Consider the following 72,089-nt stretch of genomic DNA (forward strand, 5'->3'; position numbering starts at 1 on the left):
CTGGCTGGTCTCAAATGTACCATGCCTCAGACTCACAGACATCCGTCTGCTTCTGCTTTCCAACTGCTGGGTTTAAAGGCATGTGCCACCACATCAGATGTTTTTACTTTTGAAGATTAATCTCATATAACTCAGGCTTGTCTGGGAATCCTGATCCTCCAGCTTCCATATCCCAAGTGCTGAAATTACAAACATGAGTCAAAATGCCCAGCTGGATAAGGATTCTTAAGAAATTTTTAAAGTTCATTTTAAAATTTAGAATATACTGAGTACAGAATATATATACATATATACATATATATACATATATATGTATATATGGTTTAAAAATATAAAAAGTAAATAAACAGCGATAGTGAAAAAAACAAGATACCAGTTCAAAGTATGGCCCTTTGAATCTGTCAAATACAAGAAATTTTACAGTTTATTAAAACACACACAAAGCTTGATATTGGCACAAATACAGACAGGTAGACCAATAGAATATAATCAAAAACCCTGATATTAATCCACACACCAGTGAACACCTGTTTTTTGTTGTTGTTTTGTTTTGTTTTTTACAAAGAGGCTAAACTTATACAATGGGGAAAAAAAGCATCTTCAACAAATGATTCTGGCATAACTGGAGGCTGACATGTAGAAGAGTGCAGATAGATCCATATCTATCACCATGTACAAAACATAAATCCAAATGGATCAAAGACCTCAATATAACCAGCCACATTGAACCTCTTGGAAGGGAAAGTGGAGGTACCCTTGAACAAATTGGTACAGGAGACCACTTCCTGAAAATAACAACAGTATCACAGACACTGAAATAGACAATTAATAAACAGGACCTCCTGAAACTGAGAAGCTTCTGTAAGGCAAAGGACACAGTCAACAAGACCAAATGGCAGCCCACAGACTGGGGAAAGATCTTCACCAAGTCCACATCCAACAAAGGGCTGAACTCCAAAATATACAAAGAACTCAAGAAGCTAGGTACCAAAACACCAAATAATCCAGTTAAAAACTAGGGTACAGAACTAGAGAATTCTCAATAGAGGACTCTAAAATGGCTGAACGACACTTAAGAAATTGCTCAACATCCTTAGCCGTCAGTGAAATACAAATCAAAACAACTCTGAGATACCATCTTACACCTGCCAGAACAGCTAAAATCAAAAACACCAATGACAGTTTATGATGGAGAGGATGTGGAGAAAGGAGAACAATTTTATATTGCTGGTGGGAGTGCAAACTCATACAGCCACTTTGGAAATCAGTATGGTGGTTTCTTAGGAAAATGGGAATCAGTCTACCTCAAGATCCAGCGATTCCACTCTTGGGCATATTACCCAAAGGATGCATATTCATGCAACAAGGGCATCTGTTCAACTATCTTCATAGCAGCATTATTTGTAATAGCCAGAACCTGGAAGCAACCTAAATGCCAAAAAAAAAAAAAAAAAAAAAAAAAAAAAAAAATCAAATTTTGAAATTCACAGGCAAATGGATGGAACTAGAAGAAACCATCCTGAGTGATGTAACCCAGTCACAAAAAGACAAACATGGTATGTACTCACTCATATATGGATTTTAGACATAGAGCAAAGGATCACCAGCCTACAATCCACACTACCAGAGAAACTAGGAAACAAGGAATACCCTAAGAAAGACATACATGGTCCCCTGGAGAAGTGGAAAGGGACAAGAGCTCCCGAGCAAATAGGGAGAATGGGGTGGGGTAGGGGGCCGATAGGAAAAAGAGAAGGGGAGAAGAAGAGGGGAGAGGAGAACATGAGGGAGCAGGAAGACTGAGTCTCGGGAAGAATACAGAGCAAGAAAAGACATTCCTTAATAGGGGGAGCCATTATAGGTTTAAAGAGAAATCTGGCACTATGGAAATGTCCAAAGATCCACAAGGATGACCCCAACTAAGAATCTAAGCAATAGTGGACAGGCTACCTTAAATGCCCTTCCCCTATAATGAGACTGATGGCTCCCTGAATTGCCATCCTACAGCCTTCATCTAGTAGCCCATGGAAACAGAAGCAGACACCCACAGCTAAGCCCTGAGCTGAACTCCTGGAATCCAGTTGTAGAGAGGGAGGAGGTATGAGCAAAGGGGTCAAGACTGTACTGGAGAAACCCATAGAAACAGCTGACCTGGCCAAGAGAGAGCACAGGGACCCCAGTCGTAAAGCTGGGGAACCAGCATAGGACTAAACCAAGCCCTCTGAATGTGGTGCCAGTTAGGAGGCCTGTGCAGTCTATAGGACCTCTGACAGTGGAACCAGTATTTATCCCTAGTGCACAAATGGACTTTGGGAGCACATTCCCCATAGAGGGATACTCTCTCAGCCCAGATACACAGAGGAGGGCCTAGGCCTTGCCCCAAATGATGTGACAGACTTTGATGATCCCCCATGGAAAACCTCACTCTGCCTGGATGTGGGATGGGAGGATGGGGGTGGGGAGGGGCACACTGGCATATGGAAGGGAGAGGAAAGTGGGATTTATATGTAAAATAAGATTGTTTCTAAATTAAATAAATGTTTAAAACACACACACACACAAATTGAACTATGTCAATTTATAAAACAAAACTTTATTTAACAAAAGGATTCTTCCTGGAACTAGCTCATTTTTATTAAAGATAAGCAAGGAGATTGGTTATAGGGCCTGGGTAACTAGGGGAAACAGAAGCTGCCCCCCCCCATTAATCCCTTCCCCCTGGCCAGGGTTCTGCTGCTTTGACTGCCAAGAGATCCTTCCTCACCTGACTTCATGAACTGGAGAATTCTGTAACAGGACCCCCAGACCTTAGCAAAACTGATTTCATGATGGAAGTACCATTCAGGCTGTGAAATTCAGCACATAAACAGTACTACCTACCAAAAATGAAAACAAAGGCCTAATTCATCTATGTCAATAGTTATGGGAAAATTTCTAAATGTACTCACCTTGCTTTTGGCTTCTGTAATTCTGCTTCTGGCTAACTGTTCTTGTTAACTTGCTTTTGTGCCTAAAAGTTCACCCTGAGAAGGGCTCGGTGCTACACTGGGATCCCTAGCACCCAGTAATGGCTGTCTAATAAAGACTTTCTATTGGCTTAACCCCATGTCTGACAGTCTTGTCTGGCAAACCTCCCACAACAGTTCTAATGACCTGGGCCCCAAACTAGAATGGTCACCAAGGTCCTGGGCAGCAGGCTTCGCACACCCAGTGAAGGGAACTTAACGACACCCATTGGTGCCTGTGCTCCAAGCATGAAACACCCCTTCCAGTGAGGTGTTGACTCAGCTACTGCCCCAGAGCTGTTGTGAGTCCTCAGTGATGGAGCCAAGCCCTAACTTGTCTCCAACTGGGGAGGCTGAAACCACGCCTTCTCTCAGCTTCATGCTCCAATCCAACAATGGAAAAAGACACCTGTGGTCAAAGTAGAGAGTGCTTTCCTGTCTGCTCCAGGCCATTGTGTGATACCAACATGTCTGTGATGTGTCAGTGCAGAATTTAAAAAAAAAAGGTCTTCCTCTTGGAGTGGTTGAGACCAAGAGAGAGCTCAGTTTTGGTTTCTCCACTTCTCTCCCTGAGTCTTCTGGCTGTTTCTGTTGCCTGTCCCTTACAAAAGGCTATGTTCTCTAATTATCAAACAGCACGGTACAGGAAAGAAATAAGGAGTCTTGTCTCAATCAAAAATTTTGCCAGCGTTTACAAGGAATGAATTTACTAAATCTTACTGATCAGAACATATTCACCTGTTGCTTGCAGAATTTATTTATTGTGGATACTTATTTTCTTTAAGGTTGCTTTCAACCTACTGTCTGCTTTCAGCAAATGATTCCTATAACACACATATACTATTCTGGGTCAGGGAATTGGAAGAGTTCATAGTCTAAAATTAAATCTTTGTGTTTAGTTTAGCTTTAGTTTACATGTGAAGTTCAGGGCATTGTAGCTTTGGTTACATTGTTTCCTTAGAAGTAAGTCAGCCTTAAGTAGGTAGCTGGGCAGAGAGGATGGAAGAAGGAGTAGCAAGAAACAGAGAGGAGGATGTCAGGAGCTAGCCAGCAAGCCACACACCCAGCCATGGAAGTAAGAAGGAATGAAAGATATATAGAATGAAGAAAGGTAAAAGCCCAGAGGCAAAAAAATAGTTAAAGAGAAACAGGATAATTTAAGTTAGAAAAGCTGACTAAAAACAAGCCAAGCTAAGGCTGGGCATTCAAAAATAAGCATAAGTCTCCATTCATTTGTTTAGGAGCTTGGTGGTAGCTCCTAAAGATAAAAAATAAATAAAACCACAGAATCCTTCCCTTCTCCATATCACAAGAGACAATGGGCTCTTCATGAAACCTGGCTTCCAGAAGATAAAGAATAACTCTTGGGAGAACCAATTAGGGAACTCAGCTCAGGAAGAAGAGGACTTGGATATGCCTGATGGTCCAACAACAAAAGCAATGAATGACTCCAAAGGGCTGTGTACTGAGGAGAGAGAGAGTATGCCTGCGGACCTGCCAGTCATACTCATCAGCTTCCAATAGGAAGACAGAAAATATGCGAGAAGAAAGAAACACATGACAAGAAATTATGGACCCCAGTGAACTCTGTACATTGTCAAGGTGTACCTGAAAAGGGTTGTTTGCATTGTTTGTCATTATGTCATACTTCACATTAATGAAGAAGATAAGAAAATGAATAACCCCTGCCATATGCACAGTCAAGTCAATTGATACTCTAACTCATTTCAGCTAGCTAACTTGTCCATATGTGTGTGTGTATATATGTATATGTATGTATATATATATTATTTTGAGACAGTGTTTCTGTGTAGTCCTAGAACTTGTTCTGTAGACAAGGCTGGCCTAGAACCCAAGTGTTGGGATCAAAGATGTGTGCCACCACCAACAGTTTTTTATGGATATCAGAACAAGAAAGTGTTTCAATCCATGTAAAGGGTTTTTGTGTGGGTATGTGGTATGTGTAATTTACCCATTCTGGAAGTAGGAAATAGTGAATATTTACTTCATTTTAGGAAAATTTCACTTATTGATTTATACTTTATGCTTAGATTTTAATGCAATTTGCACTGGCTATATAGCTTATCTTTTACCTTCATTTATCTAACAAGAGAAATACCTGACTTCCTCTTAAAAAATATAAACAGGAGTGCCCTGACAAGCCCAGCTCTAAACTGCCTTTAAAAAAGGGGTGGGGGCCCTTTTAGGCCTTAAATATTTCACTCTAAAGAAATTCAAGGTGATATTTAAAAAAAAAATTCTACAAGGTGTGATAGGTCTGTACATTTCTTACCAGAGACCAGAGACCATTGTGGTGAGAAACCACTTTCCAGGCATTCATTCTGCTGAATAGCCCATAAAATGGTGGCTTGGTCTTTACTGGTAACCAGCATAGCTCAACGTCCCAGCCATCACCACACTGTGAACAGAACTGGAACACAGCATTGATAAATGTCTACTGTGGGAATTTAGATGGAATTTAGAAATTAAAGAACAGAATCCTCTAGGGTCACATATCTAGAAGAAGAGAGACAAGCCCATCATAAATACTGAACTCTGGATTTGTAGATTATACAATATGCTAACAAGAAAAGCCTACAGATCCTCAGTATTCCCAAGGTTAGAACATTTTAAAAATCTTAAGTTCTTACATTCTCCACCAGTTTATCAGCTATTCATTTATTCAAACCCAGGTGTTCATTACAATAGAAAAAGAAAAAAAAACAAGGAAGTTTCTTGCATACCTTCAAAATAAGGTTACTGTTGAAAGCTGAACTAGTAAAGTCCATATTACTGGGTGAGATTGATGGAGACCACCCTAAGGGATTACGAGCACACTTGCCATGAACAAATCTAAAGCAAACCCTAGAGTGGGTTAGGAAAGAGACTGAAAGAATGGGAATATAGGACTGGAACTATCCAGGAGAAGGAGACACTGGGTGGTGGCGCCAATGGGAGACAGTGTGTGTGTGGGGGTGGGTGGGTAATGGAAACAAGGTTACTACTGTATGCCAGCTAAGGATGGTGGCTTGAGTAGTACAAATTGTGGAGGTGTCAATGAAGTATAATGGACAGACACAAGATTCTTTTCAAAGACAGATTTCATAAGAGATTCATTTACAGGAATCGAGGAGATAGTATTAGGACAATTTACTTACAATTTCCTAATGTGTCCAACAAGATGGATGAAGATGCTGTTGCCTGATATGAGCAAGACTGAGGGAAAATGGAGCAGATTTCAGAGGAAAGACCATGCTTGTGGTTTTGACTAAGACAAGTTTGAAATGTCTATGAGACATGCAGGTGATATAAGGGCTTGGTAGAAGAGTCTGGAAAAGTCTAGGCTTGAAAGGTCTAGACTAAATTAGGGAGCAGTGTTGTACGCACTGCGTTTAAAGAAATAAGAGTGTGAGAGAGAAACAATCCAAGGAATTATACAGTGAGAAAGAAGACAGCTCCGTCCCCGACATCCAGGAACTAGCCAGGGATCCTGAGCATAAGTGAAGCTACTGTAGGAAAACGTAGTATTTTAAGAAGAAAGTGGCCATGTGTTGGGTACTGCTAAGTCAGCACAGAACAAAATATGCTTGAGGGATTAGGAGGTACTATGTGGGTAGTGTTGGCAAGAGCTGTGAGCTATTGGGAGGTGGGACCTAGTGGGAGATCATTCTGACACTGATTGTGCATCCTTGAAAAGGATCATGGGATTCACACACACGCGCGCGCGCGCGCACGCGCACACAGACACTTTTGGCTTGTAAGGTAAGCAAATTGTTGTCACAGGCTCTTCCATTGTGTGGTTCACTCACAAGAGGCCCAAGCAAGAAACAAGGCAACAGGACCACCTGACTTTGGCCTAGAAGCTCCAGGACCATTTTATCAAAATAAATCTTTTCTCTTAAGTTAATTGCCACAGGTATTCCATTATTGTCTGATGGGTGACAAATGGAAGGAGGGTGTTTGTGATTTTGTAGAGAACATTGGTGAAAAGGTAGGAACAGGAGCCACATGGGAATGGATCATTAACCACTCAGTAAACATGCAATAAATGCACATATGTCAGCTGCAAGCTAGGTATATAAGAATAAAACTTTACAGAGCATACGCTATCATTCAGACCTTCACAAGGAGATGTTTATGGCTCTGTTATGAATGGTCCTACAGCAAGCTGTCCTGTGGTTCTTAAAGATGAAGATAAACGCTCTTATGTTCATATGTCAGCATGGTGGTGCCTTGGACAGCAGGGGCAGGTTTGGCCTATATAGCAAGTCTCAGGCAAGCCAGGGAACATAGTGATGCCCTGTCTAAAAGTGAGAGAGTGGGGAAAAAAACTCTTATTAAAAGAGGTAATAGAAGAAAAATCAGCCTAGAATTTGGCTATTTTCTCTCCTCTTCATGTCTGTAAATATCTGATCCAGAAATGACTTACTTTGTTTATGAATTAATAAAGAGAACAGAGGGTATATGAATATGCTACAGGGAGAAAAGAAAGAAGAGAAAGACAGGTTTATTTACCAAAGGAATGCAGAAAAGCAAACTGTTACAGAACATGCCACATATCTTGCAGATGTGGGGGTGTGGGTGGGATGGGAAGAAGAGCTAACCACAAAGGAGGAGGTTGGCACATACAGGGAACTGGTAGGTAAATATAGTTAAGGTAATGGCAGTGAGGTTATTCACTATGAAGAGAGGGGTAATTGAATGTAATTGGCCCCCATAAGCTCTTTGGGAGTGGCACTATTAAGAAGTGTGGCTTTATTGAGTAGGCATGGTCTTGCTGGAGGAAATATGTTACTGTGGGAGTGGGCTTTGAAGTCTCCTATGCTCAATATACACCCAGTGTCTCAGTTCACTTCCTTTTGCCTGCCCATCAATATATGGAACTCTTTGCTCCTTCTCCAGCACCATATCTGCTTGCAGGCTACCATGTCCCACCATGCTGTTAATGGACTGAACCTCTGAAACTGAAAGCCACCCAGTAAAATGGGTTCCTTTATAAGAGTTGCCGTGATCATGTCTCTTCATAGCAATAGAAATCCTAACTAAGACAGGTAACATGGCAGGGAGAGCAGAATTATCCCTGTGTAGTGCTGGATAGAACTAAAAGAATCCAAACAAACTTGTAAGTAGATACCAAAATAAACATCTGTATTGGTCTGAATGCTTTTGACCCTCATCTGACTCATAAACTAAAATCCCACCTCACAGAGTGACAGTATTAGGAAGCAGAACCTTCGGAAGATTATTGCAAGAAGCCCATGTAAGCAGTGAATGAATGTTAACTGTTTGACATGAGTTGGCCATGTTAAGGATCAAATGAAATTGGCCAAGCCTTTCTCTGGGTCCGGTTGGGAAAAGCAAAGCCTTCCTCTATCCCAGCAACTGCAGCCTCTCGGTTCACTGCAGCCTGAGGCAGCTGACCTACAGAGACTCCATAGTAACAGTGGCAAAGGTGTGGCTCTATTGGTGTGCGCACAGTCACGTGACCCCAGCTTCTCTCTTTCTCTCTCTCTCTCTCTCTCTCTCTCTCTCTCTCTCTCTCTCTCTCTCTCTGTGTGTGTGTGTATGTGTGTGTGTGTGTGTGTGTGTGTGTGTGTGTGTGTGTGTCCTCTCTTCATGGCCCCAGTGAGGGTTTCAGAAACAAGCTGTGCTACCATACCAGGACTCAGAGAAAGACTCTGAATAGGAGGAACTGGCTATCACAGACACTGATTCTGCAAGCACTTGGATATCAGAATTCCCAGGCATCAGAACTACAAGAAATAAGCATCCATTTTTAATACGATCCAGAACACACACCCCTCCTTTCCCTCCAAATCTTGTTTTCCAAAATCCATTGAAAGAAATTACTTAATTGCTGGGTGGTGGGGTGCATCTTTGATCCCAACACCCAGGAGGCAGAGGCAGGAGGATCACTGAGTTCAAGGCCAGCCTGGTCTACAGAGTGAGTTCCAGTACAGCCAGGGCTACACAGAGAAATGCTGTCTCAAAAAACCAAAATCAAGGAAGGAAGGAAGGAAAGAAAGAATGAATCTATGATGGGGAAAAAAAAAACATAGTACAAGATGAACCTGGGGCATCCTGTTGTGTCAAAGAGTAAGGAAGTATCACAAGAACAATAAGCTATTTTGAAGAAACCAGCTTAAAGAAACGTGAACTGGCTAAGGCAGAAAAGCAGACCATGAAATAGCTGGGTGTAATGGTGCACACATGTAATCTTAGCACTCAGGCAGAGGCAGAGGCAGGGCAGGGGCAGGGGCAGAGGCAGGGGTAGGGGCAGAGGCAGGGGCAGGGGCAGGGGCAGGTGCATCTCTGTGAATTCAAGGCAAGACTAGTCTACAGAGTCAGTTTCAGACCATCCAGAGGTACACACACCCTATCACAAAACAAATGTTGGCAGTGATGTTGAGGGCATAGTGCTCGATGGCAGAGCACTTTGCCAGCATGAGCAAGACCCTGTTTCTCAGGAAAAAAATAATAACAACAAATGCCAAAAGTATGTTTGAAAACAATATGTTAAATAATGAAAATTGCTTTTTGGTCTATTGACTAAGATCAAGTGTAGAATCTGTTCTCATCAGTTTAATGATGACAGTAACAAATCATAATCTGGTGAATAAAATAAAAGGGTACAAGTCCATACAGATAAAAAGAAACTTTAAATAGAAAGTCTGATAAAGACTAAGTAACAATTTAATCTACAAGCACCTCCCCACAAAATATGTAATATTTACACAGAGAAAAGGACTAGCTTACTCACTGGTTTCTTTTCTCTGATAAAGCAGCATGGCCAAGGCAACTTAGAGAAGACGGGGTTTATCTGGGCTTACAGTTCCAAAGGATTAGAGTCCATGAGTCTAAAGTCAGGGTATGTTTCTTAGGTTCTTCTGGGTTTGAGGCTAAAAGTTTTTCTTTCACTGGCTTGGATTTCAGATACAGGGTGTGTTTCTCTCACAGACTCTGGGTTTAGGATCAGGGTGCTGGATTTCAGGCTCAGGAATTGGTTGGTTTCTCTGGATGGCCCTATTATTGTAGGTCTGTCGCTATCATCAAGAAAACAGATCACAAGTGAAGATGAGGATGTGGGGAATGATGAACCCACCTCAATTGTAGATGTAGTGTAAAAATTTTTATAAACCTAAAGCCAGAAATGCCATATGGTCCATGTACTGACTGGTTTTGTGTGTTAACTTGATACAAGCTAGAGTCATCAGAGGAAGGAACTTCAGTTGAGGAAATGCCTCCATGACATACAGCTGTAAGGCACTTTCTCAGTGATCAATGGGGGAAGGAGGACAGCCCATTTCTGGGCTGTTGGTCCTGGGTTCTATAGAAGGTGGGCTGAGTAAGCCATGGGAAACAGCCTGTAAACAGCTCCCCTGCATGGCCTCTGCCATCAGCTCCTGCCTCCTGGATCCTGCCCCATTTGAGCTCCTGTGCTGACTTCCTTCAGTGATGAATAGCAATGTAGAAGTATAAGCTGAATAAACCTTTTCCTCCCCAACTTGCTTTTTGGTCATGGTGTTTTGTTGCAGGAATGGAAACTCTAACTAAGACACACCACTTATATCATCCTGGACATGTACCCAAAGGACACTATACCATGTTACAGACACTGATTCTTCACTCACAATAGCTAAGAAATAGAATTAGCCTAGATGTCTACCAACTGATGAGTAAGTAATGAAAATACAGACAGAGGAGGTTTAAAAAACCTTGTTTTGTGTGTAGGGGTCCTCTGCCTGTGTGTCTTCATGTGCACCATGTGCTCGCCTAGTGCCTACAGAGTCCAGAAGAGAGCATCAAATACCCTGAAACCATTGTGGGCACCATGTGGGTACACTTAACCACTGAACCATCTCTCCAGCCACCCTTACACAGGGAATTTGAATCAGCTGTAAAGAAAAATGAAATTATTAAATCCATAGGAAAATGTCTGAAACTGGAAAATATTATACTAAGTAAAGTAACCCAGGCCTAGAAAAATAAATATCACATGTCACAACACCACAGCTTCAGCTGCCAACCTGATACACGAAGTCACCTTGGGAAGATAGAACCTCAACTGAAGAATGACCCAGATCAGATTGGCCTGGGACCATGTCTCTGAGGCATTTTCTTAATTGATAGTTTACATAAGAGGGCCCAGACCACCGTGGAAAGTGCCATCCTACAGCAGGGAGGGGAAGAGGCCTTAAGAGGGGATGGGAACAGTAGAACACAAGTGATCTGAAAGTGGAGATGGAGGACACACTGGGACTGGAAAAGACCTGAACTGTGAGAGAGCAGGGGATAGAGGAGAGACAGTGGGGGGAGGAGCAACACTAGGGGTAGTGATGGAAAGATTTAAGCAGGGACAGGAAGGAAAAATGGAGAGAGAAGGGGATGGGAGGAAGTTTAATAAAAATAAACACATATGAAAAGCCTTATGGAAATCCACTACGTTTTTAAGCCAAAAAGAAAAAGAGGAGTTTGAGTGGAGGTACCTTGCATGGGTAAATAATGCTATTCCCCTAAGCCATGGGTTTTTAAACAAATGTCCCAGTGCCTATCCTATGATTGTTGGCTAGGGAGGCCTCCAAGGTCACCAAAACAACACAGGTTCTTGCCATTGCTCTTGGTTACCTACCAGAACTAGATAGTGGTATCAATTGCGGTAGACATCACACATGGTATTTGTAGGACACAGAAATACCAATCATGGGGAAATGTCTCCAAGCTGGTTAACTGTTAGTGTGCTAAATGATACTATGCAAGCCACCAAGAGAGAAAAGTCACCAATGGTCTTACCCAACACTGGATCCTTCATACTGCAATTCTGACCTATCAGGCAAGAGGTGCTCTGGTACAGTAATGGCATAAATGTAATGGGGATAACCAACCATTTTCCTATTGGATCTGAGGCCTGCTCCACAAGAGGGAACCCATGCCTGTTGCTGTAAATCTGGTCAGAAGTCCATGCATATGAATTCAAAAGCCCTATTGGGAACCTACTACCATTATTTTGCTAAATAAACATAGTGTCTGGTTGCTGTCCTGGTTAGGGTTACTATTGTTGTAATGAAAGAGCAAGACCAAACACAACTTGAGGAGGAAAGAGTTTATTTGGCTTACACTTCCACATCACTGTTCATTATCAAAGGAAGTCAAGACAAGAACTCAAACAGGGCAGGAATCTAGAGACAGGATCTGATGCAGAGGCCACAGAGGGGTGCTGCTTACTGACTTGCTCAACCCACTTTCATATAGAACCTAGGACTACCATCCCAGGAATGACACCACTCACAATGAGTTGGGCCCTCCCTCATCTCAGCCAGATGTTCTATGTTGCACAGACTGTTCAAAGAAGAAAAGTCACTCCAGAATGTAATTTAGGTTCTCTGAAAGCAGGGAGGAGTGGTTTCTGAGAACTGAACCCCAAACCTCTGTTCAGAACTGCTACACTTTATGTTTACCCTAGACTTTACTAGATTCTCACTAATTTCCCCCTTTTGTTTAAGTTAATTTAATTATATTAAAGATTATGTAGCCAAAGCCAGGCAGTGGTGGCACATGCCTTTAATCCCAGCACTCAGAAGGCAGAGGCAGGCAGATCTCTGTGAGTTTGAGGCCAGCCTGGTCTACAAAGCCACACAGAGAAACCCTGTCTCGAGAAACAAAACACAAAACAAAACAAAAAGAGTATGTAGTCACACAGTGAAGACAGCCTTTTCTCTATTATGCTGTCTCATAGTCTTGTATAGATAAGTCAGAATATATTTTAAAGCCAGCAAAGTTATTATAGCAAAACAAGTATAACAATCACTAGAATAAGACTCTATTAAAATGATGCATAGGGTTAAATGAAGCTGTGGTATCTGCAAGGCTTTCCATAACATCCATCCCAGATATACCAGTTAGCTTATTATAGAAAGTTTTCTTAATTTCTTATTATAAATCATAAATCATTTGTGAAGAACTAAGGTGACCCAACAAATGTACTTTAACCCTTTCCCAATCATACTTGCTTTCATTAAACCTTAAAGGTGTAGTACAATAAAATCACATTTTAATTTAATTTGCTCTATAGGTGTTTTTAACTGATCAGCTGTCTCATTAATGACCTCACTATCTATACTACTTTGCTGAAGCCAAAGTTCTGTAGAATGTTTATGACAGTCTGTAATAAATTCAGCAGTCTGAATTTCCTTAGGAAGGGTCAGCCCAGCTGTTGCCACAATAGCAGTCAATGCAATTCCCATAATCACAACAATCAAGTCTATCATTCTACGAGTTCTTGATATTCTTTCAGCCGGTTTCTGGACTTGAATCATCACAGGTGAGTTTTGCCATGGCCTTGACAACTTCACCGGCATCCAGACTGCTGGACTTGCTCTAAGAATATATAAACTTTCAGAATTGACATCCAATAACATTCTATTATTAATACAAGTATAATGAGGCATTCACAAGTGATACTGTAGTTCTTAGAGTGCTATTGTATAGGCCCTTTTAGTATTACATAAGGTGATGGTACACACGCTACAAAGTAATGATTTTGATTTAATCTAAAGGACAAAGTATACTTACCAGCATTAATGATTAACTTTCTTTCCCAAGCATTAATAGGATGTAAAGCACTTGCTAATTTCCACAAGTTAGTCTGAATTGAACTGCCAAATTGTAACACAGGACATGACATGACAAATCCATGTCATTTGAGTAGGTTCATCAATAGCAGAACTAATTCCTCTAGTTCCTTTAAAACAATACCTTTGTCATCTCAATTCTGAGTGAAAATATTTTCCTTGAGGGAAGCTGTAAGGGCTCCAATCAATGACTTCTCCTTAGGAGATACATTAACTAGCACTGGAGCTTCTCATTTTTACATTGTTGCCAATGTAACCCATATCTCACAAAACAGCAGATTTATGGAACTAGTAGTATTAATTTCCTGTCCTCCAGATGCATGAAGCAAATGAAGTTGATAATGAAAATCCTGGGTAGTATTTACTATAAATAGCCATACTGGAAAAGTTGTATTTAGGTAGTATGTTCCATTACCCATACAAATAGGAATTCCTTGCACTTCCACAGTATAATTTGTCATTTCTTTGCCCTCTTCTTTGCCCTAGCAGGTCCACTGTGGTCATAAGGACCAGATAACCAAGATAATTCATTGACCACAGCAGGAATATCCTTATTTCCCCTATTTACCCTTTTGTTAATGGGAGGATTGCAAATATACGTATGTATGTACGATTATTCTCCGTTACCTGTACAGTTACCACAAACAGCACAGCAAGGAACAAAGATGTAGCATTCAAAGGTTCCCTAACCAGCCCACTATTTCTTCCCTTTCTTCAGACAACTTCTTAAGCGGTCCCCAAGCAGGAAGATCATCTGTCACTTCAAAGGCTTTATTATTTCTAGAGTTGTAGTATCCTTGTCAACAGCTATGGTATCCAAGAGACGTCTCTTGCTCATGCCAAAATTTTATTAATTTCGATGGAAGCAGCAATCTCTTGTCTCCTGCAGAAACATAAGCATCACCTTAACCCCATTGTAATACCTTTCCTGGTTTCCATTCTAATGTGAAAATTCGTTTGTTTTTTTCTTTCTGCAATCCAATGCCTTTCGGCAGCTGTTGTCCCTGCTTCATTAGCATTTATGTAACCTTTTATGTTTACCCTAGATACAGTGACTCTACTAGATTCCCACTACAAGTCACTAGTTAAGAAAATGCCCTGCAGCTGGATATTATGGAGGCATGTCAGATGACACTAGCCTGTGTTAAGGTGACATAAAACTAGCCAGCGAAGTTACCTTCTAAATACTTATGCTTATCCTCATAGGTTAGTGCTGCTCTCAACCGTGGTTAGAGAAGCCTCTTTTTACAGTGGGCAGTGGTCAATTCAGAGACTCAAAATTGATCAAAGTGCTAAGAATAAGTTAACTGTTGAGTACTCAGCCCTGAATGGGACAGCTCTATCAACCCCAAACCCAAGGCTCTGAGAGTATTGGGAGAAGATAGGGGGAAGAAATGTAAATGCTAGAGCATGGGAAAGTGCTGTGAAATGCTGTCTTCTGAACTTCTGAACCCATGAACTCACAACAGCTGTGGTTACCTACACAAGACCTGGAGAAAATGGGTCCATCGGTAGGTATTCCAGCATGGTGGGAGCACATGAGGTCCCACTCCTCACTAAGAAGCTATAGGTAATTAACTGGTTGAGGGGTGAGGGGAGTCACTGTTCTCCAGAGTGGTAGCCACTGTTAAGTTGTACATGATCTACTAAACAACCCCACACCCATGCTCATGGGAACAACCCTAATTAATTTCAGTTGGCTTTTTTTTATTTTATTTTATTAAAGAAAGTAGGATGTGCTGGGAATAAGAAAGGATCCAGAGGGAGTAGGTGTGGGGAGTGACAGAAAGGGGGAACTGGCTATGATTCTGATCAAAGTATATTACATACATGCATGAAATTATTTTTACAAGTCAGAAATTTTGCTTTTAATATAAAGCAAACACTAAGACAAATGTGCTAAAGTGTACAAAAATAATTTTAGTGGAAAAGAGTATAATTAAGAAGTAACTAAGTTATGACTATCAGCACCAAATAACTTGACATTAACATAGATGTTAATTGAAGTTCAAAATCAGAGGTTATGCAGGGGAAACAGAGACAGAGAAGGGTTAAATTAGTATGTATAACTGAGAGCATAGGTGAAAAAAAATTTACAAACTGCACTGAAGGTACATATTTAAAGGCCTGTGTAGTTTCCATAAACTCAACAATATTTCCCTCACATGCAATTGATTTTGAACCACACTTCATCACCAGAGAACATTCTAGGAAGTCCCAAGCAGAAGGTCTGTGTAGAAGCTTCACTTTGGCTTTCTACAGAGACTGAACTTTGAGATCAGACTGCTGTGGGATGGAATCCAAGCATAGAAGGTAACTTAGCAAGTGGAGACTCCACTTAGCTTGGGCTCTGCACACACACCTCTCCAAATATTGCACTCAGAAACCTGGGGCCCCCACTTGTATTACATGCCACATAAGCCTGCTTTAAGTGATGGGAATAAGTCACTCCTCTGAGCCACCTCTTAATAATGTCCCCGTTCTATTCAAACGTATCTTGGGGAACATCCTGAAGCCCAGGGAGACAGGCCAACTCAGTTTAAACTGATTTGGGGTGCAGATGCAGTAAGGTAAATTGTACCCTTTAAGTGAACACTTGAGAATCCTTTCTTTACCACTTTATGCCTGTGTATAATTGGGCATGCATATGATTATAATAAGATGCGTTATGGGAAAGGACATGAACAGTAGAGAGTAGTTATACACCCCTGAGCAAGTAAACTCACCCTTCTCTGAAAATGTATCAAAGGAAGACCATAGGTGCCTTTACCCATGTGGCTTTCTGTCCCTCTTGGCAATGTACCTGAGCTAGTCCAATGCTTTGCTTTGGACAAAGTTACCTTGATGCTTTTGCAATCTGAGTCTTTACTTCAATTCCTTGGATAAAAAGTAAAGAATCTGGAAGCATCCAGCCCAGCTTCCAACCACCAGGAACAGAATGAGCTTCCTTAATATTTACCAGTATGTGACTTTGGACAAATTACCAAAACTCTTACTGGCAGTTTTTCCTCAGTGTGAAAATAAGAATAGCACTAACCACTCTGCAATATTCATTTGAGGAATTAATGAAATGGTGTTTTCCCAGGAAATGTGTTGAGACATCTCTTCAAAGTATCGTCGAGAATGGGAGGAACAAAGTCTGACGTTAGTAGAAATGACGCAGCTGCTATGGTTTCGTCTCAAGTGTGCCCACATAAGGTAGTCTCAGTGGCTTGATCCTGGAATTGGAACCACAGGAAGGCACAGCCAAGAGGAAGGACTTCAGATTATTAGAGGTGTGCTGTTAAAGGAGCCTGGGGACTCTGCTATCCCTCTTTTAACATTTGCTTTCCAGCCATTACCTCTCTCCTGACTAACACAAGACCAAAGGGATTGATTGCTCATGAATGTGTAGGAGAAGAGTCACAGGAAAGCCCGCACTGGGTTTTCCTTCACCAGTTGCATAAAAGCCTAAGAAGAAAATGTGCTAGCAGAAAGGACATGATCTCCAGAACTACGAGGAGTCAGTCCTCACAGTGGGGGCAGGGTAACTAGCAGGAGGCATGGACCGATGCACCAGGCTACTAATGCACAGCAGCACAGTAGCTACTAAAGCACATCAGCCACTGGGACCATCCCCCACCCCACCCTAAGATTCCATGTTAAAGATTGAACCCAGGGTCTCCCAAATGTGAGGCGAGCACGCTATCTATACTCCTAGTCTCCTGCCGTTTTTTGGAGAAGCATCCCACTAAATGACTCAGGCTGGCCACAGATTCTCACTCAATTCACCTGCCTCGGTCTCCTGAGATGGCGAGATTACTAGTCCAGGCAGGGTTACTACCATATATCTGTTACTGGGCAATCTTCTGGTGGCGATTTTATTTTGCAACAGATGTGATTACAGGAAGAAGGGACACTAACAGGGCAGCGCACACATTAGCTTGGCCCACTTAGCGCTGCACTGGTGGGAATCTCTAAGCGCTAGGATATGCATGTTAGCCACTCTACTTCCCTCCTGCTCTGCTGATGCTGAAGAGGGTGCTCATAGCATCCACCTTTCTCTCTCATCCCAGTCTGGTCAAGTTACATGGGAAGGAAGAGAAGAAAGGAAGCATACTTGGGTGACTGCTACAGGACTCATCAATGATTAGACATGTTGATTATGCTAAAGTGGTATATTATTTATGATTGGTTTATTAAAGCTTGCCCGAGGATTCAGAAAGCAAAGTCAGTCTCAAGCTATAGAGATCAGGCAGTGGTGATGCACACCTTTAATTCCAGCAGCCAGAAGCTGAGGTGGTGATGGTACACACCTTTAATCCTAGGACTCAAGATTAAGAGGTAAATGGATCTCTGTGAGTCCAAGGCCACCCAGATATACACAAGATTGACCCAGTCCTAAAGAGAAACTGCTCACACAAAGTTGATCTCAGCACCTGGCATCACATGCTTTTAATCCCAGCACTAGATAGGAGCAGGGGCTTCAGTAGTCAGTATCAAGAATTCATTCTCCAGCCACATTGAATATAGGGAGACATTGAAGTCTCAGGATTCTCTAGCCACACTGAGGAGAGGGTACAGCCTGAGGTTTGGTGGAGCCAGGATCGCCTTTCAGTCTGAGGTAGAGTAAGAGCTAGTGACCAGTGGCTTTGCTGTTCTAATCTTCAGCTTGAAGTTTGAAGCCCAGTATCAGTCTCTGGGTCTTTTATTTATCTAGCAACATTATGCTATCAAATATCAATACTCACCTCTTCTGGAGGAAAGCAGGTCCATTATGAGGTGATATAATTTCACGTGGCCACTTCCTGTTCTTCCTCTCATGATTTAGACAAACCCTTTTGACAACGAAACTCCTTCTCTCCTTGCCTGGTGCTATGGCCCGATTTTCTTCTCTCTCGGCACGTTTGGTGGGCTCACAGGAATGCAGGCCTGTGGCCACACACTTCCATTGCCTCCTTTTCCTTTACTCTGCCTCTCCCCACTGCTGCTCAGGGTACCACTCTCAACTTGCAGATAACCTTCTGCTTTGATTAATTTCCCAGTTTTACTCTTTGCTACTGTGTGATATTCATCCACAGGGTATTTTGAATTTAGCCATCAGTAGTCCTATTGCACCAGAAAGACTAGATTATGTGACATGAACAAAACAATATTCATTAAACATTTCATAAGGGAAAAAATGAGTGGTTGGTTTCCTTGCTACCTATTGCAAACCAGTAGCTGCCCTTTAGCAGATGAAATTAAACCTTCATTGCAACCCACCCTTCTCACCGTATCATGAGCTGGAAAAAATAAGGATGTCTGCTTTATCCCTTGCAGTCAGTGTTTTTTGTGCTTAATTATCTTCATTCTCTCCAGGTTTGGCAGTTAAATCAACATCACTGATTTCATTTTCAGTGTGTACAGAGCAAACACAAGAAATAGTTCACAATAGACCTCCTGTACTAGGGGAACAGACATTGTATAGGAGAGGGTAGGCTAAATAATTCCCCTCACCCAAAATATCCAGGTATTAATCTCTGGAATCTGTGAATGCTCCCTTATTTGGAGAAAGGACTTTTGCAGGCTTGGTGAAGCTTCTTGAAATGAGGAAAATATACTGGATTATCTGGGTAGACCCTAAAGTAATCATAAGTGCCCTTAGAACAGAAAAGCAGAGGAAGATTTTAAGGCAGAGAAAAACACCAATCTGAGAATTCCACCAGAGTAATCCTGAATACCAGGGTCAGGACAGGTCCTCCTGGGGATCTCCCACTGAGGGATCCCAGTCTTCTAGGCACTTTGATTTTGCTGCATGAAACTAATTTCAGATTCCTGACTTACAGAACTACAAAATGATGAGTTTGTATAGCTTTAAGCCATAACATTTGAAGAACTAATGCATCTACGTACGGTTCTTAAGGCCTTAACTTGACAGCCTATTTTTACTTATACCCTACATAACATCCAAGTAATGACAATAGCAATGTCGTAATTCTGCCTAACTTCCTATGACTATCTTATATGCAGTACAAAACGTGTTAATTCCTTCCTCAAAGCCTGACCAACTTCAGTATTGCTCAAAGAGTTCAAAGTCTCTACTGATACTCAAGGTGATTTCTTACATCCTCCATACATAGGACCCAATACCTTCATGAAAGGTTTCTTTGGAGACCATTACAGAAAGCCACAGGTAGTTAAAATACTGGGAACTGATCATGTGATGCCCAGTCCCAATTGATGTATCTATAGCACAACCCCCATAGCTAAGACTCATGGAACTATAGTGGAAGAGGAAGAAGAAAGAAAGAGTCAGGACAAAAAGAGTCTGTAGTGAGATCCTAGAAACGACAAGGAAGCTACATCCATGTTACCTCAACAACATGGCTGCCTAAATAAGACCAGAACAATGACAAACCCAATGGATATGTTAATGTGGAAAGGAGAACTATTAAGAGACCCTACCCTTGCTAAAGAACTAAAGAACTACTGCTGAGACAGGAAGAATTGGTCTTCTTCAGGGAGATGTCTCCAGTACCAAGTAGCCACCCTGTAAATATATATAATATATTATATAACACTAAACAGACTCAGCAGGTTACACTTATATATTTATTCATTTATATATGTAATAATAATAATTTTAAAGGGGGCCATGAATATGAGAGTGAGCAATAATGGGATATAGGAGGTTGGAGAGATAAGAGGGGGAAATTTGGAGCCTATCCTGGAACTAGCTTTGTAGACTAGGCTGGCCTTGAACTCACAGAGATCAGCCTGCTTCTGCCTCCCAAGTGCTGGGATTAAACATGTGCACCACCAATGCCCAGCTTTTATTTTAATATTTTTAAATGGAACAAGCTTGGAGTCAGGGAAAATGGGGAAGAATAGTGGGGGAGGGAAATGAATAAGAACAAAAGATAGTGAGTGACATATGTAGAAAATCAATAAAAATAAACAAAATTCCTATACTTAGGGTTAATATTACTTTGTTGTTTATAAAAAACACCTATTGAAATTCTATTTTTTTGATAGCACATGTTCTAACTTGTGTTTATTCACACTTTGTAATTTTAAATTATTTTTAACTTGACTTCATTGAATGACTTTCTTCAATTTTCATTACTATACATTTTTAGAGTAATTACTTTTCTTCTTTCATACCTTAAGTGCAAGCACTTACTAAAATTTACAATATTTATGTCTTTGACTTGGGTTTTTGTTAACCTACCATTTTCTTTTTCAAGAGAGTCTTGCTATGTAGTGCAACTCTTCTGGTTCCTGATACTCTGAAGGCTGGTCTGACCTTTGTGGAAGGCACAGAAGTCCCTGTGTGCACAGATAAGCACAACGAAACCAGGAATGCTAAACACACAGGGTTGTCTCTTCAAGGGGAGAGATGGACAACCTGTTTTTCGCCCAGAAGGCTGGGAGTGGTTGATAGCCTGGTGACCTTTGTGCTATCTGTGTGGCCTAGACCACACCAGACCCTATCCCAGACCCTTATCAAGAGCTTATCAATTTATAGGTCCCATCTTTATGGAACGTATCACATGTACTTTACAAAGTTGTTTCGACATAGGACTAGTCACACCTTAAGCTTTATCGTGCACATAGAATTGAATTACCACCAGGAAAATTTTTCACCTTCAAATTGTACTGTGCATAAATATGCCTAAAATAGCTAGGCAGTGGTGGCACACACCTTTAATCCCAGCCCTCGGGAGGCAGAGACAGGCAGATCTGAGTTCCAGGTCAGCCTGGTTTACACAGAGAAACCTGTCCGATAAACAAAAAACAAACAAACAAACAAACAAACAAAAAGCCTAAAATAAACTCTTTGGGGTCAGATTCCCAAAGTTTGAACCAACACCAGCTACTGAGTTGTGTTGAACCAAACTACCTTCTTGTCATGGATCTTTACTCTGTTGGTCATGGTGGTTACAGAGACCTCCACAGAACTTGAGTTATCGTGTTGTACCCAAATCCTGAACCCCCAAGTCACCAAGAAACCACATCCGATGCAAAAGCAGAGTCTTTAATTAATTAATGAATTAACTGTATTAACTCGATTCCTCCATCCATCTGACACAGAGGGTGGGGCAAGAAGGACCTGGAGGGACCTTGGGGCAGGGAATAAATTGGGGTAGAGCAAGGGAAGTGTCTGGGGTCTGCAACAGTCTCAGGATTGGTACATTTCCAGGCTTGGGCAACCTGACCTATGTTGATTGGTCAACTGGTTGCTAAGGCCTATAGACCCTCCCAGGGCAGTTGCTATGCTGTGTATATCACTGTTACTATAAAGCATATTCAGAGCCTGCCAGCTAACTTCTGATATACTACTAGTGACTAGGAGATCGAGCAAGGTCAGGAAGCTCAGCACATGTTGCTGAGTCAGAGGCTTGCCTCTTGCTGGGTCTTTTCTGCAGCCTGTTGTGGCTACTAAAGCAGAGGGCAGGGTAAGGGTCCGGTCCCTTAAATAGTTCCCTCCCAACCTAGTCTCCTCAGTTATGGGATCACAGACAAATCCACCATACTCAGCTATGTCTGTTTTTAATTTTAATATTTAAGATTGTCAGTATTCTATTTAGTTGAAACCATATAGCTTTAATAAGGAATATTAAATTTCTAAAAGCCAGTCATAAAATTGATTTTTCTTCCTTTTCCATTGGGTTTTGGCTTGTATATATTATAATGATGTATTTATTGGATTTCCCAATGCAATATTGTGTGTGCACATTGCTTAGTTTCATTCGTTGAGGTTTGGGTGTTCATTTAATCATGTATGTGAGAAAAAGAATAAATATTTACAATAGGGACTGGAGAGATGTTTCAGCTGTTACATGTACTTGCTGCTCTTGTAGAAGACCCAGGTTTAGTCGGTAGCATCCACATGGTGACTTACAACCAGCTGTAACTCCAGTAACAGGAGATCCAATACCTTTTTCAGGTCTCCATGGGTACCATGTATACATATAGTGTACATACCCACCTGGGAGTTGCTTTGCTCAATAAACCTGTTCTTATACTTTTTCAATTCAGCTTGGTCTGGCTTACTGCATCTGTGAAGAAACCTGTTATCAGGGGACATAAACTCTATTACTTAGTCTTTCCCTTGGTGGCAACTGATATCTGCTCATGTGCTCATTCCAAAGGATTTACATAATGGTCACAGAAAAAAATACACCAAGAACAGAGAAGGGTAATATTAAGGCATCTAAGGACAACCCCAAGAAAATATGACTTGCAGTATTCCAACCTCACCACATCATTTAAGTTCTGATCAGTCAGTCAGCCTTGGTAGACACATTGCCCCTGCCCCCACCAGGAATTCTTGTTTACAATTCCCATTCCAAGGATGGAGACACAGAAAACAAATGATAGGACTAATGTATGACAAACATTACAGGCTTTACTGCATTTGCGCTGACCTTCTGAACTCCCACCAAAGTCAACAGCAAGCCCTTCAGAAAGCTCTCCAGGCTTTCTTCGGCTCCTGTCTCCAAAATTTCTAAACTCTCTCTTCAAAAACCACATTGATGAGAACAGGAGCTAGAAACTGTTCAGATGGGGCCCCAGAGTAGCAGTCCCCAGGATGTCCTTCTGGGCCCTGAGGCTGGCCCTGATTCCTGCTGCTTCGCTATCTTCTGAAGGAGCAAGTCAACTTCAGGGCTTTATGACCCTATGTGACTGAAACTGAGAGGCAGCACCTGGATGCTTCCTGGCTGGGCCAAGTGCTCATCTCTGTCTCCATACCTCACCCTGGTTTCTGATGTAAGTTCCTTAAAAAGCCCCAGGCTGGCAGCTGGTGGCACCCTATTTCCTGAGACTACTCTTGCTCCAAGAGCCTTTCCCTCTCTGTGTGTCTCTCTCAATGTCTCTGTCTCCCTCTCTCCTCCATCCTTCAAGCTCTCATCTATATGAATCTATGACAAATGCATCTCTAAAATTCACCCTCTGTAGTTCATGAATTTCATTCTTTGAATTAATGAGGCAAGAACCTGAAATGGCTTTGGCAGCTAAGGGCCAAGAAAGGCTCTATTATTCTCAAAGACACCCCAAGATTCCCATATCGACATCATCAGCAACTGGGGTTAACCATTAAGATTACCCATCATAAAATCCCTAGGTTGACCTAAGGCTTCATTCTGTTATCCCTGCTGTGAACCAATAGGACATTAACACACATTAAACTCTTGATCTTCCTGTTTCTTCCATCCAAGTACTGAGGTTACACTTATGTCCAACCCTGGGAATTGAGCCAGGGCCTCCTACATGCTAGGTGAGCATTTTACCAATCGAACCACAGCCCCTCCAACATCCCTTTCCTTCTTGATTTTTTCCCCCTAATTTTTGAAAAGGACTCTTAGCTAATTGATTTTCGGCTTTTATTCATATCTACAGTATATATTTAGGATCATAATATTCCCTAGCTTGGCTCTAGCTACAGGCTATAATTTCTTTGTTTATTGCCATTTAGTTAACGTATTTTCTAATTTTCCACATGTCTCTATGTACATAGGTTCTTTAAAATGTATTTCTTTTTATTTTATTTCATGAGTATGGGTGTTTTGTCTGCTATTGTAGAATAATCTTTTTATATACTGTGAAGACGTGTCTTGGCCAAGGTGTCTTCTTATTGGTTCAATAAAAAGCTAAATGGCCATCAGATAGACAGGACATCCAGACACAGAGGACTCTAGGAAGATGAAAAGCAGAATAGCAAGGGCTCAGAGGGAAGAGCATGGGCAGTACAAAGCCTCAAGGCAGAAAGTAAATTAATAGAAATGGGTTAATTTAAGTTATAAGAGCTAGTTAGAAAGAAGCCTAAGCTATGGACCAAGCTTTCATAATTAATAAGAAGTCTCATTGTGGTTATTTGGGAGCTGGATGGTGGGACTGAAAACGTCCAAGGGCAGTCTGCATGTATGGTCTGTGCACCACATGTGTGCCTGGTGCTCAAGGACACCAGAAGAGGGTGTCAGATCCCCTGGAACAGAAGTTATAGACAACTATTAGCTGTCTTGTGGGTGCTGGCAGTCAAACACAGGTCCTCTGGAAAAGCAGCTAGCACTCTTGACCACTCAGCCATCCTCCAGTCCCTAGAAATACATTTCCTTTTTTTGTTTGTTTTGTTTTCCAGACAGGGTTTCTCTGTGTAACAGTCCTGGCTGTCCTGGAACTTGGTTTGTAGAGGAGGCTGGCCTCGAATTCACTGAGATCTGCCTGCCTCTGCCTCCCAAGTGCTGGGATTAAAGGTATGTATCACCACTGCCTGGCGTACATTTCTTACTATTAAAATATGCAGGTGTCTTAGTTGGGGTTACTATTGTCACAATGAAAGACCATGACTAAAAGCAGCTTGGGGAGGAAGGATTTATTTGCTTACATATCCAGCCTCACAGTCTATTGAGGGAGGCCAAGGCAGGACTCAGCTCAGGCTGGAACCTGGAGGCAAAAGCTGATGCAGAGACTATAAGGAATGCTACTTGCTTATTTGTTTCCCATGGCTTGTTCAGCCTGCTTTCTTATGGAACCCAGAACCAGCAGCCCAGGGACACCGCCATCCACAATGGGCTGAATCCTTTCACATCAATCACTAAGTAAGAAAATGCCCGATGGACTTGCCTATAGCCCCATCTTGTGGAGGCATTTTCTCAATTGAGGTTCCTTCCTCTTGGATGACTATAACTTGTCAAGTTGACATAAAACCTTAGTCAGCACTGCAGGCTTTCTAGTTATTTTTTTTTTTTTTTAAGTTGGTTTCTGGCTTAATTGCCCTGAAGTCAGAACATAATTTGAGCAATTTAAATTCTTTGAAATGTGCCAGTTTCTGATGCTACATGCCAATTATATTTCCCAAAGATAGTCCTATTTCTCCAGCCACATGCCCCTCTGTAATGTGCTCCAGAACTTTACAGAATAAAAGGGAGCAGGCCCTATCACTGACCAAGAGAAAAATTTTCTCATCCTGCTGGGAAGATGACCACCATGGAAGAAGTATGACTAATCTCAAACTACATCGCTTGGGAAAGTCAACACAGATGGAAAGACTCTGGAGGTGACATATCTTTAGAGGAGGAAAAGGCCAAGGAGAGTCACAGTCCCAAGAGAGGTGACTAAAGGAGCCATCTTGGATCTAGTTCAAGCATGCCTTTAGATGACTCCAGTCTTGCCTCTTTCTGACCAAAGTTACATAAGAGACACTAAGTGAGAATCATCTGAGTCTAGGGAACCCAAAGAAGCTTAAAAACCAGTAACAGATTGCTATCTTAAGTGCCACATCTTTATTCTTTTCTTTCTTTCTTTTTTGATACAGGGTTTTTCTGTAGCTTGTCTTGGATCTCACTAAGGCTAGCCTAGAATTCAGACATCACTTGCCTTTGCCTCCCCAGTGCTGGGATTAAAGGCACGCACCACCACCACCCAGCTAAGCTCCACATCTTAACAGTAACTTTTGTTTGCTTGATGTTATTGTTGGTTTGAAAAAAAATCTCATGTGCCCAAGGCTAACCTTGATAACCTTGAAACGGGGTCTCAGGTACCCTGGGATGGCCTCAAACTTGTTATGTAATCCAGATTGGCTTTGAATACCTGACCTTGTCTGGTTTCCTTGCCTTCTCTCTAGAATTCTGGGACAACAGGTGTGTGCCACCATGCCTGGGCTTTGAGGTCTGGGGCTTCCCCAATGCTAGGCTAGCCCTCCCCCAACTGAGCTTAATCTCCAGACCAGGAGTAGTTTGAGATCCATCAATAATTATGCGGAATGTAATTGACTTATGTAAATGTTCCTGGAGGGGCTAAGGCACTGCTTTTGCAGAGGTCCCAGATTCAGCTCCCAGAACCTACATCAAGTGTCACAACTGCCTGTACTCCTAGCTCCAGGTGATCTGACAGCCTCTTCTAAACACACACACAAATACATTTTAAAAAGATATATCTTATAAATGTCCCATGCCTATTTAAAAATAATTATCAATGTTCTGTTGTATCAAGTAAGTCAAATTCATTAGATTGTGTATTTAAATCTATATACTTCATTATTTGGTTTGCTTTTACAGACTACTGAGAGGAATCTGTTAAAAAAAAATCTTTCACTATGATTCTGTATTTGACTAGTCCCCTTAAAGTCACTATGCCACAACCCCTGTTGGAGATTGAGGGCATCACACATGCTAAGCAAGCATTCTCCCATTGGGCTACACCCCAAGTTCCTAGTTCTAGAATTTCCTTCTTTCTGTTTTCTATTCTTTTGCTGTCAATATTTATTGTTTCCTTATGTATCTAAGCTAACATACAAAGTAATGATTTTCATTATGGAATTTTCATACACATATATATCTTATTCATTTCTCTACACAACTACACTGGCCCCCTTTGCTAGTCAGTCCCTATCTCCCCCAGCTTGTCACCCTTCCTATATTCATGTCACATGTATTCCACTACATTATCTATGTATCTGCCTATCTACCTACCTATCTCCTTACTCCTCCATCTCTAAGATCTCTTCTTCCCCTTATAGTCCTCTACTTTTATGAACACACACACACACACACACAAATTCAAACCCAGAGTTTGCATACAAGAGAAAGCATGCAGTATTCGTAAGTCTGGCTTATTTCACTTTAATGATGTCTAGTTGTATCCATTTCCTGAAACTGACATTGTTTCCTTTTTCTTTTCTTTTTTTTTTACTTTTTTTGTTTATGTAAAAATTTATTTGATCAAAATGTAGGAAAAGTGATATTATCACATATACAATTGCAAGAAGCAAAAGAACAAAGAATGTTTTATTCAATTGCACAGTTTGCTAAAAGTTCATCTTCCTGGTAGTGTGATGCTTAATAAATAGGAATGAAGCAGGGGGGTTCAGATAAGCTAGAAGCAGGGTATTTTCAGTTGAATTGTAAACTCAAGTTGTCCCCACACTGCTAGGGAATGTGGAATGCTTCAGTCTTGAGATGGTAACTTAGAAAGCAAAACTTGAACAAACCCCCCAAAAATGTACAGCCTACAGAATAGTCCACATCCAGTTCAATCAGGGGTTTCTTGGTCTTTTATTAGGTCATTCCCGAAGGAATTCAAGTCAAAGTCAAGCTTCTGTTTGTTGTTCCCTGAACAATGAAGATGAAGCTACCCATTTTTTTTTCCTATCACTTTGCTGCTTGAGTGACCTTTTGTCACTCAACTGTAGTTATCAGAACAATCTACTCAATGTATTGATGACCAGCAGTCTTTTTGTTTATTATTTGAGACAGGATCTCACTCTGTAGACTTTTTTATGTCTGAATATATACAAGTGTACCACATTTTCCTTAGCTGTCTGACAGGTTGATTGTATTTGTTAGTGCAATAATAAGCATGCATGTGTGAGGCTTAAGATGTGGCCTAAATTCAGGTCCCAGCACCCATGTCAGGGGCTCAAACTTGACTGTAACTTCAACACCAGGGGATCTGATAGATCTGACAGTCTTCTTCTGGACTGTGAGGGTACCTGCATACACCACACACACACACACACACACACACACACACACACACACACACACACACACACACACACTTTTTAAAACTTTAATAAAAACAAATTGTTAACAAAATAAATGACAACAGAAAAACCTGAAGTGCATGTACTTCTATAGTATATTGCCTTACAGTCCTTCAGCTAAAACCCAAGAGTGGTACAGCTGAATCATAGTTCTGTTTTCAATTTTTTGAAGAACCTCCATGCTGATTGCTATGGCGGTTACACTGGTTTATTTCAGCACTAGGACTGGCACAGAGTTGAAGCAGCAGGGATGGCTGGGTGACCTCATGGAGTCTCACATGGTGAAGGGGATGAGGAGGGACATCAAACAAAAGAGCCCCACAGCCCCAGCCAGGACAAAGCCCAGAATGACATAGAAGAGCTGTTGCTCCAAAGATGGGTTCCCAGCATAGCCAATATAAAGCTGCCAAATACCATTCCAATGTAGATCCTTGATCCAGCCACACCAACTGTGGTAGCCCCAGCATCAACAAACCTAGCTGCTATGTTTTGGAAGACAACTCTGGCCTGGAACTCCCATCTGGCCACTTGGAGAGGGGAGCTGCTGCAGGAAAGCTGTTAGATGAGGCCTCTGATCTTCTCAGGAGGGAGGCAGACACAAGCCTGATTAGAAGGCCTCCGCTACAGGAACAGATCAGAACTGGAGAGGTGAGCAGCCCTGGTGCGCCTCACCTTTCCCACCCAGCAGCTTTAGCCCTTGGTCTCTGGGGATTGATTTTCAGTGGTAAAAATTTGGTTCAATCATTCCCCCTTTAGGAATAGGAATGCTTACTTTGTGAAACTGATGGAAGGGTAGATATAACTTGTTTTTTAATTTATGCAAGCTCACAGCCAAGAGACTGTCATTTTAAAGTGCTGGAATAATTGAAAAACATGGGAACTTTAAAGTTGGACTGAACACATTTTATGTTTTAACATGGCCATGAGACTGTGGACAAGGAGTGGACAAGGTTATGGCTTGAAAGTGATGTTTGAGTGTCTAGTTGACAAGGGATAGAGCTGTATTAACTGTCAACTTGACAGGATCCAGAATCATCTGGGAGATGGCCTCTGGGCATTGCCTGTGGGGATTTTGTTGATTACAGTTAACTGAAGGAGGAGCCCCGCTCACTGTGGTCCTTGGCTGTGACCCTGGGCTGGATAAATAGAAAGGGGAACCTGGCAGCAGGTTGAATATATGTCAGCTGTACTCTCCCTTGCCTGGACTCTTTGTCCTCATCTCAGTCTCTCCCGCTTTCTCTCTGTCTCTGCTCTACTCTTGCTTTTCCCCTGGCCAGGCCCAGTCTGCTGGCCATGTTCAATCTACTTTTTCCTCTCTACTCTAGACTCTTCCAGATGCCTTTGCCATTTCACCCCCTCATATATACAAAAAAAACCTTAACCATACCATAGAGCAGTCATGCTCATCAGTTCATACAGATCTACTTGAATAAACCCGTTTCCCCTTGTCTTTATCAGAGTATTTTATCACAGTAACATAAAAAGAAACTAAGACATTTGTCATTTGATTTCTTCATATTTCCAAGTCCTGAAAAACTTAAGGTATCAACTGATTTTATTGTTCCTGGTATAATTCCAAGAACATATTATTATATTTGCATTGTCTATCTGAAATATAATAATTTTGTTTGGGAAACAAATGTTGAAGGTTTTTATTTACTATGCACATGTTGGATCAACACTGAATAATCTTACAACAATCCAATGTAAACAACTTAGTGTAAACATACGTAATACTCTTAATAATTAATTTTAAATATACAGATAGGCTTAGTTTCTATGTAAAACCTAATCAATAGAATGTGACTAAGATAAAGTGTGCAGGAAAAGACAATATTTAATGTTTCAGGAAAAGATAATTAACAGGTTTATTGTTTCATTTACAAGTTCAGAAGGGCTTAATCATAGACACAAAAACAAATAAGGGAAAACTACCAAACAGACAAAAATACAATTCTCAAATGTTGAGGTTGAGAGTTAGAATTTTATGCTATGAAATGTGAGTTGTAAAGGCTCACACACAACCAAATAAGCCACACACAAAAAAGAAAAGAAAAAGGATACCTTTTCTTTAGATAATTCTATAGCTGTCATAGGTTCCAGAAGGATAATCAGGTCTAACAAGATTATCTTCAAAAGTAATTCCATTTACGTCTTCAGAAAGTAATAAGCCCAGCAAGCCCTAAATAATAAATGGTTTCTGTGTCTATATTGTGCTTGGAATTGAACCCAGGACCTTGTACATGCTTGACAAGTGCTGTACTACCAAGCTATGTAAATGGCCTCTTCTAACTTTTTATTTTGAGATAGGGTCTTACTAAGTTACCTGGCCTGGTTTGAACTTTCCATCCTCCTGCTTCAGTCACCTAAGTATCTGGGATTACAGGTCAGTACCACAGAGCCCAGCAAAACTGCCTTGTCAAGATTGCCACATCTCTAGATTCATTCAAAAAGCAGAAAAGGCAGATCCAGTGGTACACACCTGTAGTTTCAGGAGCATTATTTGGGCCCAGGAGTTAAAGGCCAACCTGGGTAACACAATGAGTCCTTGTCTCAAAAGGGGAAAGAAAACTGACACAGAGGTTCCAGCATAACCATCTAGGAAAGCAGAGGAATAGCAGTCTGGAAAATCATATTCCAGTTTGGGCTGGGCCTCATTTAGTCACTCTGGCAGGACACCCTCTCAAGTTTTCATTTCCTCATAAGCCACAGCATTGGGCTCAGGCTCTACCATGGAGATTATAAGGTACCTGACTCACTATGTTCAGAAACAAACATTCACAGTTCAAGCATAGCATCCTAATTTTTAAAATCAAAATAACATGACCAGAATCTTAATAGTTAGCATTTCAATACTGAACCTAGAAAAAATATAATGCAATACAGAGAGTTCTTTTAAGTATGTCTGGGTGACAATAATTCCATAGCAATTGTGCACTCATGATATTTGGAGAGCTGAAATGATTCTGAGTTTTCTCGGGACACATGTTGAGAAAGTAAATAATTCCTTCTCCATTCTCATTTAAATTATACACGTCATAATATTTTACAAAAAATAAATGCCCAGATGTAATTACAGCTTAACTTAGTTTCCTCCTTAATTTGTTTTTTATAGCAGACATGTTAATTTCATTTTGAACATGATATGCCAAATATCCCGAACTTCCAGGAATGAAATCATGTAATTCTCCAAGGAATTTCTCCAAGCCATCAATTGATATATAACCTATAAAGACAAAAAGAAATAGATACATTTGAAATCCTATCATGCTATTTTATTTTCACTATCTTTGATTTATAAGCTAAAATTTGTATGGAGTTTTTTTTTTAAGATCTAAAAAGAAAAAGTAATACTGGTGAGAAGATTCTCAAAAGACACCTGATCTTCCTGCTTCTACCTCTCCAGTGCTGAGATTACAGCCCCATTCTAAACCATGCTCTATTACATAACAAGAGAGACTAAAGCCAGAGCTTTGCACATGCCAGATAAGCACTCTGCCAACTGAACTATGACCCCAGCCCTTAACACTGTTTTCTTTTTTCCCCTTAGTTTACAAAATAATGAGTTTTATCACAACCTTTTCATTCAAATTTATCATTGTGTTTTGGTCATATTTGTCTCTTCTACCCATCTCCCCTCCTCACTGTCCTAGTTTTGTTTGTTATTCAATTTGTTTGTTTTTATGGTTGTTTTTATTTTTTTTGAGACAGGGTTTCATGCTTTAACCTAGGCTAGACCAAAACTCACTTTTAGCCCAGGCTGGCCTTGTTCAGCTTCCTAAATTCTCCTACTATTGGTGTGAACCAACACACTTAACCTTTCTTCCACTTTTGAAAAGCACAAATACTTAATAAGCAACTTTGACGACTGAGAGTGGAATGTCTACATTGGGGCTGGAACATTAAAGTACTGAAACCAAAATGACTGGCACAGACTAAGCACTGAGAACTTTCTACCCAACCCCCAACAGCACAGACAGTACATCTGCTCCACAGAGCAGACAACACTTCCAAGCACTGCAAAACTCAGATACTCTAGTGAAAAATTAACAGTAAAGTTAATACTGCTGTCAGTCAACACAAGTCATGGGTGTAATTTTGATGTCATTAATAATCTGAAATAGATATGAATGCCAAAAAGGAAACCCTGCCTAAATGCAGAGAGCTTAGGGAAGGAATCAAATTTCTTAAGCAGTAACTTGGTAACAATTACTTATCATCGGAATGATTGTTTTTACGTGTAATACAAATGTTTGTGGTTTATACTAATACTAAATACTAACACTAAAATTGCAATCTAAAAGCAAACACTGCACATTAAAATTCTAGAAGACCCCAAGTATGACTGCATTTAAAATTACTGTCAATAGCATCATATATAGCTTGATAATTTTAGTAATAAAGTCAATTCATAGTTTAAAATTATGAATCCAGCCATAGAAAATTAGTATCTTTAATCTATTTCCATCATTGGTATCTATTTCCTGAGCTCTTTTTGAATCACTGCTGTGAATTCCCAAGTGTATCCATGATCTTCACCTGATGGATAAGCACTTGTGTAACCACTGGAGAAAATGTTTATCACACAGACACTATGTGAGGTTTCTAAACGTTTACTGCACACATATGCAGAGGGCATCAGGGCCTTGGACTCACAGAAAAGCACTAAGAGAATCAGGAACACTAATCACAAATGGGTTGGTGGGAGTCCATAAAGATGGCTGCACTCCATCTTGGCACAAGGAGAGAGTTCAAAGCTGTCAGCAAGTCACAAGACCTAAAGGTCAAAGGTGTGGCTACAGAAGGATGTTTCAGCCATTTTAGTTTAAATAACAACAGACCTGAATCTGAGGTGTGGCTACTCCTGACTGTCAAGGTTAAGGAAGGAGTTGGATCTGAGGTGTGGCTACTCCTGACTGTCAAGGCTAAGGAAGGAGAAGTTGGATCTGAGGTGTGCCTACTCCTGACATTGAGGTTAGGGAAGGAGAAGTTGAATCTGAGGTATGGCTACTCCTGACCTCAAGGCTAGGAAACAAGAAGTTTAGAACTAAGGTGTGTTTATGTAAGGATGGAAAAATTTAGCCTAACTCTCCCTAGACTCTGCCCCCTAGCAGTGAGTAGGTAAAAGATCACATTCTTGACAGGGCGCTTTACGACAGCACCTGTGAGTGAGTGAGTGAACACAGGAAATGATCCTTGTCACACCACCCAGAAGCCCTATCGAAAGCAGACTTCCTGGGCTAAGCATGGGCTTGGATAGTTCAAATTAATTGGTCCGCACTGGATGCTGTGAAATGATTGGTTTATAATGTGCGGGCTTTGTTGTAACCCTATAAAAACTGTCTAAACCCTGTACCCAGGGTTCCCAGTCCTCTACCCCATGTGGAGTATGGCTGTGGAGCCCAGTGCACTGGAATATAAAAAAAAAAAAAACCTCATGCTTTTGCATCAAGACCGCTTCTCATGAGTGATTGAGGGGGGAGCGCCTTTCCTGAGTCGGGGCGTGAGGGCCCACACCCTCTGCAGATCTTTTCATTTACTGAACCCTTGGAATGAGTGAGGAAGAAAAGTCTGTTCCATATACATGATACTGTGTTCTACTTTTTGGTTATGGTATATAAAAGTGTTGAAAAATAAACGTGTGGCATTTCAGTATTGACTGATCTGCCCTCCTGACCTTTATTCTGTCTCTCTTTGTTTATTATCTATAGCTAGCCTTTCCCTCATCCACACTCCCCCACTTAGGTACGGACTTGGGGCCGCTTGGCTAGCTCTGATTTGCAGCTCTGCAAACACTGCTCCTGACAATGGGTCTCTTCAATGGAGGAGATAAAATGGAATATCCTGCATTCCATCCAGAAAGCTGAGAGTGGAGGTTGCTAACAACCTGGTAACCTTTTTGCTATCTGAAGAGACAGACCTCACTCTAACTCCCCAAAATGATTATTCCAGACTCTTCCCCCTAGATCATACCCATCCTTAGGGGAGATGTCACATGTATTTTATGTACTGCTCACTTCTATGCTATCATACAGAGACTACATTCGATTCTAGACCTTTTAGCTATTGAACCTACCCTCAAGGTCACATGTCTTTTTAAAAGAGTTGCTAGGTAATCACATCTTAAGCTTTATTGTGCACCTGCGATTGGATTTGCAAGAATTATTGTTGCCTGGAGACCTTTTTCCAAATTCTATTGTGTTTAAATATGCATACAATAAAGTGCCTGGTATTAGACTCCCCAAAGTCTGATTCAGGTTGATGAAGTCAACCTGCACTGGTTTTCATTCTTATCTCTGTTCAGTTTGCTTCCCTGCCTGTATACCTGCAGGGACCTCCTCACACATACACTATATAAGGTTTCTAAAGGCATCAGGAAAGGAAAACAAAATTAATTAGCAAATACATTTCTACAAGGATAAGCTGCCATCATGATGCTTCTCAGCTTTCATCCAGTTTTTGACTTGTAGCTCTTCTGACTTTCTCTCCCCCAGGCAGCTCACAGGAACTCTGCTATCCCTTTTTTTCTGGCTTAGAGCTGGTTATTGTGAACACAAGTTTCCCAGAAAGGAAACACACCCTCTGCGGGGCTGACTAATGGGTCAGAACTTCTGACTGCAGAGAGGCTGCCATGTTATAGCCGCTCTGCTAGACACTCCTCTCCCACTGTGTCCAATCTAGCATCCTTGTGACTAGCATTTTTGGAATACATTACCCTAGCATAGCAGACCCTGAACTTCCACCAACCCCAAAGCTAAGAACGTCACAGAGAGTACCCAAGGCCTGTGACAGAGTTCCCTCCACTTCTGTAACCAACAGTCTACCTGGTATTCCCACCAATGAATTTATAAAGTATCTTTATGATTCACTTCATCAAACTGTTACCACACAAGTACATAGGATTTGGCATGACCTGAATCTGTTTCTAGACCATGGTCACTTATAGTTTCTAGAAAATATCAATTGTCTCGTTTGAGGTAAGACTTTTTTTTTTAAACATCACCATCATAAATGATCTTATCTACCCTTATCTAATTGATGGTAGAACACAAGACTCTTTGTTCTGGAAGATTCTGACCTATCCCCTGGAAGGAAGAATGCTACAAAGAAAGACCAAGAACACCGCAAGGACAGTCCAGCTTTTGGCATTACATCATACCCTTCCTGTCTCAACACATCTCAACACTGTTGCTGGCAGGGGCTCCTATTGATCACAAGTTTTTCTCAACATTTTAACTTCATTTTACTTTTCTAGGGCAAACTGTGTTTTCTGTAATGGTAGAAAATATGGTCATTTAGTACAGCATTAAGATGAATGCTTGCTTAGCATGCATGAGGCTTTGGGTATAATTCCCACTAATCACCCTTCACCTCATCCTACTCTTCGTGTGTGTGTGTGTGTGTGTGTGTGTGTGTGTGTGTGTGTGTGTGTGTGTGTATGGTTACCTGAATAATAAGTTAACTTGTTACAACATATCAAAAACAAAAAATACTAAGGTCAGCTTGCAAATTACATATTCAGTTCCAAAGCAACTCTTTGGGCTACAGACAAAGTAAGCTTGTATTTTAGATAATACCTATTTCTGGGCAGGGGAAATGCCTCAGTGTTACTTGCTGCCAAGCCTGATGACCTGAGTCCAGGTCCTGGTACCCACATGGTAGAAGGAGAACCAACTCCTCAAGGTTCATGTACACTGTGGTACATGAGCTCATACATATATCATGTGCCAGCATGTATGTATGTATGTATGTGTATGGACACTAATATATATATATATATATATATTCATATTAGTAATAGATAAATTTTAAATGTAAAATAAAAACTTCATTAAATGGTTACCATGTTGGAGCATGGAATTTGGGGAAACCTGAATCTTTGTTCCTGAATCATGGTCACTCATTGTGGCTACAAATAAATAATCTTATGCTGACATAGGTTTTTTATGTTGATACCACTCTTTAAAAAGGCCTTGAATGAGTGATCTCCATTTCTTAGTATTCACAAACTTGTGTAAACCCTGACTACTTCCTATGAAATATTCTTTTACACTGAGTGAATATATGTAACTGTGATTGGCTTAATAAAGCTGACTGGCCAATAGCTGGACAGGTAAGTGGGACTGGGAGACAAAAAGAAAGCATGAAGAAGAAAACAAGGAGTCTCAAGGAGATACAGAGGAAGCAGGAGATGAACTTGCTGTACTGAGAAAAGGTACCAAGCCATGTGGCAGAGCACAGATAAGAAATATGGGCTAATTTAAAATGTAAGAGTTAGCTAGTAACAAGCCTGAGTTATTGGCCAAGCGTTTATAACTAATAATAAGTCTCAGTGTGATTATTTGGGAAACGGTTGGCAGGAAAGAAAAGTTTGCCTACAACTTCCTACTTGGGCTGGTCTATGTGTTGGCACGTCACTTCTGAAAACAAGGACTGGCTTCTGTCTTAGACATTCTCTTATTACTTTGGACCTCTTACTCTGAAACAAGCTACTATGAAAATATTCATTCAGGGAGCTGGAGAGATGGTGCAGTGATTAAGATCACTGGCTGCTCTTGCAGAGGACCCAGCACATACATGGTGGCTCACAACTGTATATAGCTCCAGTTTAAGGGTATCTGATGCCCTCCTCTAGTCTCTTGAGATACCAAGTACACAGGCATACAGGCAGACAAAACGCCCATATGCATATAAAACTCCATGTAATATAAAGTGTTTGGTCAAAACTCAGCAAGGACCCTACGGTTTGGCAAGTACCACTCATGAGTAAGCTCTGATGCAGATTTTTCCACTCCCAGTTGTGCCTCAGAATGATTGTAGCTTTGATGACAATTTCTCCGAACATGTATGGAATTTTGAAATACATCATCATTTAATACACTCCGGCACTCTGATCCTCTAAAGCTATAAGTGATAAGCATTCATTATTCTGGTTTTGTTTTTGTTTTCCCTGATGTATGCCAATCTGACCTCAAACTTGCTAGTTGTGGTTGAGGATGACCTTGAGCTCCTTATGCTCTTGCCTCTACCTCTGCAGTGCAGCAATTACAGGTGTGACACTATTATACAGTTTCCATAGAGCTGAGGATCAAACTCAGGCTTTGTGAATACGGGGCAAACACTGTACCAACCAAGCTGCAGGCCCAGGGCCCTGAGTTTGTTTGTGTTTTGGAGATGAAGTCTCAATATTGTAATCAATATAGTCTGTAACTCACCATGTAGCCCAGGCTACAGATTCATAGTACTTTTCTTGATCAGCCCCCCAAATGCTTGTATTTATAGAAACTAGCACCCATGCCAGATATATGGCCATTATTTTAAACTTCTGAATTCTGAAATGATTTCCTACATACTAATAGATATGTAAACAGTAAATATTTGGGGTTCTCAATTTAATTATTAGAATCCTTTGACTTGGAATTTTTGCCAGTAAGGTATTTAAATTGTTAGTGATTATTTTCTTTCTTCTACTTATCACATATGTAACTTATCAATCAGAATGTCTTATTATGGATGATAACAATTGATATCAAACTGAGGAGATAATAAAAAGCAATTTCAAAATGCCAGTATTTTGGGAGCAACTTAGCAAAGTCTGAAAATATTTTTAGTTGTCACAGCTGTGGGGAAGAAGTTGTATGGCTGGCACCTTACAACCATGGTGAAATTTGATGCTCATCCACCTCTGTCAAGAGAACAATTTGGTCAGCAGTGCCCAAAGTGAGAAGCCCTGTTCTAACTCAAAGCTCCAGCTTGTATTTTCTGTAACTAAAGTTCTCAATTAATTCTATTTTCAGAAACTTAACCCATTTAGGGGAGGGAAAGTCAAACAGCAGCAATGTTACTAGAGTTATTAGGTTCAGAGCCTGGACTCTGGCAGCCCTACCAGGCTAGGCTGGGTCACTGCCCTCAATAGGTCAACTGAAAAAACTCGATGGTATAATGTGTGCTTAATGCAAAGTTTCTGATTTGGACTTCAAGGGGAATGGTACACTGTCCTTTGGGATAACAGATTTATTAAATATAACAATAAAATGTTAAAATCTAGCTGATACTGGGGCCACAATACTTTGCAGGAGCCTCCCACTTTTAGATACTGACAGGCACCCTATTGAGACACTGTATCTAAGTTCCCAGCTATCAGACTTCCTGGTGCTAGGATCTCTCACCTGGGAAGGTGAGCTGACACCAAAGAGGGTGTGGTCATATACCCTGCTTGCTACCCATTTCCCTGTCTCATGCCTAGAAATTAAAGAACAGCTGGCTACATCTAGGAGACCACCCCGATCCTCAGAAAGTATAAAAAGAAACCCTACTTCTGCGATGTGGGCTCTGGTTCCTCTATCTCAGCCATGTTGTCTTTGTCTGGTGCTGGGGCCCAAACTGCCCCCAAAGCCTTTACTATGCTGTTGCCCGCCTGTCTGTCCATGACAGTAACTCCACAGTCTTCAATAACCCGTTCAGCATATCTCCTGAACCACCCCTAATCTGAAACCTTTCATTAGAAGAATTAACACCATAAACACACAGACAGACAGCAACATGGTGGGGGCTTTGAGCAGAGTTCAGTCCTCCAAGGCAGCAAGGAGGGTCCCTCCTTACAGGTCTCAGAGGAAAGGGAAAGTTTTGTGTTACATGGCTGGTGAGTAGTCCACAGAAAGGGCCCAGCTGTCTGGCTCCATAGTGAACCCTGATCTTAGGTATGTATGAGGCCCTGGGTTCAACCTCCAGACTACAAAGACAAAAACAAAAGAACTGATCCCTGAGTGTCAGAAATAAACTGCAACTGTCTCATACAAGCAAGAGCAAACATCCCTCCTATCTAGAGACCTCTGTCTTGGCACAGAAAATATGAAGCCCATGATCGGTCCATTCTATAGGTAAATGTTTTAGATAAATGGCACCTCTCCTATCACCCTGGTAGAAGAAAAGGCTCTGCTTGATAACAACTTGTTCTAACCAGTCCCCTTGTTTCTTTCCTAGCTGAGCTTACTCTAAATTTTACTTCGGATTACCTGTTACCATGTTGTTCACTGGATAATTCTGAAGAGGAAAGTACATCTGCTTTTCTGGTACTGGAGTCCTTACAAAATGATTCTCTGCACTATAAAAAAATGGGATATACAGAAAGTCATGTTTATATTTGATTTTTAATTTATATTACAAATGGAGATTTATTCCAGACAATGTATATAGTAATTGAACACTTCTTTAATGAGGTTTTAGTCTTACTTGGTGAAAAATGTTAATTGTGAGCATTCTTTTGTGATACTAAGAAAGAACAGGGCCCACATACCTACTTTCGGTTTCCTTAGCTATTTCACAAACCAAACAACTATTGAATACAGGCCTGGGTCATCTCAATATCCCCCAAAGCATAGTAACAATTTATAATGAGATAACGTAGGGCTAGGAATATATCTCAATGGTAGGGCTTTTCCCTAACAAACATGAAACTGGGTTCAAACCCCAGCTTGTCAAAATGTGAAATAATTTATTATATACATCATAATCAATACACATATGCATACACATGTGAAATCTTACATATGACAAAAGAAATGCACAGTACACTCTATAAATGGTCCTAGTCTTTTGTTAGTCAATATTTAAACAATTGAGATTATATTAACTAGTACAATTCTCCATACTTCAGCATAGCAAAAAGAAACAAGGTTGGGAAAACCGTGAAATACAATGAAATTTTTAAGTAACTTAAATAAATAATGTTTACCTTAGATCATGGGCCTGCCTGCCTATTTAACACCTAAAAGAAATCAGCCCACTCCTCCCCCTATAGTCTGTCCTCAGGGGAGAACTGACAAACTCTGTTTATCACACAAGCTTGTCAATTGACTTCTTTTTTTATTATTAATTTATTTTTTACATTCCAACCCCAGTTACACTTCCTCCTCTCCTCCCGCTACCCCCACTCTCCCCCCACCTCCCATCTGTTCTTCAAAGAGGGTAAGGCCTCCCCAAGGAAGTCTACTAATAGTCTGTCCCATCATCTCATTGAAACAGGACGAAGGCACCTCTCCACCCCACACACCTGTGTCTAGGCTGGGCAAGGTATTTCTCCATTAGAATGGCCTCCACTAAGTCAGTTTGTTCATTAGTGTTAGGTCTTGAACCCACTGCCAGTAGCCTCATATATTGTCCCAGTCACACCATTGTCACCTATATTAAGAGAGTCCAGTTCGGTCTTGTGCAGGTTCCCCATTTATCAGACCTGAATCAGTTATCTCTCATTAGCTTGGGTCAGCTGTTTCTGTGGGTCCCCCCATCAAGGCCTTGACTCCGTTGTTCATATTATCACTTTTCCCTCACTTCGATTGTATTCCAGGAGCTTGGCCCATTGGTTAGTTGTGGATTTCAGCATCTGCTTCCATCTGTTTCTGGAAGAGGGTTCTAGCTTCTCTGGAGTTGTGGATTATAGGCTGGGTATCTTTTGCTTTATGTCTAGTATCCACTTATGAATACAAATTATATTTGTCTTTCTGGCTTGGGGTTACCTCACTCAGGATGTTTTTTTTTCTAGTTCTGTCCATTTCCCTGTGTATTTTAGGACATCATTGTTTCTTACCACTGAGTAGTACTCCATTGTGTAAATATACATTTTCTTTATCCATTCTTCAGTTGAGGGGCATCTAGGTTGTTTCCAAGATCTGGCTATTAGAAATAATGTTGCTATGAACATAGTTAAGCAAATGTCCTTATGTTGTGATGGTGGCTCCTTTGGGTATATCCCCAACAGTGTGGTATTCCAGGGTCTTAGGTAGGTTGGTCCCTAATTTTCTGAGAAATTGCCATACTGATTTCCACAGTGGTTATACAAGTTTGTTGTCCCACCAGCAATGGAGGAGTGCTGCCCTTTCTCCACATCCTCTCCAGCATAAGCTGTCACTGGTGTCTTTGATCTTAGCCATTCTGATTGGTGTAAGACGGAATCTCAGAGTGGTTTTGATTTGCATTCCCCTGATGACTAAGGATGTTGAGCATTTCATTAAGTGTCTTTTGGACATTTGAGTTTCTTCTGTTGAGAATTCTCTGTTTAGATCTGTATCCTATTTTTTAATTGGATTATTTGATAGTTTGATTTGTAATTTCTTGAGTTCTTTGTATGTTTTGGAGATTAGCCCTCTGTCAGATGGTATATGGTACTTATCTAGACAACTGTCTATCTCCTTAAAGTTTTCGTGGAGTACAGGTTTTTGAAGTATGACCTGATGATTCTCTGGATTTCCTCAGTGTCTGCTGTTATGTCCCCCTTTTTCATTTCTGATGTTGTTAATTTGAATATTCTCTCTCTGTCTTTTGTGTCAGTTGACTTCTTATTGCCTGCAAGCCAATATGTAGCCAGCACCACATCCACCTGCACACTGCCATGCTCCCCACCATGGTGATAATGGACTGAACCTCTGAAACTATAAGTGAGCCCCCTCAATTAAATGTTTTCCTTATGAGAGTTGCTGTGGTCATGGTGTCTCTTCACAGCAATGAAAACCCTAAGACATCCCAGCATGACTTGCCAGATCCCCTTTGTTGTAACAATAAGATGGAGTCATGGAACAAACAATTCTGATGCCTTCCTCTGATGAAACTGGGTTTGAGCTCACTACCTCTTCAAGTAAAGGACTTCTGACTTTCTCTCTCCGGGTCCCATGCTCATCCTGTCCCATGTTGTTGGCCACATCCACCTCTTACTTGAACTCCTCCCAAGTTTAAGTTCCTGTTACATTGTGTCTGATACATGTTCAAGCCTCCTTCATTGCTTTCACACCATGCTGGTGTGATGTACTATCCCTCTTAATGCTTTCCCATTTCAGGCTGGTCATGCCCCATCATAATTGTGAGGCTCTCCCTCCTAATAAAGCTCACGGATGCAGGGCAATTTCTGGTCTACTCCTTTCCTGGAATTATAGCTTCTCTTTCTAACAGTTTAATCCTAACACTAAGTTATAACATCAAGTAAGGTTTTCAATCTTACAGAAATATGTTGATAGAATATTAAATGCAAACTCAAGGGACTTCAAGATGACCTCAGTTCTACAAATTGTGTCTTACTGTAAGAGAGGAGAGACATATTCTACTGAGTGATAGAATTATTTCTAATTTAAATTTCTTTTTTATATGTCTTGTTTTCATGAATTAAATGGATTTACATTTTTTTTAAATTTTGGCATTTTAAAAATAGTCTTATAAAACCCAGGTTGGCCTCAAACTAGCTATGTAGCTGAGGATAACCTTGAACTTCTAATCCTGTCTTCACCTCCAAGGTGCTGTGATTACATGCATACATCGGTATACCTGGTTTTGCAGTGCTAGGAATCACACCCAGAGTTCCATGCACACTACATAACCACTGTAACACTGAGCTACATCCCCAGCCTTTATATTTATATTAAAATAATTTAAAACAACAACAAAAAGTTAAAATGCACGTGACTTTAAAATCTGAGGAATATTTGTCGAAAGGAAAATAGCACAATGGTTAAAAGTTTGGACTCACACATGGTTTCAAATTCAGCTGTACTTTCTGAATAAAACTGAATAAATTATTTAGCACTGTTTTTCAATTGTAAAATGAATGGTACTGATTGCATATCTAAGCTGTGATAATCAAATAAAATACTGTGAACTGCTCACAAATACTTAGCAATTGTTCAATAATAGCATACCATTTAGTATATGCTTACTACCACTTAGTAAGTAATGCTTCATAGATATAGTTCAAGGTATATTTTATTTATGTTCATATTCCACCATCTGGTGGCTCCACAAAAAAAAAAAAAAAAAAAAAAGCTCTACAGATGTAGTAGAGTTCTTTACCATAACATGATAGAGCTATGGAACATATGAACTCACAGTGGCTATGACAATATGTATAGTGAAAGGATTCAGACATTACTCTGGCCTGCCCTTGTCACCTGGCAGAATACACTCAGGCAGTACTCTGGCCAGCATGCAGGTGCAAAGGACCCCTTTAAAAGAAAGACTCCTGCCCACTTAACACTCTCTTTCTCTTTCCTGATGATCTAGGGCAGACAGGACTTTTCCTGTCTCCCTTTTCTCTTCTGTCCTCTCTCTGTCTCTGTGTCTCTTTACCTCTTTTCTCTGACCTCCCCCCTGCTTTTCCTTTCTATTAAACTTCTCACTAAGCTCTGCCTGCCTGGTATGTTGTCCCCTGCCTCGGTCACCCTTGCCTGCCATGGAATCTGCCAAGGTTCCCCACATGCTTATTCATAACACATAGGACTACATAAGATCAAGCCAGCCAAAATCCCAGCATGGATAGAAGAGGGGCTCATAAAACCCTGACCCTAGCTCAGAAGCTGAGAAGCTGTTGGCCATAGATATCTGCTACAAGAGGTAGAATAAATTTTCATCAGAGTTGCAGCCCTTGGAAGGCTGCCCATGCTCCAGTAGATGCACATAATGACAGCCCTAAGTAGAGCCAGTGGGTTTTCAAAGCAAGGGAGAAGCACCAGGCATGGTGGTGCACACCTCCAATCCCAGCATTCAGGAGGCAGAGGCAGGTGGATCTCTGTGAGTTTGAAGCCAATCTGGTCTACAAAGTGAGTTCAAGAACAGCCAAGACTATACAGAGAGAGAATACATGAAATCGGGGAGGGGCAGGGAGTTAAGGAATTAGAGGAAAGGTGGGGGTGGATTTGATCGAAAATCATTATGTGCATTATGAAATTCCCAATTAAAAAAAGGAAATTGAAAAATAAAAGGCCAAGCTGGGCAGTGGTAGTACACATCTTTAATGCCCAGCACTTTGAAGTCAGTGGCAGGATGATCTCTGTGAATTCAAGGCCAGCCTGGACTACAGAGTGAGTTCCAGGACAGTGACAGTGAAATACTCTCTTGAAAAAAACAAAAACAAACAAACAAACAAACAAACAAAAAAAGAAAAAGAAAAGGCAGAAACCTAGGGGATATTCACATAATTGGTCTTTATTTTTTAAAAAACATGACAGTCTTCCTATGTAGGCTAAGTAGCCCAGGCTAGCCTGGTGTTCATCTTAACCCCTATAATGCCAAGATTATGCCTAATAAGTACCATGCCTTGTATTTTGTTATATATACATGTATATTTGTGTGAGTGTTAGTGTGAGTGCACACATATACAAGCATGTATGTGGAGGGCAGAGGTTACTATTAGGTGACTTCATCAATATTTCATCACCTTATTTTGTTATGTATTTATTTATGTCTTCTGTGTATGTCTTGCCTGTACGTGCACTACATGTGTGCCTGGTGCTCTCAGGGGTCAAAAGAGTGTCAGATCCTCTGGAACAAACCCAGGTACTCTGTAAGAGAAACAAGTACTAGTAATCACTATGTCATCTCTCAAGCCTCACTTCTACTTTTTTAAATAAAAGTTCATATGACTTTGGACAAATTAAACTTTTTAATCTTAGATCTCTTTTTCTATAATTGAGAATGGTGATAATGACAGTAGCAATCTCAGAGGAACTGTGAAACTAAAATATACAATCAAGCTCAAAGATTTCTACATTCAATGTGAATACCAATGAAGCATATTAACTCAATACCTTTCAGACAATTCTTTTTTGTGTTCTGTTGTTGGCTCACTGCTTTCCCTTTCATTTGATGTTATTCTGTCATGCTGTAAATAACAAAAAAAAATCATAGCACAGTAATTATCTAATCATTAATTTTTAAATTAAAATATAATCAAAAGCTATTTAAATTTATTCTTTTAGTTCTAGTCATTGTAACTAGAGGGAAGCTTATGAAATTTCATATATATAATCATGCTTTTAGAAGGAAAATCAAAATTTTAAATGCCAGCTATATTTGTAGCAGGTAAGTGAACTTTGAGGGAAGAAAAAGAATACAGAAAGGAAAGAAGGAAGAAAACCAAGTATTACAAACATAAAGCTTTCTTAAAATCCTTGACCTCAGGATTCTCCCACTTCTTTGTAAGCTACAAATCAAATTTAAAAACATGAATGAATTGTTTCCACTTTAAAGTGATGGTGATGGAGATGTTTACCTCTGAAGTTGTAACTGAACTAAAAGCATACTAAGCTTTTCCAAAACATTTGTAAAAATGACTCAGATGCTTGTACCTAATGTGTTTAACAGAATGTCATTAGAAATTCCATATTTCGATCATAAATCTTTCTTAAGCAATAGTAATACTCCAAATTACTTTCCAGATTTATCCTTGTTATTTTCATTTGATAACATAACTTATATAATACGTGGTTACAGATTTATAATTAGCTAATGCATACTGATAAGTACTTTGAAGAAATTGACAAGATCCTTTATAATCAATAGAAGTATGTTATATTAATGTTTTTATTTTATTTTTATTTATCTATCTGCCTGTGTATGTCAAGTGTATGCCAAGTGCATGTAAGTGTCCACAGAGGCCAGAAGAGCTCATTAGAGCTTCTGGAGCTAGAGTTACAGGCAGCTGTGAAGCACCTGAGGTAGGTGCTGGTAGTTCCATGGTGAACTGAACTCTGGCCCTCTGGAAGAGCAGGAAGTGCTCTTCACCTCTGATCATCTGTCCATCCAGCCTTTTTTTTTTTTTTTTAAACAAAAATGACATTTAGATTGAGCCTAAGAAAATTTGGTTTCATTGTGCTAATATCTGATTACTACATGTACTATGTACTAAGTTTTTTAAATCTCCTGTTTACATCAACATTTTTATTTATAAAATTAAATGATCTTTAGGTTTCTCTTAAGTTCCAAATTACTGGTATGCTGAACAATTAGTTTTTAAAAATCTATCATCACTTGTGTAGAAACACTGACAAATCAGAGAGTATAGATTTTCAGAACTTATATGTCCAAGTTAAAGATCCTAAAGAGACTATGATTTCCAAATGATGATACTTTGGGAAATAAAAACAAATTAGTGGGTCCAGTGAGACAGCTCAGCAACCAAGAGTGCTTACTGCCAATCCTGATAACCCGAGTATGATTTCTGGAGCTCACAGGGTAAAGGGAGAGGACCAGCTTCTCCAAGTTGTCCTCTGACTTCCATATGTATATTGTGGCATGTACATGCATACACACAAAAAAATAAAATTTAATTAATGAAAGGAACATGAAATGTATAAATTAATTACTTGGCTGTGGAAACAGAGATTTTTCTATTTTTTTCAGTCTGAAAATAATAACATACTGATAAATTTTAAAAATTAAAGTAGTACAAAAATACTATATACCTTGCACTTAGATATATTTTTGCTACCTTGAATGTGCTTTTTTAGTTTTATGAGACCATATGAAAACATCATTTCTATTCCTTAAGATCTAGCAAGAATTTTCTCAAAAATGTATTTTTATCTTTATACTGCCATTATCATACTTTAAGAGAACTTAACAAATCATTATTATCTAATATTCCCAGTTGCTCTCAAAATGCCTCTTTTGTTGTTATGAGACAGGGTTTCACTATGAAGGCCTGGCTGGTCCGGAACTCACAGAGTTCTGCTTGCTTCTGCCTCCCAAGTGCTAGGATTTAAAGCCAGTGTCAGTGCCACTGTGCCTTTTATATTAAAAATGCTTCTTTTATGTTAAAATATATAGAGAGAGACTCTGATCAAGGTTTATACATCACATTTGGTTGTTGTGTTTCAATTTAGAACAATTCTCCTACTTTTGTGTGACAGTCGCTATAGAGGTCAGGCCAGTTGACTGACTTGTGGCATAGGCACTTCTTGAATTCATGTGATTAACTCATATTTGGATCTTGGTTAAGATTTTGAATAAGAATGAAGCATAGACAATATTACGTATTTATTATATAACAACAGACTAAGCATAATGAGAGGTTATTCCAGTATTAGTGACACCAATTTGATCATTTGGTTAAAGGGGTATCTTCCAGATCTGTCCATTTGCAAATATTGCTTGCCTTTGTAATTGGCATGTAATCTGTGGGTGATAATTTGGGATCATAGTTTTAACATTTATTAATGGCTCTTGTCTGAGTCAATTATAATATTGGCAGCTACAGAATGCATATTTTAAGTGCACATGTGCATGTATGGATGTGCCTGTGTGTGCGTTGAAGACAAGGCACCAAATATGAAACAGCATCATATGAATGTCAGAGGACAACTTGTTGGAGTTGGTTCTCTCCTTCAATTATGGAACCTCCCTAGTTATTGTGGTTGTGCATCAAGCAGTTTTACTCACTGAGCCACCTCGCTGGCCCAAGGAAGTATTTTCTATTTTACCATCCTTTCTATTTCTCTTAGCTACTATTACTATTATGAAAATTTTTACTTATACCACCGCTTTCTTCTCTTTTTTCCCTCTGTCTTTTCTTCTTTCTGCTTTTGGATTAGCACTATGAACTAATTGATTCCTTTTTGTATACTGTCTTTTTTTGATGCTGAAATTATCCATAAATGGCTATTGCATAAAGATTTTGAAGTAAAAAACAGACAAATTTAAGTAGAATGGCAAAAACTAAAAAGCAGTATTGCACATATCTATTAAGGAATATTCATCAAAACATTTAACAAATGGTATAGCATAAGAATTCATCAGCCTCTACACCAGCAATTGTTGCTCACCTATTGTTGCTCTGTATCACTGACTAAAGAAACCAATGTTCTTCAGTTATCTTTCCAGTATTAGGAATTGAACAGAAGGCCTTGTATGTTAAGGAGTCATTCTACCACGTGTTCTACCCCCACCCTCAAGGTTCTTCTTTCCTTTTCTTTTATTCCACCATGTCTGGTTTTTATGCTGGGCTGAGAACTGAATCCAGGGCTTCTTGCATACTAAGCCTACACTCAAGGTTCTTCTAAGAATGGTTTCATTTATAAATATTCCAATTTTGCCAATTTATTATGTAAAGACAATGTCAAACCAGGTAATATTCAATAAAAGCATCCTCCTCTTTAAATTCCTTAATCTGGCTTATTGATGCATATGTCCCAAATTATACTGCCTTCAAAAGTTTTGAAACTGTACATACCAATCAAGTATTTTAATTTCCTCTTACCTTTTCTACCAGAAAATTTTCATCTTCTTCCCAAATAAAACTACCAATTTTTCTTCGTATTTCTGTAGTGAGAAAAACAAGTCCAATATTTTTTAAAGTAATTTCTGAGTTTTACATAACATTTGAAACTTGTGGGTTATATTTATTCTACTTGAATAAAAATAACCAGATTCCTACTGAGCCAGCACATTGAAAAGCCTAGGAATTAACATTTCCAACCCACTCTCCATATAATCCTAGTACATTGTGAAGATCATTATTGTAGACTTTTTCTTGGTATGTGGTATGCATGTGTGTACATGTGTTTGTTGTGTAAGTTTATGTGGTTGCATGCACATGAACATGCATATAGCATGCAGAGGGGAGCACTGAGAATTTTCCTCTGCTTTACTGCCTTCAGACAGGGGCCCTCACTGAACAGGAAGCCCATTGGTTCAGCTAGACTGGCTGACCAGCAAGCTCCTAAGTTCTCACTGTCCCCATCTCCCAACTGCTGGGGTTATAGGTACTCATGACCATGCCTAGTTTTCATGTGGATGTTAGGAATTCAAATTCAGGTTCTTATGCCGGGCAAATCCTCTTATTCATTGAGCCATTTCCCTGACCTTATTTTTCCTACTAGTATATATTACTTTATCAGATATGCCAAGTATTATTAAATAAGACAACTGTCGCCATAAAATTCATAAAACTATTGAGTGTATAGAACTGGGGTTCTTGATTAATTTATTTTACTAAAAAGTAGATAAACAATGTCTAATAGACAGAATTCTATAAAATTTAGTATGTCTGGTGACATTTATCATCTTAATAATCTCAAAATTCTCCACAACAGCCCACTGGAAGACAAAAGGGGTCTAAATACACTAGACTTTTGCTGATATGGTAGCAATTGTAAATGTATGCTTAGTCAAATTGAGGTATGGTATATGTGTAAAATAAGCACTGGGTTTTGAATATTTGGTATCTGAAAGAATGCAAAATATTTTAATAATTTTCAGGTTGACTACATACTGAAATGATTATCTTTTCACTATTAGGTTAAAAAGATATATTCTTAAAATTAATTTTGCCTGGTTTTTTTTGGGGGGAGGGGGATTTGAGACCAGGTTTCTCCCTAACAGTCCTGGCACTCGCTCTGTAGACCAGACTGGCCTTGAATTCACAGAGATCTGCCTGTCTCTGGTGGATCCTCCCAAGTCCTGGGATTAAAGGCATGCACCACCAATGCCCAGCTTGCCTGTTTCTTTTTAATATGGCTACTAAGACCTTTAAAACCCATCTAGTTCACAGTAGCATCTTACACATCTACTAGGCCATACTGCTCTAAGTAGATAAATACACTATCCTGGTTTGAATGAGAATGGTCCCCACAGGCTCATGTTTGAATGTTTGGTCCCCAGTTGGTAGAACTGTTTGGAAAGGATTCTCACTGGAGGAAGTGTGTTACTGGTGAAACTGCTTAGGAAGGATCCTCATTGGAGAAGTATGTTACTAGCAATGGATCTGAGGTTTCAAGGGACTGTGCAATTCCCAATGGTCTCTGCTTCCTGTTTGTGGATTCAGATGTGAGCTCTCAGCTGGTGCTCTAGTACCATATGCCTGCCTGCCATACTCCCCACTATGACAGTCATGGACTCCTATCTCTCTGGAACCATAAACCAAAAATCAACACTTCCTTTTATAAGTTTCTTTGATCATGGTGTTTTATCACAGTATGGAAAAGTAACTAAGACAGGAGCATACCTTTTTTTTTTTAAAGGAGTATATTCTCATTTCAAATGAAATATGTTAATAGAAGATATTAAACTCAAAGATAAAATAGTAGTTTTAATTTAAAATAAGGTTAATGAATTGGATAATCATTCTGTAATACAAACTCCTCAAAGAAGAGTTTTAGGCCAGTTGAGGTTACATAGCAAAAACTTGCCTCAGAATTTTTAATAAATTGCTAGACATGATGGTACATATCTATAATTTTGGCTCTCAGGAGGCTGAGGCAGGAGGATGACCATTAATTTGAAGCTAGCCTGAGCTACAAAATTAGTACCAGGTCAGCCAGAGTGACATAACAAGACCCAAATCTCAAGAATGAAAGAGAGGTTTAAATAGGAAGGGAGGAGGGAAGAGGGAGAAGGTTATTTTTAACAAACCAATTTTGTCATAAGTCATTAGTTTAGTGTTATAACTAGGTTGTGCTGGAACACTAGTTACAAGAAACCAATCTTTGAAGATTCTAATGATTCTTCTAGGAAAATAACAAAGTTTTTTATTTGTTCTGCTTTGTTTTTTTAACATTTTTCCTCACTAGAAATCTGCAAACAGCTTCAGTTTGTCTTTCTAGAAATGGACATAGGATTTAGGATAAACAAAATCTTTATCAAGAACTGAGTGACTAGGAGATGGAGAGGTGGCTCAGAAGAACACTGCATTCCCTTCCAGAAGACCCTGGTTCAGTTCTTAGCACCCACATGGTGGCGCTGTAACTCCAGTTATATCCTGGGGATCTGACGCCCTCCTCTGGCCAGCTCGAGTACCAGGTACCACTGCGGGGCACTGACACACAGGCAGGCAAAACACATACAAAATAAAGTAATTTTAAAAAGAACTGAGTAACTAATGAAAGACCTACAAAAATTAGATCTATAAGGTTAGGTAGATCACCCAGGTTAAGCTTTGGACAAACATGCTATGAACATGTTCCAAGCAGGGAAAACTGCAAGGACCAATCTCAAAAACAGTTCACTTACTTTTCCTTCTCATTTCATATGGTTGTTGAGATAATGTGAAAGTACTTTCAAAAGTATAATGAAAATACAAATATGAATTTATTATCATAACAAATATCAGAGTGAAGAGATTCAACACTAGCAAACAGCACATTTATCAAATACTTACCACATGTCATATACCTTAATCTATTACCTCATTTTATCCTAAAAATCACTTGGAAGAAGTCAATAGCATGTTAGATCACAAAACTGCTAGGTATGGTGGCGCACATCTTTAACCCTTTCACCTGGTGAGGGGACAAGAGGCAGGTGAATCTGTGTGAGTTTGAGGACAGCCTGGTTTATATAGTGAGTTCCAGGCCAACCAGGATCACACATTAAGACCCTGCCTCAAAACAAATATTATAAAAAAAAAAAAAAACCCAAAACTAAAATCCTCCATAAAAACAAATTAAGTGTTGTCTCTAAGCTGGTAAGCACTTGACTTTGAGGGTAATATCTGACTCTGTCTTATTCACCATTGAACTCCAGCACCTGGGTTGTGACCTGGCAAACAAAGAAACCTTAATGACCGTGTGAATAAAGAAAGCCAGAATATTCCCTCAAAGTATATGACTCCCAAGTTCATATTTGTTCCACTTATATTAAATGATTCAAAAATGTCTGTGCATATCTGGTTCACACCTACAATCCCAGGACTCAGGAAACTGGGATACAGAGTTAGATATTGAAAAAGAGAAAAAGAAAAACACCAAAAAGCTAAAAAAACAAACCACAGAATTTCCAACTGAGAACAGAAACTGGTAAGATTTAATATAGTTATCTTAATAGGGATTGGCTGGATTTGTCAAACAGATGGGTTTATGATCTTTGCTAACCTTTTTGCAGACATGCAGGAGGAAGAACAAAATTGCCTAAGACCACTGAGTTTTTCATTTCAGTATTAGCTACTGCAGAAAGATAGTAGGCATGAAATACTGTAGCATTATCTTCTATGTACTCGAGGCTCTGATATATTCTAGAAGAAAGGAAATCTTCTAGGTTATGAAATAGACAGGAATAAGCTCAACCTTTCAAAAGAAAACCAAATGACTGGAACTAGGATAATGCTAACATTAAAGAATACATTTACAATGACCCTTTTTTTCCTAGCAAGAATGAATGCATATGAGGTATATTACTTAGTTTGAGGACCTAAGTGTAGGCAAATCTCAGCTTTAGAGTTGGTAAATGATTTTATGAATTTACAAAAGACCAAACACAGTAGTTAGCTGGCCATCAACAGTGGGCTGAAAGCCAGCAGCCCAATGAGTTTTACTTATAGTTACTGACATTAAAATAAACCAATTAATTCTGAGGTAAAGAGTGGGCATTCAGTCAGAGAGAACTTCACATACAGGAAACATCTTTTCTAGGCCTGTGAAAAGAGGGAGAGAAGAAAGAGAGGCATTAGAAAAAAAGACATTCATGAAGGAACAATAATGACACTTTAGGTAGACTAACTTACAAAAGGCATGGAAGATTAAAGAGGCTTTAGTTAAGTCTAACCCTGTAGGTGGTGGGGTGGGGGCAGACCAGGAGCAGATCTCTGCTCAGTAAGCTCTTAATAGCAATTATGAAGGTGCACATATGGAGGCAGCGTAATCTCTTGAGAGGCTCCTGTGACAGCCTGGAAAGGGGCAATTACAGTGCTAGTAAAAGCAGCAATAGGATGAAGTACTGTCACTGGAATCGGCTCCGTGGTATTAGGCACCAATTCATGAGTGGCAATAGGAGTTGGTTAAGACGCCAGAAAGTCCAGTCTGTTAACACAAGCCGTAAATCTTGGTACTTGGTAAGCCAAGACAGGAAGAGCATGAGGTTCAAGGCTAGCCTGGGCTACAGTGCAAGAGCCTGTCTCAGAAAAAATAGACCAAAGGAAGAAAGGAAGGAAGGAAGGAAGGAAGGAAGGAAGGAAGGAAGGAAGGAATGAAAAGGAAGGAAGGAAAGGGAGGGAGGAAGCGAGGGTGGAAGGGAGGAAGAGGGAGAGAAAGGGAGGAGAGAGAGGAGAGAGAGAGAGAGAGAGAGAGAAGGAGAAAAGGAAAGGAAAGGATAGGAAAGGAAAGGAAAGGAAAGGAAAGGAAAGGAAAGGAAAGGAAAGGAAAGGAAAAAAAAGGAAAGGAAAGGAAAGGAAAGGAAAGGAAAGGAAGAGAAAAAAATGGGTAGATTTTCGGCTTGCAGAATTCAGGACGTACTCCGGGGGTTAAGGTGATATCTGGTTGAGACACATGGAGTAGAAACCCTCAAGTTTCCACGTGACAGCTGAACACTCAAAGCCAGGATTCTGTTAGAGACTGGAGTGACAGGTAGAAGACCAGGGCGGAAGGAAGGAAAAGGGCCCACGTCTAGGGCTGCAAACATGCTGTCCCCGTCCCCCCACCCCACCCCCGTGTTGATCACTGGACTGCTACTTCCGTTCGTGGCTCTAGGCACACGATGACAGGAAAGGCTCTAGCGGTGACCCCGGGGTACCTCAGCGTGTCCGGGTGCGAGGCATCACAGCTGAACAGGAAGTCGGCGGCCTGGGCGTCGCTCACTGTCCCGCCTTCGTCCACTGTGGAGGCAAGGGCACGTGTGAGCGCCGGGCAGGGCAGGGCAAGCGTCCCCAACCCGCACGCAGGCGGAGGAGGGCTTCCAGGGACACTGGCTCCCACGTCCCGCCCCACCCGTCTTCCTACCCCACAACTGCCTCAAGTCCTGACTGACGCTGCGACAGAACCAACCACGCTGCCCCTGGAACATGGCGCCACCGGCCTCCAGGCTCCTGGGCGGGGCCTAGAGCCGAGGCTGTTGATTGGTCCGAAAGCAAGCTTGATGATTGGTTCCCAAAAGAAAAGGGCGGGAACGGCCTCAGGAAGCAGAGAGACAGCCGCTAACCACCACAGTTGAGAGGATAGCCACGGGGGACGAAGATCGCCGGACCTGGTGAGTTTTTAACACGGAGTACTGTGCGCACACACACAGACACACACACACAGACAGACACACAGATACACAGACACAGACACACACAGACAGACACACAGATACACACACAGACACAGATACACACAGACACACACACAGACACACACACACTCCCACAGACACACACACACACACACAGATACACACAGACATACAGACACACACACACAGGCACACAGATACACACAGACACACAGATACACACACAGACACACAGATACACACAGACACACACACACAGACACACAGATACACACACAGACACGCACACAGACACAGACACACAGATACACACAGACTGACACACACAGACACACAGATACACACTCACACAGACACACAGATACACACAGACACACACACACACAGATACACACAGACACAGACACACACAGACAGACACACAGATACACACACACAGACACATACACACACAGAGATACACACAGACATACAGACACACACTCACACAGACATACAGACACACACACACAGACACACAGATACACACAGACACACACACACACAGACAGACAGACACACAGATACACACACACTACACGGTATATTTTAGAAAGTTTCATATAATCCAGCATGGCTTGGACCTTGCTACATAGTAACAATGCTGATGCACTTCTGAACTACTGATTTAGCGGCTGACCCACTGAGACAAGAAGACACTGAACTCGAGTTACAGGTCATCGTAAACCGCCATGTGGGTGCTGGGAATTGAATCTGGTCCTCTGAAAGAGTAGTCAGTGGAGACATCTCTCCAATCCTAAGACTTATTTTTAAATGTCGTGATGGTATCATTTTGTTTATATTGGGAGGGGGCGTGTGTGTGTGTGTGTGTGTGTGTGTGTGTGTGTGTGTGTGTGTGGTCAGAAGACTGGTTCTTCCACAATGTGTGTTTCCAGGGATTGAACTTTGGTGGTCCAGCTTGGTGGCAAGAGGTTTCTATCAGCAGAGCCATCTTGCCACTCCCCTGTATCACATTTTTGTTGTTGTTGTTGTTATTTTTGAGACAGTCTCTTATAACCTAAGCTGGTCTAGAATTTGTGGTTCCCCTGCCTCCACCTTCAGAGTGCTGTGACCACAGGCCTGTGTCACTCTGTCCAATTTACATAACTTTGAGGATAGAACTCAGTGAAAGGGACCCAGAGTCGGCACAGAACACACCCAGACACCAAATTCTCAGCCTGTAGGGCCAGGTTAGGTTGTTCCTTTTATAAACTGTCACAGGATTTTTGTGATGTCATTTGTTATTTATTGCTCAGTTCAAATTATTCTCAGATTTCAGTAGAACATTTTATTAAGTGGATTATTTGTTTTTTTTTTAATTTTTGTGAGTTTCCATATGATTTACAGGTTAGCCTCAAACTTGTGATTCTATAGCCAGTAAGATTTTATCTTTAAAAAGAATGCTCTTGGATATTCTAGAATAGAGTTCTGTGTATATGTTCATTGGGTCAAATTACTCATATTGTCTAATTCTCTGTCAATTAGTAGGAAAGCCATGTAAAAATCTTATGGATCTATCCATTCTTACATGTCTGTTAAATTGTGTGCAGACCTCGTACTGCACTACTTTTAATTAGACACTACTTTTAATAAACTCACACTTGTTATTTTCTGTTTGTTTGAACCATTGAGTACTTAAATATGAAAGGCAAAACCTCAATACACATAGAACACAAGAGAATAATTTTGGACCCAGGCAAAGGATTTTTTTTAATTGAGACATAGTGTTAATTATGACAGAAAAAAAATACAAAACTTTGACTCCATTAAACTTCTCTTCATCAAAGTCACCATAATTAGAGTGAATATACACAAGTCAGAAAATGGGGAAGGTACCTGCAGTGCAAATAATCAACAAAGGATTAGTATCCAGAATATATAAGTAACCCTATGAAACAATAAAAGAGAAATGACCCAATTAGAAAATTCAGCAAACATCTGAATAGACTTTCTATGAAAGACCCACAAATCAATAAACACATGAAAATATGCCCAATCACATGGTAGTTATGAAATTGCAAATTAAAATCACAATGACATACCATTACATACTGACTTTATTAATTAAAAGTGGATTGGCAAAGACAGAGTCATAGGAATTCCTACTGCTGCTGCTAGTGAGAAAGTAAATCTGTACATCACTTAGATCAACAATCCAGTGTTACTTAAAGTTATGTGTCTCCTGTCACCCAGCATTTATCAGATATACACCTGTGGAAACTCTTGCTCCCATGCACACATACAGCAGTACACATAGAATGTTTGTGGCAGCTTAATTGTTAACATCAACAATTAAGGAAATGGAAAGGGGAAATGGAAACAATCACTATACACTGGGAATTTAAGTTACTGTCTCTCTTTAAATTTTTAAATTATGTTTATTTCTTTATTTGAGGGGTGACATGGTTTGGATGTGGAAGTCACAGGACATCCTGAGGGAATCAGTTCTCTCCTTCCAGCATGTAGGTCCTAAAGATCAAACTCAAGTTGTCAGACTTGGCAGTAACTGTCTTTAACCACTAGTGGCCCTGAATTACTGTATTTTCATACAGTGAAACACAGCAGTCCTTAAGCACAGAGGATGCTCTTCGACATCCCAAGTGGAAGCCAGAAGCTACTAATACCAGACCCTCTATGCACTACTTTCCACCACTACACATATACAGCTATGACAAATTTTAATTTATAAATAAGGCATGGAAAAAGATCGACAATAATAAAGTAGAACAATTATAAGAATGTATTGAACAGAAGTTAATGTGCTTTCTCTCAACTACCATGAGGAAGTTAGTATATACATTGTGAATATGCCGCTCTATCGATCCCAAGTGGGAGGAGTAGGAGGGCATAAGATTTTATCATATTACTCAGAATTGCATATTTCATTTGTTTGTTTGTTTGTTTATGCAGTCCTGGGGATTAGACCCAAACCCTCATACATCATAAGTCTCTACCACTGAGTTGTACCCCCAGCACTCAGAACCACAATTTTAATAATGAATCATTTATGTCTGAAATTTCCCATTGATACTTTCAGACCCTGGTTGACTGTAGGTAATTGCAATTGTGGGACATGAAACCATGGATAAGGGAAGGAATACTAGTACATCATAATTTTGAATTTCCAAAAAGACCAGGAAGACATACAACACCATACCATTTATTTTCAAGTTCAAATGAAGTGATAAAAATAAATATATATGTATACATGTTTTTATATTAGGAATACATGCAATTTAATATAGAAAAAATAAAATAATACATGTATATTGTTTTTAAATAATATTTAATAATTTTTAAAAATAATATTTTAAAAGAATTTTTATATAAACAATATTATTTATTTACTCATTATGGGTATGTGTGTGGGTATGGGTATGCATACTACATGTGTGCAGAAACCTGAGGAAGTTAGAAGAAAGCATCAATTCCCTAACCCTGAAATTACAGGTATTTATAAGCAGCAGCCCTGTGGGTGCTGGTAATGGAACCTGGATCTTCTGCAAGAGTAATAAGTGCTCTTAATTGCTGGGCCATCTCTCCAGCTCATATCTTATGTTTTAATACAAAACAGAGTAGTGAATACCCGAAGACTAAAAGACAAAAAGAGACACCAATGTTTCATTACTGTTTGGGTTCTAAAGCTAAGTTGTTGATAGTATTTTTATTATTACTTTCATTAAACCTCTACATGTCTATCACCTGCCTTAAGTACTGTGTATTTTTAGAAATAACTAAGAAAGTACATTAGTTTATAGGGGAGAAGAAGGGAGACAGTGACAGCACTAAGCAAAGTTCCAGGCTCACAATGAGTCCTCATCACATTCTGGTTGAAATGAAGTCATTAAAAGACATAGTAAGGGGCTAGACACATGGCTCAATGATTTAGAGCATGTACTGCTCTTTCAGAGGACCCAAGTTTGGTTCCAGCAGCCACATCAGGCCACTCACAACTACCTAGCACTCCAGCACCAAGGTATACAGCATCCTCTTTGGTATTCCACTGGCTCCTGCATCCATGGGGCACACACTCAGATACACACACATACACATAAATAAAAATAAGATATTTTGTTTAGAAAAATGGGAAATTTTAAATGTAGCCTTTTAATTCTGTCATGCTATTTACCAAAATCACCTGTTATAAATGTGTACATGCTCTATAAAAAAAAACAATTTTAGACGTGGAATTCCAAAGAAGGGAACTAGGGCCATTTCATCAAAAGTACTTAGGATATCAAGAACTCTAAACCTAGAAAGAAGTAGCAAGTTAGAGAACAAACATGTTGAAGAGAGTAGGATGAAAAATGCTGTTATTTGAAATATAGACAGTACTGATGAAAAAGGAGAGTCAGAGCAGATGGAAACATGGATATATTTTAATATAGGAGAAGCAGGTATCTCTCACTAATAAATCAGGAAAAAACTGAAAAGACAAAAAAAAAAAACTAATGATTTGCTAGGCTAAAAAGTATGCTGCATGAATTCAGGAAAACATGATTAGTTATAAGCTAATTAATTATAAGCTAATTCAGGCCATTTTCTACTTTAAGTCTCTGGAGCAAATTTTCAAATTTACAGTAGCATGTTTTGGAAAAGAAATGAGATGAAATTTTACAATTAAATCACAGCAGCAGGGGTGGGGGAAGATAATTAAACAGGAGGAAAAGTGCAGATGTGAAAAATCTGTCCTCTCAGAGACTCATCATGTTGGCAGCACATTCAAAAAGGGTGTCCAGGCATCACAAAATCAAGTTGCAGCTTGCTCCAGAAACAAGACATGAGCATCATACTCAGGAAAACTCCTATGTCTTAGAAGACCCCAGAGAAGTAGAATGTTATCTTGAAAGGCTCCAGCAAAATCCATGCAGGAAACTGAAATGTAGCTCAGTTTGTGGATCCTGCTTTCATTATGTCAGAATTCCCCATAAATTGGAAAGAGAATCCAGTGAAATTGGTAAACTATTTCAATACTTTAATAACGCTCTGAATTTATACAATAGTATGACTAATTACTGTGGATGTACGATGTGCAATGGTTCTTTATTCTCTCCACCATCATTAAGGCAGGGGCAGAAGTAGGGGAAAAGTTTCTCCATGAAAAGACTATTGAAGGTGTAAAGATGGGTCATGGTTGCAGCATTATAGAAGGATATCTGCCCTCCCTCATAATCCAGGTAGATGCCCACCCTGTTGAGATCACCCAGTTTCAGACTACAAGAAGGCAAATCCAGAGCCTTTAGATCAGTTTGGTTCCTTAGTCTTAAAAGCCAGAATCCTTGCTCAGGAGTCAGAGGGCAGCTCCCCTTCCGAATGATGGACTCTTTGACGACTCCAACTGTCCATTTTGTCTTCTTCGCTACTTCTACTTCCCAGTACCACTTTCCAGAGGTGAAGCCTGTTGAGCCCAGTACAGCCACACTTGAATCAAACCTTTCTGGATCATCAGGCATTACCTGCTTAACATCACCATGACACACACTTGTCCGGCTTTTGGATAGTACCAGATTTGGATGAGCTGTTTTGGGATCCAGAGTTAATTGAGATAGGCCTAGTAAGAAAATGAGATATCAGGGAAGAAGGGAAAGGAAGTGAATGCAATTTTCCATAGTAAGAAATAATACTAACATAAATACTTGTGTTTTCATCCCAGTATGCATAAACCCTTAGTCAGGAAGTTTCTCATATACTTTCTATTGCTTGATATCCATGTTGCTATTTCTAGGCCTTTTTATATTAGGGATAAAATCAGCCTTTGCTCTGAAGAGAGTTATGTTCTACTGAAGGAAACAATACAAATAATGTGAACCTGAACTACTACCAAAGGGGTAAAATTAGGTGAGGTTGTCCTAGGAAACCTAACTAAGGAGAGTGTCTCAGTGGGGATATAACATAGGAGATGTATGCTTTGGCTGAACAGAGAAGGGGAAAGGTAGATTAAATGCAGTTAGTTGCCTGTGTGTGAGAGACTATCTATTAGAGCTAGGGAAGACTGGTATACCTGGTAGAGATTATATTTGGTTTAACATTGGAGCTCCAGAGTGGTGTGTAGACTGCAGTTTCTGTTCCACCCAGTGCTGCAGCTGTTTAGTCCCAAATAATATAATTATATTAATTATAAACTGTTTGGACAATAGCTCAGGCTTCTTACTGGCTAGCTCTCTCTTAATTATTAACCTGTAAGTATTAATCTGTGTATCTCAACATGGCCTTGGCTTACCAGAAGTCCAAACTTCCTACCTGGCTACATCCTGCCTGTCTATTGGCCAAAACAGTTTATTCACCATCAATAAGAGAAACATATATTCACAGCATACAGAAGGACATCCCCCCCATCAGTGGTATGTGCCACTGCTCTTCAGAATGGAGTCCACACATTATGTGGTTACCAGCCTGAGACAAGATAATACAGGCAGTGAAAGCAAACATTGAGAAATTTTTATGGTAATCTAACCAAGTAACTTTATGTCATTTGAATCTGGTAATTACAAAACCAGGTTTGTACTTTGTAAACAATCTTTAATTTCACGTTTGTAAGTAATTAATTTATATTGTATTTTACAATAATAGAATTCCATGACAGGTGAAGACTTTTTAAATGTGTAAAAGCTAAGGAAATTTACATCATAAGAATAGACTAGTGATCATTTGGAGGCTAGGAAAGATAGGGAAGGACAGGGTAGAATGATACTGGATAACAGATACCAAACTACAGTGAAATAGATGTTAATTTTGGAGTTTTATAGCAAAATATAGTAATCATAATCTACTATATATATATATATATATGTATATATACATATATACATATACACATATATATACATATATACATATATATGTACATATATACATACATATTTTTTTCCTCAGCAGTTTTGTTTTGTTGGCAATGCTGGAGATTGAGCCCAGGGAGAAGCCAGCACTCTATTACTGAGCTATATCCCCAGGCTTTATTATATATATTTTAAGCAACTAAAAGAGTTCAAAAGTTTCAGTACATAGAAATGATAAATGTTTGAGGAAATATAAATACTTATTACCATGATTTGATTATTAAATGTTATATACATGTATTGGATATTATATTACATCCTATAAATACAGACAAATACCATGTGTCAATTAAAATTCAGTTGGAACTGTAGCACAAACCAAAAATTCTGGCACCTAGGAGGTTGAGATGGAAAGATCCTAATTTCAAAGCCAGCATGAGCAACATAATTAGATCATGGTTTTGCTGTTGTTGTTGTTTAATGTTTTATATCAGGTTCATGCCTATAATCCTAACACTTGAGAGGTAGAAACAACAGGATGGGGAGCTAACAGAACTCTCAGAACTCTCAGTCAATCTGGGCTACAAAAGACTCTATCTCAAAAACCTTAAATAAAAAAACGAACCATCAAAAAAGCAATCTGTGGCTGGAGAGATGGCTCAAAAGTTAAGAGCACTACTCTTGCAGAAGAATTCTGTTTCCAGCACCCATGTCAGGCAGCTCACAACTGCCTGTCTCTCTAGTACCAAGGGATATAATACCTTTTTCTGGCCTCTGTTGACAGCCACACTCAGGAGAACAAACTCATATACAGACACACACTGTTTTGTTTCTTTGAATTCTTGTATAGCAAACATGATTGATAACAGACTTGTCCCTTTATAATTCAATGTTAAAACAATCCAACAAAAGTGTAGTCAAAAGAGTGAATATATCTCATAGGAATGGCAGAGAACCATGTGGTGAGACGTTCATCAGGATTAGACATTAGAGATACATACATTAAAACAGTGATGAAATGTTACTATTCTTAAGGTTAATAGTTAAAATTGGAAAGACTGACAATACCAAATTTTGTCAAGAATGTAGGAAAAAAATGGTATTTTTCCTACCATTTCTAAACAGATTTGTAATCTGTTTTGTAATGGATTTGTAAACAGATTGACACAACTTTATTCTTAATAGCCCATCCATTAAACAAAAGTATTGCCATATGTATTTGCATAGGTGAGTCAAAGAAAGTGCTGTGGTAAGTACAAAAATCTAGACACACAGTACTATAATAAGACTCATTCAAAGTGAAATAGAGCAGTTTAGCAAACATTCAGGGCTAGAGCTATACAGAAAGAACTGACTGCAAAAAAAGACATGTGTGAATGTGTGTGTGTATGTGTGTATGTGCACGTATTTGTGTACACAGGTATGACTATGCATGTACTTGTACATGCAGAGATCAGAGGTCCACTTTGGGTATCTCCTTAATCACTTTTGAGACAGGTTTCTCACTGAAATCTGGAATTCACTCAGTCAACTAGACTGGCTGCCCAGCAAGCCTTCTAAAGTCTACATTTTCCCCCAACTCCATCCCCAGTGCTGGGTTACAGTTGTGTGCCACCATGTCTCACTTTTTACATAGGTGTTAGGGATCAAAACTCAGGTCCTCACGTTTGTTCAGCAAGCACTTTATCCACCAAACCATCTCCCCAGGCCCTATCTAGCTATAACTTCATCACAGAGATATTTATTTGTTTATTAAAATATATATATATCCAGTGTTTATACACTGGATATATATATATATATAGGTAAACTTGGCAGATTCTGCTCTATTACATTTCATTAAAGTTCTTTTCTTTCAGTGTGAGTCCCCTGAAAATGTGACCAGGATAGATTTATGATTTTAACTAAGTTAATAACAAACAATAATAATATCTATAGGATTTTTTGCAAAAGCTATCTAAACGTTTATTCCTATACACATCTTATCTAGAATATTATTTCTTTTTCTTGAAATATCACTTGTGTTATTTTGACCTCTTTATTTCTTTGATATTTACAAGAACACAAAAGTGTGCTCATTAGATATTATCGACTGAAATTAGATATGGTTTTCTTCTGAAGAACTGGTCTTTGCCAAAGCACTGATGATCTCTAACACTCTCTTGTGATGTTGTGCTCTATCAAGCACTGAAAGACCTATAAAGACTCTAAATATATACAAGGAGTTTGTATGGAAAATGCCTTCAGAGCAAAGACACTTAAGAGAATCATACAGCTGATGTAGAAAACAGGATAACATTGTGGTCATTTCTATATATATTCTTAGATCATAGCAGCAGGAGAAAAAGAAAAGGTCTTTTTGACTAAACTCCACCAAAGGGCTGGAGAGATGGCTCAGCAGTTAAGAGCATTGGCTGCTCTTCCAGAGGTCCTGAGTTCAATTCCCAGCAACCATGTGCTGGCTCACAACCATCTACAATAAGATCTGATGCCCTCTCTGCCATGCAGGAGTACATGTAGACAGAGCACTCACGTACATAAAATACAGACATAAATCTTAAAACTCCACCCAAGTCTATCTCCATCCGTCTCAAGCTGAAGACCTAATTTGGGTCACAGCAGAGGCCCCACAGATGAAATGTAGATTAGGGGCCATAGGAATGAGTAGCTACTTGCCACTATACCTGGACAGAGAACGGACTGCATTTCCCTCCAGATCATATACTGGATGGGACCTTTGAAGCGGCCTGGGCTCAGTTTTTTGGAGATAAGCTGTCTGGGTAAGAGTGCCCTCATTCCTTTCTCCATGCTGTAAGGGACACAAATAGTTTATTTTTTAGACATCCTCCAGGGGCAAAAGGAAGGGAATAGAGTTCCATGGAAAAGCACTTACCTATCTAAGAGCTTTGTGATGTCCTAAAAGAGAAAAGGAGAAACAGAGCTGTCAGGTGCCTGTTTATCATCTCTTGAAATCTGTCTGGTTATTCTGATCACCATCCAGGTTTAATCATAAATCCTGGCTTCCTGTGCAAGTGGTCTTCAGTCCATCTCCAACAACAATTTTCATCCTCCATAGGCTTTCTATAATCAGCACCCCAATTTAACCTGTGATAAACTGTCCTCTCATTTGCAAACCACTGATTTCTATGAGTCCAGCTCTTATAAGAGTCAGAAGAGGAGCCAGTAAGTCCATAGTTAAGGTCAACTTTTTTTTTTTTTTAAAGTGAGCACTTCCAAAAACTCCCATAAGAAAATATCAGAAGCAATTCCAGTGCCAAGGGTAACGAAATGTGTGAGTACTAAAGTGATCACTAGTATTGCTTTAGAGGTGACACTTCAGGTACAAAGTTTGACAAAAAGATTTTTAAATAGTTCAGTTTATGATTTCTTTAAGCCCAAAACTCAGCAAAGGCTATCAGAGACATAATTTTGAAAAATAACTGTAACTCTGGCTACAAAGTTCTTTATGGGAAAATAAAACTATTGATTCGTATAACATTATTGATGAAATTGTACTAATCATGTTTCATGGGAAGATGAAAGCACAGCTTTCCACTGATCATAGAACAAAAGCAGCTACATTTCCCTTAAAGCACTGCAGTGGGCTGGCTAGGTTGGGTTGGGTTGGGTTGAGTTGTCTTGGTTAGGCTTTGCTTTCCTTCCCTCCACAATCCCAAGCCCTCTTCCCTCCTTCAAGAGTACCCATAATCAAATTGGTGTGGAATCTCACTTTGAGGAAGTTGAAGGGATTCTGCTGTTCCATCCGTGTCTGAATGTTCATCAGCATGTCTTTGGCAAGAAGACACTGTTCCTGAAGCTGATTCAAATTCATCTCCATCTCCTCATTCAAAACTTTGCCCTCATTCCGGAGGTCATTTAGAATGTCCTTTTCTTTGTTATGCAGGAACTGATGCAGCTTTAGAAACTCCAAGGAAAGGTGTTGTTGCAGTTGTATCTTGTTGTCCTGGAAACCTCCATAATCATCACCACGATTACTATTGAGACTAGCACTTAGAGACAGGGGCTCACATCACACAACACACCTTGAAAAATTTCATACAAATGGCTGCTTAGCATCAACATTCAACCCTACCAAACAGAGCCCTTTGGAAGGCTTATTCCTTCTTTCCCAGCTAGTTTAATGTTGAAAAAGGAAAAGTTTTCAATTTTTTTCTCAGTGCTCGTACAATAACCAATGCTCTATTAAATAATGTTGTGGAGTCAATAAAACATTCTAAAACAATGTTGTTATTATTGTTATTATTATTATTATTTAGTTTTTCAAGACAGGATTTCTCTGTGTACGTTTAGCTGCCCTGAAACTCACTCTGTATACCAGGCAGTCCTTCAGAAATCTGCCTGCCTATGCCTCTGGAATGCTGGGATTAAAGGCACCACCAGCACCTGACTAAACATTCTAAAATTAATACTAACAATATCTTCCTAGATTGGCAAAACAGTATCTACCAAATGATGCTGTTAAACTAGGGCCATACAGAATTGTCTTTTCAAAACTAGAACTGCTATTACTGCTAGGACAACATAAAAGAAACAGGATATGAACAACGTGTAAAGTGCTAAATTGATAATTGTGATACTTGCAGCTTGCACATGCGAGGTGTGTGTGCGTGTGTGTGTGCGCGCGTGCGTGCGTGCGTGTGTGTGTGTGTGTGTGTGTGTGTATGTGTCCACAGCTTCCTCCCTGGTGACCTCTATATCCTAGCTTCTCAGTTTCTCATTGTCTTCATTTCTAATGGCTTACAGCTTTCTCTACTTATTTCCAATCACACATAGAGTTTTATTATTCCCAGAAAATGTCTCATCTCCAAAATGACTCTTTTGCTCCAAGTTCACTTGCCCCCTACTGCAGCACTGTTGAATCTCGGTGAAAGTTTGTATTCAACTTGGGCGTAGTGGTTCCTGACTCTAATCCCAGCCCTTGGTGGAGGGGGCAGGGGACAAAATCAGGCAGACCTCTATGAGTTTGAGGCTATCCTGGTCTACATAGTAAGTTCCAAGATAGCCGGGGATACATGGAGAGACCCTGTCTCAAAAAAACAGCAAAGTAAGTTTGTAATCATTGACCCCTTCTGTTTCTATTAATCAGCTTCTTTCTTCATGGCCTGTCTTATGTAACTTAGATCCTATGGATAATCATTATCATGCTCTTAAAATAGTGTTAACTGTCCTTCTAACCCATGTGTTTCCAGTTTCCCTTCGACCTTTCTCATGATTTCCACTTCCTCTAATGACATTTTAAATATTAAAATTAGTTAACATTCTATCCTAAGCTCAGTCCACACTTTATAGGCAGTCTCTCCACCTGCCCTCCCCATACAGGTTTAGATACCATCTAATACTGACAGCTTTTCTCCAGCTTTTGGGCTCCAGACTCTTCTACCCAAATCTGATATTGCTATTCATTCCTCTTATCTAATCAATCACCACAATGTAGTTTCCTACCTACCATAGGCTCTTTTTTTTTTATCTCTGTGCATAAACTGCTCTTTAGTGCAGTCAAGTGCCATTGTTCTTGGCATACTAATCTGCAACAGTTTTCTAACCAACCATATGATCTCTCTAACCCATTTTCCACACAGCAACCAGACATTCTCAAAATGAGATTAAACTGTGTCTTGATTACAGCTTTTTATTTCTCATGTGACGAGATCAAGTATCCAAGAATTCAAGTATTCAAAATATTTAATGTCTTCCATACAAAGACATGCCTGACTGGGCCATATCTGCCTCTTAGGTATGCCTTGCTTAGCATGCTCTAGCTTTATTGGACACTTTTCTGTTTAACCTCCTATTTCTGGACTTTCCCTTGTATCTTTATCCCTACAACACTTTTCTCAAGGCTGTTTGTTTCATATTCCCTTCACCCAATTCATGTTGTTAAGTTATTCATCCTTCAGTCCTTAAAGAAAAGTTGAGAGTGGTTCTCCTGTGTCCCAGGCTAGCCTAGAACTCAGTATGTAGCCAAAGATGACCTTGAACTTCTGATCCTCCTTCTTCTACCTCCTGAGTGCTGGAATTACAAGTGTGTGCCACTGTGCCCACTTTATTTAATATTGGTGATAAAACCCAGGGCCTCATGTGTGCTAGGCAAATATTTTACCAACTGAGTACATCTCCAGCTCAAGTGGCTTCTTCAGAGCTTATCCCTCCACAACCCAAATTAGACTTTCCACTTAGATCTCTCGTTGTTACTATATTTTCCCATCATATAGTACTAGTCACTATTGTTATTTTATTGGTATTATTGGATTATTTAATCCTGTTTCTCAAACTCAGGTTCTCGTGTGGGATTCTAATACCTTGACCCATTCAATAAATATTTGTTGAATGAATATTGACTGTAGTATCTGAATTAGGAAATAGTAACAAAATTCCTTAAGTCCATCTATCGTTCCCCTGAGGCTACATATTTTTCTAGATTCCAAATGCCAAAGAGATCTCTCCTATATAGAGTAAATAATGAAAAAACTGAAGTTCCAATTTAGCTCCTAACCTAGATAGATACTGATTTAGCACATCCTTTTTCTTTTACCTTTCTCTTGTTGTTGTATACGAGTGTTCTATCTGTGTGCATGCATTTATGCCAGAAAAGGGCATCAGACCCAACTATAGATGGTTGTGAGTCACCATGTGGTTGCTGGAAATTGAACTCAGGAACTCTAGAAGAGCAGCCAGTACTCTCAACCTGAGCCATCTCTCCAGCGTGATTTGCTAAATCTTTACTATTAGTATTGTTAGCACTTCTGTGTAGTCTAAAATAGATAGGCATGCATAATCAACAGATTTACATAGTTTGGGAGCAGTTAGGGAAGATATATCAGAGAGGGGGAAATATAATCTGAGAGTTCATGGTTCAGAGATACCTGGTTATAAACTCAAAGGAAATAATGGCATTTCTTTGGATGTAGCAGTCTTTGGTAGGTTTTACTGGTAAAGCCTTTATTTTGCCATATTTGAAAGGGCAGAACAAGCAGATCGAAATACCACATTGTTCACCTAATGGCTTAACCATCAAAAGATGTTAGAACCAAAGCTAATCTGTTCAATCGGTGAAATATTAGGAACTTTTCCCACCATATATTTCTTCCTATCCTGCAGTGAAATAGTAATAATTCTATTGTCTAGGCACCATTTAGTATATTGATATAGCTGGAGTTACAGGAAGGGTATATTCTAGCTCTGCTTCATAAGCCCTTTCCCCTGCCCCTCACCTTGTAAGCAGCAATAGCATCTTTCTGCATAGTTCTGAGAGACTGAAGCTCCTTCAGGCTTGTCTGAAGTTGGCTCTGATAGATGGCAAGCTCCTCCTAGAAATACTAAATAGAATTAACCCATGGCAATTTTGGAGATAAAGAGAACAAAGCACATCCCCAGGGGCTGGAGAAACGATGGCTCAGTTAATAAAGTGCCTGCCACATAAATGTGAGACCTGAGTTTGATCCCAACACTTATGTAAAAGGCTGGGCACTGTGGCACACACTTAAGTCCAGTGATGGGGAGACGGAGACAGACAGATCCCTGGGACTTGCTGGCCAAATAGCCATCCTAGCCTAATCTGAAATCCCACATCTTTGTGACAAACCCTGCCTCAAAAAACAAGGTGGGTAAGTACTTAAGGTACAACCTGAAATTTTCCTCCAGCCTCCATATGCATGCACACACATGTCCATCGCACAAAGAGACTTCTGTTCAACAGGAAAAGAGCTGTGTCAATAACATAGGTAGGCAGGTGTGGAACAGGACAGGGTGAACAAATGGGGAGTCCAGTCCTGACTCCAGAAGAGATTCTGTCAGAGTACAGAAGGCACACCAGTATCTGAACATAGAAATTTCAATATAAGGAACTATTAAATTTAAAGTTAGCTCATTGCTGGGATGGGTGAGATGGCTCTGTGGGTAAAGGCACTCATTCCTAAGCTTGTCAACCTGAGTTCAGTCTCCAGAAACCACATCATGGAAGAAAAGAATCAACTCCTTCAAATTGTATGCTCTCAGTTTCTGACTGTCTCTCTGTCTCTGTCTCTGACTCTCTCTCTCTCTCTCTCTCTCTCACACACACACACACACATACACACACACACACACACACACACACACACACACACACGAGGAAGGGTGGTGAAAAAGACATACAAAGACATGATGTCCCAGGAAATAAATAAGCTCTGAAGTGTTCCTTCTTTGGAGTTCCCCCACCCCCGAGTTCTTTCTCATTTTCCTCTAATAAGTCTGTGTTTGCTCAAGTAAACTCTTGCAACAAAAACATCTTAACCTTCCACTGTGTCATAATTTCTGTCTCTTTTGAGAATTGTGATGAGGACTGAGGATTAGCTCAGTAGCATAATACTTGTTTTGCTTATACTACACCCTGGGCTCAATCCCCAGCACCACCAAAACAAAATTTGTGAATAAAATAAGCAACATAAACAGTTAAATTTGACATCTTATTGTCTAGATACAGGGATTTGAGAAGGCTACTATAACTACATCTGAGTTCACAGTTCTAGTATCACAGCTTTCCTTCATTGCACATCCCCCGACCCTCTCAAAAATCCCAAACACTTAGGAATTACAAGTGTGACAAAAACTTAGCTCTCAATAACATTATCACATACTCTTCCTATTGTTGTACTCATTTGAAACTTCATCAAAGTGTGAAACTTTTATAATAGGAACAGTCTTTTCTGTTCTGTTCATGCTTTACCCCATGTGTGACTGAAGGAATCAGCCATAGCTCCCTTATAATGCCTTTCCTACATGTAGCATCTCTAAAGAAGAACTTTCCAAGGCTTTCTCATTATTTGAATAAAGGGGTGAGGCCAGGAGAAAGAAGCAGCCCTCCAAAAGAGTTTTCCTAAAGGATTGCTCATGGCCCAGGTCTCACACACCGTGAAGAAACGGACAGCATCAGAGATTTGCAGGAAATCCTTAGACTGCCCCATAGACAACCGTGCATCCTTGCATTGAAAGCAGATCAGTTTCCCATCTGGCTTACTGAACAGTTTCAGGTTCTCTCCGTGCTCTGGGCACTGTGGATGGCCCTTGAGCAGGGGTAACTTCTTAATCTTCTCTACCAGCTTCTCCAGCACAAGGTTGAACGTACAGTTGCTATACTGGCATAGCATCTTACACTCAGGACAAAATGTTTCCTTTGCATGCAGTTTCCAGTAGTTTTGGATACAGGCTTGGCAGAAGTTGTGGCCACAGCTCAGCATCAGTGGGTCACGGAACCAATCATTACACAGTGGGCAGTGTAGCTCCATAGTAATATCCTGTATCACCACTTTTGAGGGTGTGTGGGTGGTTGACTCGTTCACTTCAACATAGTTGCCTGGATCGAAGTTGGAGGGGGGCCTGGAGGATACCTTTGGGAAAGAATAGCTTAGTTAAGATTCTCTTACTGCCCATTTCAATACACAAGGATATAGAATTTCATTCCTAAAAGAGCTAAACATCATAATGTCTTCTTGGAAAGATGGCTCAGCAGTTAAGGACACATACTGCTCTTGTAGAGGATCCAAGTTCAGTTCCTACCACCACTCCAAATGGCTTGTAACAACAGCTTCTGGAAATCCAACACCTTTTCTGGCCTTTACAGGAACTGCACTCATTTGGACAAACCCATAAACACATAATTTAAAATAAATAAAGAAAAGAAAAAAGTTAAGAATAAATAATACAGTGAATGTAATGTTTTCTATCATCATAGTTCATTGAAAACTATTTCAACTTTTAATACAGACCCAAAGCAGGAGAAGAAAATACTCTATCAAAGTTACATATTTTGTTGTACATTCCTCTCTTCACCAATTTTCTCCAGTTATGCATTGAAATTTTTACTTCCAGTTTCTGTTTCATTGGTTATTTTTTATTTCCTATGGATCACACATACCTAGAAATGCAGTATCTAGGTCATCCTAAGCACATACTTATGATCCCATAGACAAATGTACATGGAACATTCTCTAAAACCATATGTTTTAAATGACAAGACAAATCTCAGTACATTTGAAAGGATTAAACTCATGAAGTGTGTGATGATTTGAATAAAATTGGCCTCTGTAGGCTCATGGATTTGAATGCTTGGTCATTAGGGAGTGGTGCTACTTGGCAGGGATTAGGAGGTATAGCCTTGTTGGAGAAAGCGTGTCACAGGGGGTTAGCTTTGAGGTTTCAAGGACCCAGGCTAGGCTGAGCCCCCACCCCTGCCTGCTGTCTGCAGACCCAGATGCAGTGCTCTCAGCTACCTCTCCAGCACCATGTCTGCTCATGTGCTGCCATGCTTCCCAGCATGCTAATGAACTAAACCCCAGAATGTAAGCAAGACCCAATTAAATGCTTTCCTTTATAAGAGTTGCCATGGTAATGGTGTCTCACCACAGCAGTAGAACAGTGACTAAGACAAAGTGTCTTCTCAGATACTACAGAATGGAACTAGAAATCAATAATAAGCAAAATGAAAAATTCACAATTATGTGAAAATTAGACAACATACTCTTAACTAACCAGTGAGTCAAAGGAAGTTCGAGAATACTTTGAGATTAATGAATAAAAAATACAACATACCAAAACTTATAATAAAAAGCAGTACTATATGGTAAATGTATAGTTGTAAACATAACATTAAAAAAACTAAAATGGGGTGCCACCCAGTAAGTAGTAGAATGCTTGCTTAGCACATAACAACCCTTGACTTATTTCCTAGAACCAGCAGCATCAACAACAAAACTTAAAAATTAAGAAAGAGAGCTTAGTGCTTTGACATGTGTCTATATTACCAGTTACCTGGGAATTTAAGACAAAAGGATTGCTTGAGTCTGGGAATTTGAGTCCACCCTGGACAACATGAAGGGATCCTGTCTGGGATCTCTTAAATGGTCTGGGAACCATTTGATCCCTGGGCGCCACAAGAACAAGTCAATAAGTAAATACATAAATTAAAAATAAACTGTCTAAATTTCCCTTAAAGAACAAGAATGGGGAAAGCACAAACTAAACCTGAAGCTAAGAGAAGAAAGAAAATATAGAGTGGAGATAAGTGAAATAGAGATCAATAGATTCGGTGCAATCAAAAGTGCAGCTTGTTAGCTTTGCCAAGCATGAAGGTGCACATCTGTAATCTCACATTTAGGATATTAAAGCAGGAGAATTGTCCATGGCAAGCTGGGGCCTAAAATAAAAGTAGTGCCTTTAGTGAGTGGAGGCACTCCAAAATTAATTAGCCAAATTAATTTTAAAAAAGAAAAAAAAGGGTCAAATCACTAAGATTTGAAATTGTCTTATTTATTACAGCCCTCACATAAATAAAAATCTTAGATGACTATGCACAGTTGTATGGCAACAAATGTGTAACCTAGATGAAATAGGAATGGTCCTA

General features: G+C 39.9%; 2 protein-coding genes and 1 pseudogene across 3 annotated transcripts in view; 1 reads left to right on the forward strand and 2 right to left on the reverse strand.

Moving 5' to 3' along the window:
* The first annotated feature begins 9,534 nt into the window (after positions 1-9,534).
* On the forward strand, positions 9,535-9,646 carry LOC127221689 (uncharacterized; annotated as a pseudogene).
* Positions 9,647-30,761: 21,115 nt separating this feature from the next.
* On the reverse strand, positions 30,762-53,786 carry Terb2 (telomere repeat binding bouquet formation protein 2). The gene is made up of 7 exons (XM_051183544.1): positions 53,606-53,786; positions 53,400-53,481; positions 51,767-51,906; positions 48,157-48,218; positions 44,708-44,781; positions 39,158-39,246; positions 30,762-31,368 (listed from the first exon to the last, which is right to left on the reverse strand). The coding sequence occupies exons 1-7, from the start codon at positions 53,667-53,669 to the stop codon at positions 31,223-31,225; spliced, it is 657 nt and encodes a 218-aa protein (XP_051039501.1). The 5' UTR covers positions 53,670-53,786; the 3' UTR covers positions 30,762-31,222.
* Positions 53,787-58,864: 5,078 nt separating this feature from the next.
* Trim69 (tripartite motif containing 69) overlaps positions 58,865-72,089 on the reverse strand; it is a 20,281-nt gene continuing 7,056 nt past the window's right edge. Inside the window, exons 2-7 of one of the 2 annotated variants that reach the window (XM_051183543.1) lie at positions 69,843-70,077; positions 67,924-68,028; positions 64,422-64,663; positions 63,585-63,607; positions 63,376-63,500; positions 58,865-59,466 (exon numbers count right to left, since the gene is read on the reverse strand). In XM_051183543.1, the coding sequence (XP_051039500.1) occupies positions 58,928-59,466; positions 63,376-63,500; positions 63,585-63,607; positions 64,422-64,663; positions 67,924-68,028; positions 69,843-70,077 (1,269 nt within the window). In that variant the 3' untranslated portion in view covers positions 58,865-58,927. Of the gene's footprint in view, positions 59,467-63,375; positions 63,501-63,584; positions 63,608-64,421; positions 64,664-67,923; positions 68,029-69,600; positions 70,078-72,089 lie in introns of both variants that reach the window. The other variant, XM_051183542.1, reaches the window with a different exon arrangement.

The sequence above is a fragment of the Phodopus roborovskii genome, unplaced genomic scaffold (genome assembly GCF_943737965.1).
Source record: "Phodopus roborovskii unplaced genomic scaffold, PHOROB, whole genome shotgun sequence".
NCBI lineage: Eukaryota > Metazoa > Chordata > Mammalia > Rodentia > Cricetidae > Phodopus > Phodopus roborovskii.

Coding starts and splice junctions, on each gene's coding strand:
- Terb2 (XM_051183544.1), bottom strand. CDS start 53,669: ATGTTCCAGGGGCAGCGTGGTTGGTTCTGTCGCAGCGTCAGTCAGGAC. Junction 39,247..44,707: donor AAAAAAGAATTGTCTGAAAG/GTATTGAGTTAA, acceptor ATTTTTTTATAG/TGCAGAGAATCATTTTGTAA. Junction 31,369..39,157: donor AGTGAACAACATGGTAACAG/GTAATCCGAAGT, acceptor TTGTCTTTATAG/GTTATATATCAATTGATGGC.